The sequence below is a fragment of the Sturnira hondurensis genome, unplaced genomic scaffold (assembly GCF_014824575.4).
Source record: "Sturnira hondurensis isolate 20B ecotype Veracruz unplaced genomic scaffold, ASM1482457v3 Scaffold0000880, whole genome shotgun sequence".
Lineage (NCBI taxonomy): Eukaryota > Metazoa > Chordata > Mammalia > Chiroptera > Phyllostomidae > Sturnira > Sturnira hondurensis.
The window spans coordinates 2,024,084-2,096,172 of record NW_028073511.1 but is presented as its reverse complement, the minus strand read 5'-3'; positions in this window follow the sequence as shown (position 1 = coordinate 2,096,172).

Here is a 72,089-nt window from a genome sequence, read left to right as displayed (position 1 = left end):
ACCGGCCAGGGCTACATTTTTAAAATTTTATCTTTAATGAATGTATTGGGGTGACGTTGTGTTCTGTGTTCATCATCCCAAGTCATATCTCCTCCCATCACCATTTTCTGGTATTGCATGTGCTTATTTGTGTGTGAATATACTTTACACGACTTTATTAACTGTGTAGCTTTATGGAACCACCACCACTATCAACATACAGACTAGTTAACTTCAACAAGACTCTCTCGTACCACTCCTTTGTAGCCCACCCTACTCTTTCACCCTCACTTCTTACTCTTGAGTCAGCACAACAATTTTGTTGTTTCAAGGATATTGTAGAATGTTATATAACCATTTTATAGTATGTAATCTTTTGAAATGGGCTTTTTAAAATTCATTACAATTCCCTTGGGACCTATTCAAGTTCTCATGTGTATCAATAGTTCTCTCCTTTTTATTCCTGAGTAGCAGTACTAAATGTACCAGTTTGTTTAGTTTTTACCCATCAAAGGACATCTGGGTTGTTTTCAGTGTTTGGCGAATTTGAATAAAATTGTCATGAACATTTGTGGAGAGCTTTTGTGTGAACATGATTTTCATTTCTTTGAGATAAATTACCAAGAGTGTGTCTGGGTTATATGGTAACTACATATTTAGTTTTAAAAGAAATTGTCAAACTAATTTACAGAGTGGTTGTGTCATTTTACATTCTTGTCAGAAATGTGTGAAAATCTGTTTCTCTTCATTCTCATCAGCATTTGATGTTGTCACTGCTTTTAATTTTCATCATTCTGATAGGTGTGTAGTGTGGTCTTAATTTGCATGCATCCAATGGCTAATGATGTTGGATGTCTTTTCATGAGCTTATTTACCATCTGTGTATACTCCTCAGTGAAATGTCTGTTCATGTATTTTGCCCATTTTCTAACTGGACTGATATGTGTCTTCTACTGTTGAAGACTGAAAGTTATTCAGTCTACATACAAAAACTTTGTTGAATATGTGTTTTGCAAATATTTCATCCCAGTTTGTAGCTTATCTTTTCATCATCCAAAGAAAGTCTTTGGCAGAGCAAAAGTTTTTAATTTTTTTAAGGTCTGATTTATCAGTTTTTCCTCTTATGGATCATCCTTTTGCTATCAAGTCTAAGAACTCATTGGCTACCCCTAGGTTCCAAAGATTTTTCATTTTCCCCTAAAAGTCTTATGGCTTTATGTTTTACATTGAAAGCTATGATACATTTTGAGTAATTTTTGTATAAGGTGTGAAGTTTAGGTCAAGGTTCATTTTATTTTTGCCTATGGAGGTTAGTTTCTCTCATACCATTTATTGAAAAGGCTACCCTATCTCAACTGAATTGCCTTTGCACCTTTGTCAAAAAATCAATCAGGCATTTTTGTGTGGAGAAATTTCTGGATTTTCTGTTCTGTCTCATTGGTCTGTGCATCGGTTCTCTACCAATATCACACTCTCTGATTCCTGTAGCGAGAGTAAGCCTTAACATCACACAGAGTGATTCCTCCAGCTTTATTTTGCTGTTTCAGATTGTTTTTGTTATTCTAGATGCTTCCTTTAAGTTGCTCTACAATAAGCTTGACTATGACTATAAAACACCTTCCTGGGAGTTTGATAGGATTGCATTCAACCTATAGATCACTTTGGGGAACATTCACAACTTTACTATGTTGAATCTTCAAATCCAAGATTACAGTATGTCTCTCCATTTACTTAGGTCTTCTTTGATTTTCTGTTATCAACATTTTGTAATTTTCAGCATGCAGATCCTATGCCTGCTTTGTTGAATTTATACCTAAATATTTTATTTTTTGAGTGATTATAAATGGGATTGTTTTAAATTTTGGTTTCCACATGCTTGTTTATAAATAAAAATGCTAGTAATTTTTTGTGTTCTCCTTATAAACTGCAACCTTGCTGATTTCACTTAGCGTAGGAATTTTTTAAAAAATTCCTGTGGATTGTCTATAGAGACAATAATGTCACTTGAAAATAGGAATAGTTTAATTTTTCCATTCCAGTGTCTATGCCTTTTTAAAAAATATTTTATTTATTTATTTTTAGAGAGGGGTAGGGAGGAAGAGAGAGAAAGAAACATCTCTTGCCTGCCTTTTGAACTGCCCTGACCAGGGACCCAACATGAAACCCAGCCACTGTGCCCTGACTGGCAATATAACCAGTGACCTTTCACTTTGTGGGGTGATGCCCAACCAACCGAGCCACACTGGTCAGGGCTGTATATGCCTTTTATTTCCTTTTCATGATTTAATTCTAAAGTTCTATAATTATGCTTGGAAATACATTGAGTTGTTTGAAAAATCACTGGATTAAACTCCTTTTTTTAAATGGACAAATTTATATCGTGTATCAGAAAGTAATGAAATTGATAAAGCCTACTGTTTTGAAACATTTAAACTTAGTGAAACATTCTTCCTTATGTTCCAAATCATTGATTTGATTTTCAGCTTCATCCACTCTACTGTTGTTTCCCTGTAAATTGTTCTTTATTTCACTCAGTGTATCCTTCATTTCTGGATAGTTAGTTATTTTTTTTTCTGAAGTTTTGATCAGTTCTTTCATTTGGGCTATGTTTTCTTGTCATCTCACTTTGGCACCCTCCCTGTTTTTGTTTGTATGTATTAGGTGGAGCTAAAACAACCAATCAGAACAACCAGAAGAAAAAAAATGACAATCGTGTAAGGGGTCTCTGTGACAACTTCAAGAATTCCAACATTTGCATCCTAAGGGTGCCAGAGGGAGAAGAGAAAGAGCAAGAACTTGGAAATCTATTTGAAAAAATAATAAAAGAAAACTTCCCTTATTTGGTGAAGGAAACAGACATCCAAGTCCAGGAAGCACAGAGAGTCCCAAATAAGATGGCTGCAAAAAAGGACCACTCTGAGACACATCTTAATTAAAATGTCAAAAGATAAAGATAAAGAGAGAATCTTAAAAGCGGTAAGAAAAAAGCAGTTAGTTACCTACAGGAGAGTTTTTATAAGACTGTCAGCTGATTTCTCAAAAGAAGCTTTGCAGGCTAGAAAGGATTGGCAAGAAATATTCAAAATCATGAAAAGCAGAAATTTACAGCTAAGATTGGTCTACCCAGAAGAAATATCATTTAGAATTGAAGGGCAGATAAAAAACTTCCAAGACAAGAAAATACTAAAGGAGTTCATCATCACAAAAATGTTATATGTAAAATTTTAAAGGAAGTTATTTAAGAAAAAGAATATCAAAACTATGAATATCAAAACTATAAATTGGCGATAAATACATTTCTATCAACAATTGAATCTAGAAAACAAACTAAGCAAACAAGAATAACAGAGGCAGGATCATGGGTACAGAGAGTGTTTTGATGGTTGCCAGATGGGTGGGAGATGGGAGCAAATGGATGAAGAGATGAGGCGAGTAAAAGTACAAAATAGATAATTACAGAATAGCCATGAGAATGTAAAGTACAGTACAAGAAATGGAGCAGCCAAGAAACTTACACTCATGGTAAATAAAGGTGTGGGGATTGCTTGAGAGAGTTGGGTATGCTGGGTGGAGAGGGGCAAAGAGGAAAAGATTGGAACAACTGTAATAGCATAATCAATAAAATAAGTAAAAAAACCTGAGTGAAACGTTCAAAAGCAGCAGAGACAATTCATTTAACCAATTTTATCTTAAAAGTATTTGTTGAAGAAAGGTACTCAATAGTGATAAAAATAAAGTATGTTTTAAAATATTTGGGATGATATTTACATACTTTAATTTCAAAAAATAAAGTTTAACATATCCTATTGTTGTAAATGTGCTCTGATGTTACCCAATACTTCAGCACCTACGGGGAGTTTATTTTCACTATTAAAATTATTATGACCAAGAGAAGAGTCAATTGCTCTATCCATTCCAAGTTTATTATCATAATATGCAACTTCAAGTTGCATGCTAAATATTAGAAATAGTATCATATTGAAATGAATATGTTTTCCAGAAAAACATAGCATCAAGTAATGTTTAAGAAACTATTCAACAGCTATGAATATATACCAAAGACAATTGTTTTCCTTGTTATTTTTAAGTGTTTAACTGTCAATATAAACCTTTTTTATTTTTTGTTTTTATTTACTTTATTTTTTAATATATTATTGATTATGCTATTACAGTTGTCCCATTTCCCTCCTTAATTCCCCTCCACCCTGCAAAGCCCCTGCTACCCACCTTCCCCTTAGTTCATGTCCATGGATTGCACATATAAGTTCTTTGGTTTCTACATTTCCTATACTCTTCTTAACCTCCTCCTGTCTATTTTGTGCCTACCAATTATGCTACTTATTCCCTGTACCTTTTCCCCCATTCCCCCCAACTCCTCACTGGTAACCATCCACATGATCTCCATTTCTATGATTCTATTTCTGTTCTAGTTGTTTGATTAGTTCTTTTTTTTTTTTTAGGTTTGGTTGTTGATAGTTGTGAGTTTGTCACCATTTCATTGTTCATATTTCTGATCTTCTTTTTCTTAGATAAGTCTCTTTAACATTTCAGATAGTAAAGGCTTGGTGATGATGAACTCCTTCAATTTGACCTTATCTGGGGAGCACTTTATCTGCCCTTCTGTTCTAAACGATAGCTTTGCTGTAGAGAGTAATCTTGTATGTAAATCCTTGCCTTTCATGACTCCAAATACTTCTTTCCAGCCCCTTCTTGCTTATAAGATTTCTTTTGAGAAATCAGCTGATAGTCTTATGGGCACTCCTTTGTAGGAAACTGTCTCTTTTTCCCTTGCTGCTTTTAAGATTCTTCTCTTTAATCTTGGGTAATGTAATTATGTTGGGCCTTGGTGTGTGCTTCCTTGGGTCCAACTTCTTTGGAACTGTGAAATTCCTGGACTTCCTGAAAGTCTATTTCCTTTGCCAGATTGGGGAAGTTCTCCTTCATTATTTTTTCAAATAAGTTTTCATTTTCTTGCTGTTCCTCTTCTCCTTCTGGCACCTTTATAATTTGGATAGTGGAATGTTTAAAGTTGTCCCAGAGATTCCTAAGCCTCTCCTCATTTTTTGAATTCTTGTTTCTTCATTCTGTTCTGGCTGAATGTTTCTTTTTTCCTTTTGGTCCAAATCATTGATTTGAGTCCCTGTCACTGCTGGTTTCCTGTGCATTTTTCATTATTTCACTTTTCATAGCCTTCACTTTTTTTTCTCTATTTTGTGACCATATTCTACCATTCCTGTGAGCATCCTGATTACCAGTGTTTTGAAATTTGTATCTGATAGGTTGGCTATCTCTTCATTGCTTAGTTGTATTTTTTCTGGACCTTTGATCTGTTCTTTCATTTGGGCTATTTTTTTTTTGTCTTGGCACATCCATTACACAGTAAAGGGCAGAGCCTTAGATATTCGCCAGGGCAACTCACATCACTATGTTGTGGTGCTGTATGTGGGGGAGGGGTCAGAGAGGGGATAATGCTGCTTATTAGGCTCTCTTGGCCAACATTCAGTCACTTCCTCTGCTACTCACCAGCAAATTGGGCCCTTCTGATGCTGATTCCCAGGTGGGTGGATCTGTGTATATTCTAGGGCGCTGTGGGTCTCTCCAAAGAACTCTCCTTTGAGGTTGGGAGTTTCTCCCACCTCCACAACCTCCACAGGTTTTTTCAGTTAGAGGTTTTGAGGCTTTATTTCCCGGTGCTGGAACCTTGGGTTGTGCAGTGTGTCTCTCTCCCCAGTTGTTCCTCTCAGTTTATCCCCATGTGAATGTGGGACCACCTGCTCTGCAAGCCACCACCTTGCACCATCCACCAGCCACACCTCACTGGCCTCAGTCCTCCAGTCTCCACTTTGCTGTGAGTCCTCTCCACCCTGGCTACCCATCTCTGCACCTCTTACAGGTCTGGACGGATGTTTCTTCTTTAACTCCTTGGTTGTCAGATTTCCATACAGTTTGATTTTCTGGTTGTTTTTGGTTCTGGTTGTTTTTTATTTTTAAATTTGTCATTGTCCTTCTTTTGGTTTTGTGTGGAGGCACAGTGTATCTACCTACGCCTCCATCTTGGCCCGAAGCCCTCTGTACAAAACTTTTAATTTTCTTTCATGTCAAGGATTTAATTTTTTATGAAAGATGTCACTTAGAAGTGTTTAAATTAAATCACTCTAGATTCACCAATGTAGTAAAAGACAAGATTGATCAATATATCCTTTAAAATTATAGAGTTTAAACTATTTTTAACATCTCCCTTTACTGTAAACATGTGTTGTGGGTTTTTTTTTAAGATTTTATTTATTCATCTTTAGAGAGGAAGGAAAGGAGAGAAGGAGAGAAATATCAATGTATGGTTGCCTCTCATGCATCCCCTGCTGGGAACTGGCCTGCAACCCAGGCATGTGTCCTGACTGGGAATCGAACCGCGATCATCTGGTTCGCAGGCCCACGCTCAATCCACTGAGCTATGCCAGCCAGGGAGTGTTGTGGTTTTAACATTAAATTATAATGGTTACCTTTGGTATAACTTAACTTTGAAATCACAGATACATTCAGCGTTATGACATTGTAAGACAGAACTGCTGGTATAGGTGTAAAGATAAGGAATTATTGGATGAGTGGCTCCTATAATACTAAAAATGGGATGGATAAACAGCAAACATGACTAGAAGAAGGTAGGGGGTACATGCCTAAGAAGGAGTGGGCCTAGGGGTTGTGTTCTGTGACAGCTAAAAAACCCTCTGTGCCTACATCAGAGGGAGGTATGCCATGGCAACACTGTAACTCTGCTTGTTGCGGGATCCTCTGAGAGAATTGAAATATAAGATTATAAACCCAAAGGGACTGGGAATTGAGATGATTAGATTGGGGTAAGATGCTGGGAGCCCCATTATTTGCTTCTGACCTTTTCTCTTTAGCAACAGTAGTGACCAAGTAAGGGGGTATGTATACTGTCTCCAGTACAGCATCAGTGAAGGAAAATCTGATACTGCACTAGTTCTTGGGATGCCCCATAATGAGCAGCCAGTGCATGCAAAAGTATGGACCCCTGCACTGAGCCAGAGGGTTCATTGAGGAATTTATCTAAGAACCCTCTGTGCCTGTGTCCAGCAAAAGCCAAGAAGGGAAAGGCCCCTTTCACACTGAAAGCACTATTTTAGAAGAAAACAGAGACAGGGGTGTTGAAAGCAAAGAAAAAAACGTGTTTATTAGAATTCTAGTTGGTAGTTTGGGGAGGTGCATTACTTTCCTAGGGCTGTTGTAGCAAAGCACCACAAACTGGATGACTTAGAACAACAGAAATGTATTCTCTCACAGCTGTGGAGCCAGAAGTCCAAAGAGAAGGTGTTGATAGAATTTACTTTCTCTAAAGCCTCCAGGGAACAAAGGATTTTTCCTTGCCTCTTTCAGCTTCTGACATTCTTTACCTTGTGGCTGATTTCTGCCTCCTACCTCAAATAGCCCTTCCCTCTGGGTCTCTTCCTCTTCTAAAAAGACGCCAGCCACACTGGATGAAGGGCCCACCCTACTTTGGTATGAGCTCATCTTAACATACATCTTAGTTATGTCTACTGAGACCCCTTAGTTATATCCAAATAAGATCCCATTCACAGGTACCAGGGGTCAGAACTTCAGCACGTCTTTCTGGAGGATACAATTTAACCCTCAACAGGAAGTTTAAAAATTCCAGTCAAGATTCTTGAAGAAACCCTTGCCATGAAGGAAAAATGTGTTGTGCTCAGATTGTGGGTACCTTCAGAAATTTCAGAGACACATGCATGTTAACCTGAGGCAAAGAGAAATTTGAAGCATCATAAAAAGTTTGGTGAATTTGTGCTAGCCAGAGACATAACAATAACTAATATCTTCAGATCTCTTAGAGGAACCTACCATAAGACAAAAGTTCTTATTTCCAGAAGAGATTGTGAATGGTACGATATGTATACTGTACTGTTTGTAATGAATATGACAAAACCCCAGTTAAGATAAAACAATATTATGTATTCACATATGCCATTTGAAATACTTAATACTATTATTGACCCCAAAGAAAATTTAAATGCAAGCTCTGTCATATTGGTACAGAATCAGGATAAGATTCTGTACCAATCACTGGCCTTCACTTTAGAAAATTTCCCTTGAAAACATGAAGTAGTTCATATAAATATGCTGATACCTTTCAAGGGCTAGTAGGACTCATTCTGGGTGTTAACACAACAGGGAACAATCAGAATGGAAGAAGAAGTGATTGACATGCTGACACACTACTGTAAGAATTGCCATGGGGAACAATTACATTGCTCAAAGCACACTTCACAATCAGATAGGAAGAGAATTATGTCAGTGCTGAAAGACTTCACAGCTGTACTCCCAAACAAACCTGGAAATGCACATTATAGGTACTAGAAACAAAGGAACCTATTATTTTGTCTCTTTTAAGTTAAGTGATAAAGAACTAGGAGGTGGCAGAAAAGATAATTCTAAAGAGCAATTTAGCCTTCTGTCAGCACCTGGGTCTTGCTGGCTGTCATTTCCAAATGTATAACTACCTATTGAAAAGCAGGGTTAGGCTTTGCATAGAATGTTCCAATGAACTCAGTCTAATAATTCTCCCCTATACCCAGAATGATTATTTTAGTGTATTGATTTAGAGCTCAGAAAGTTTCTAGCATCAATTCAAGGAAGACTTTTAGTATATGACTGAAGATCAATAAAGAAAAAAAAAAGCTGACTTTGGAACACTGGGTGGGCAAAACAAATTTAATCCGGTGATTTAAGAAAGCTCTCAAGATCATTCAAAATTTAAGTAATGGTGATGAACAGAGAACACAGTAACCTAAATTACTGCTTCACTCCATCCTCTCCATGTAGACAGGTGCATACAATGAATGCATGCATGCACATCTCATTTGGGTTATTAAACTCTTGCCTCTAACCTCTTGATCAACCTTCCTGTATGCACTGTTATGTGATACTGGGCAGGGACCCTGCAAACCTCATTTGTCCTTTGCCAGCAGGCTCCCTCTTAGGTTGGTCACTAGGGGGCACTGGAGGGAGAGTGGAAGGCTGCAGCTAGGACCAAGGGCTTGTTCAAGTTTTGAATCTGGTTCCTATGACTGTCACCCCAGCAACTGTTGTTCACTCCAGCTGGCAGCAGTTGGTTCCAGTTTGTTCCATGCTCCCAGAACAAGCCTCACTTTACTCCCTCAGAACCACTGGCCTGAACAATGAGTGCCCTTTGCTCAGATGTCAGGGTCTTAATGCAGGGACCCTGACTCAAGGGATCCAGCACCAGCAGCAGCCAGGCAGCAGTCTCTCCTCTGAGCTGCTGAGAGATCAGCACCCAGCTCAGACCTCCTAATAACCCAACACACTGTTTCATGGCCCCAGCCAGATGGGCGTAGCTGCAGCATTCTTCCTTTGCCTTTCAGTTCTCCAATATCAGTTTAACCAATTCCTTATACTAAATTTCTTCTGTTAACTCTCTGGTGCTGAGTCTCTTTTCTGGACTACACCTCGACTGAAAGGCATCTATATCTTAATATAATTCCTCTATATGCTGCTTATGTAGTCATTGGATTTGATGTGTCTGCAGATCATTTGTTACCATGTACAGCTACATGAGACTTAGATGCATGCATATATGTTTGCATGGAGCTTAAATGCATTATCATGTAAGCTCTTTAGCCTGTGCCTCAGATCCCTTACTTCAAGTAATGCTCTAAAGTGTTTAAATACAGCCTGTTGGGAAAATGCCTTACAGCAGCTATCAGTCATTAGCTGGATCATTACCTGCATGCAGTTCCTACACTGATGGCACAGCAACTTCAGATCACAGCATTGAAGAATGCTTAGACTCTCTTGGATCACTTGAGTACCCATTCCAAACTCCATGAATTATTATCTTGGGGCAGCTGAAGTTAAATATTTGAGACACAAAGAAAATGGATGTGGTCATCTGCACTGGAGAAAAGTTGCCCTGATAAAAGAAAAGACACTTGGTTAACAACAAACAGGCAGCTTGCTCCTTGGGTGGGCATGGTGTAGTAGGAGACTATGCTACAGCCAGGCCATTCTGTGGTTTAGCCTAAAAAGGAGAGCAAGACAGAAGACAGGAAGCTCTGACCCAGAGACATCTTAGAGCCATTTTAACGGCTGTAAGATACAGGTTTAATTGTTGAACTCCTTCCACATGGATGTGGAATAGCCAGTGGTACACCTGAGTAGAAGTTGTGACTCACAAAAAGAACTCAAGCCATCCCTGAGAACTTTAACAAAAACAATCCTTATAAACTTGGATAATAAATCATGAATGAACTTTGATCAAGCAAATATGACAGCTATGTACAGATTCTCAGAGCATGCAAGGCTTCCAAACTGAAAAGTGAAAAGCCCAGGAAAAAGCAGTGGGAACCCAGTTATAAAGTAAATTATATAGAGAAAGCAGATGTACTAAAAATTTTATGTTACATAAAAGGGTAAACGTGGTAATTAGTTAGGAGAATTTCATAGTTGTTTGAAGCATTAAGTTTGGGGTCTCAAGATTTACAAATGAGCTCCAGTGCATGGAAAGATTTATCTATAGCAATGTGAAAACACAGGGCATTTTACAGTGAACCTAGGATGCTTGTAGACAGACCAGATTTTGCAGTAATTAGAGAAGTACATCTGCATAGTGTAGTTAATCCCTATTTCCTCCTCTTAGACTTCTGGCTCAGTCATCTCTACCCAGCAACAAGGGATGCAGCCATGACTTTTCTGCTGTTTTCCATCATGAGAACAAGGTCATTTCTCTGATAAATACTTCCAAGGTCAAGGGTAAGAGAGTGGGTTTGAATAGCAATCACTAAGCAAAGGGACTCCTACTTGCCCATAAATTCTCTAAATGAACTCCCTGCTCACCACGACCTTTCTGGATTACAGCCTTCAACAACTAACACTACTGAAATCTCCCTGGTCTTCCTGTTTTCTCCTCTGCCTCCTTTGCAGCAAGAACAGAAAACTGCTCCATCCAATCCTATGCTTCCAAAACATACTTCCCAGCCCTTGTTGCCAAGCTTGCCTTGAAAGAAGATCTCAAGTTGCAGAAAGTTTAGACCCTGTCCACCAGTCTCTCCATCCTGACAGGGAGACATCTGTGGTCACATGAAATCCTTGTTTATGACCTTCCCAGTATCCTGGCTTCCTGATGCAATGCCTCTTCCATTGTCCTCTCTGTGCCATAATTCTGACCTTGACAGATGCTTGCACTCCTCTGAAATCTCAAACTCCAAGCTCCTCCTCTGAGTCAAATCTCTTATCTTTTCACCCAATTGCAACTCTAAACTGAGCCTTTGGACACCTCTCTAGCTGGGGACCCCAATATCTAACGTTTTCTGAGCATTACCCGTATATATACCTTCTGTTAACCTGAGAACTTCAATTTTAATGCTGGTATATGACTTTTTTTTAAACACTCTGCTATAAAGTCCCAATCATTATACTGAACTTTTTGAGCACTAGAGCCGGCCTACTGACCTATTCCTTGACATCCTTTCCCACACATACATCAACTGTCTTTAAGCCCAGAACCTCTCCACGTTATCCTGCCCTCTGCCCCCTACCTAGCTCTGCAGACACAGGTGGTATCAAATACTCTCAGATGTCTTCAAGGTAATGACTTTAAGTTAGCCAGTTCTAACCTTGATTTTCCAGTTCTCCAACTTCAAAGACCCTTCACCCCCCCCCTTTTTTTCTACAAGAAGAGCCCCATCTTTGATTTTGGTCCCAGGCTCCTACTTCAGAACACACATCTGTGACTTCCTTCCATCTCGAACCTCTTTATAAAAGTAGGGTCCATTCTGCACAAACTGACTTTACAGACAAACATGATATGTGTTACAATGCAATTCCACACCTATGTGACCATGGTCAGGTTGGTGTGGGCCCCTTACACACCCATATTTTACAACTAGTCTTTGACCTAAAGACCTCAGACAAGAAAATAAACCATTCTCACCTTTCTGTCAACAAACAGGAGAGAGAGGCTGCCTTCATGAAGAGCCCTCACTCATCAGCGGCACATTATCAGCAGCTACATTGTCACCTGGGGCTGAGGCCATACCGCCTCCTTCCTTCACCTGTTTCCTGTGCCTCATTTCCTTAACAACAAATCTCATAAGAAAAAGAGCTTTTAGGGCCAGCCACAGACAAACATCAGAGGGTAGGCACCACACTGCCTTGGTTCTTGGTTGGTTGTGTGGCCTTCTCTTCACATGTCACGGGAGCTACCCCAGGCCTCAATCCAGGGCAGGGACCTTGGATTCTGGACAACCACCGAAAATCATTTGGTAGAGCAGGGCTTGGCAAACATTAGAGGCTTTGAGGATTAGAGGGAAAATTGAGAAAATTACGTAAGGACTTCTGTAACAAGGGAAAATGACGACCTCATCCTTCCTGCCCTGTGTTTGGGGTGGGTCATCATGGGGGTTGGCATACTTTGTGCCCAGTTGCCATCAGCTGGAGATATTCCTGGGAGGAGAAGCACAGGGCCAAGCAGGAGGGGCCCGGTGGATCTGTTGGGTGGGGTTCTGGGTATCACTGGGCACAGGGTGAAACTGACCACAGCAGCTGCCAAGCCTCCGCTTCCAGGCCACTCACCTTGCATTTACTTCTTAGAGAGCATTGGCTGCATGCCTTCTCCCTCTCCTCATGTCACATGGGCAGTATCAATGCCTAAGACCCTTGGCAGAAGGTCTGCATGTCTGGTGGCAACCTTAGAACTCACACGTTGCCTGGAATCTTCTCAGACCATATTGCCATGCCAAACTGGGGCCCCAGTCCTGCAGCCTGGGGCCTTTCTCCCTTGCCCAGCCTCTGAAGTCATTAGAAAATAGTTACTCCATTACTTGGCTTTTGTCACACAGTGTTTTCTGGCTGCTCAGTCCCCTTTTCTCATCCTACTGTCTCAGACCCCTGGTAAGGGGTATGTGTCAAGGGTGGCAGCCCCTGAACCATAAGGGGAAATCAAAGCCTTGCTTTGGCTCTTCTAAGAGTGTGTTTACTGCTTGGATCCCATATGCCTGGGCTTACCCCAAAACCTCAGACTGTAAGCTAGACTTACGGTGAAAGCCCAAGTTGTAAAAAAGTGGTCCCCAAATTGCGTTGGTTCTTAGAGTTAATTGGCTGCCTGGCCTTTCACTCGCCCCACCTCCCTAGCATCATGGGAACCACAGCAGTGCCTGAGATACTTGGCAAGGGGCCCAATGCTACTGCCAATCCCAAGGCCATTAGAGATTCACTGCAGCATGAATGGCCATTAAGCACTCAACTAGTTCAAGTTGAGAATGGCTGCTAATTTATACACCAGAGTTCAAAGCCCAAGTCCTAAAAAGAGAATGTAAAATATCTCATTAATATTGCTATGTTGTTTATATGTTGAGAGGAGAATATTTTAAATTTATTGGGCTAAATAAAATTTGTTAAAATTAATTTCACCTGATTCTTTTTCCTGTTTTCAGTGTGGCTACTAGACCATGTAAACTTCCCCAGGTACCTCAGGAGGGCAGGGCTGTGGTAGGTGAATGTCACCGTGTCTCCATGGCACTTGTCCCACATGACTGTGGCCATGCCAGGGGCTCCACCTTGCCAGGACCTCTGGTGCCAGCCCCACAGCAGTGACGGTCATCTCTGTGCTGCCCTGGTTCATAGAGCACATTGGCTTCTTGAACCTCAAGTTGCCAGGTTTAGCAAATAAAAATATAAGATGCGAAGTTTAATTTGAATTTGTGATAACAAAAATATTTTATTATGAGTATTCTCTATGTCATTACTTTTTGTTGATCTCAAATTTTGCATCTTATCTGTCAACCCTCATTGCTGGGTCCCCTGTTTCCTCCATGCCTTCTTCATCTCTGGGGACACACCACTGACTCAGCCCTCATCACGGGGCCTGGACCACCAGTGCGAGCCACGAAAACCCTTACAAGGTGTTTGTTGCATTGCTGTGAAAAATCTCAGCGTACCCTGGCTGCCCATCCCCCCTTCCCACTGGTGTCTGAAGCCATGCCAGCATCTCTGATCGTCCTTCGCAGAGAGCCCGAGCCTCCGGCACCTACTCTGGAAGAGATCAGAATATTTTTGTACTGCCTTCATTTACTTGAAGTATATTGTGTGGTTTGACAAACCCCACTGCACTTGATCAACACTAAAACCTGAGACCTCGGCATCGGTAGTTGGTATTGTACATAGAGTTGTTTCTTTGTAGAGGGCATGGCTTCAACTTTGCCCATATGTCCCATGTCACTAGGGTCATGTAAATGCCTCGGCCCCTTGGTAAGGAGGTTGGACCACCAGTGCCTGGTGGAGAAGCCACTGGAGTCTAGTCTTGTTACTGACCTTTTAGTTTCCAGTGTATATTGTAGACTGGCCTTCAGATCCTTCTTCACAGTGGTGTAAGCCCTGAGAGCCATTACCATCTTGCGCTTGTTCTCCTGATGATAAACTGGTCCTTTTTCTCCTACATGGCTAGGTTCTTAGTGCTTTATGCCCCTGACAGATGGCCCAAGCCTCCCTGGATCTCCAGGTATAAGGCTTATGTGGTACCCTCCTTTCCCCGGAGGAAGATGGTGGGCTTGGGGTCAGCCTGCTCTGGCAGGCTGCTCCTGGACCCTGACCATCTCCTCAGGCTCCTCCTTGTTTCAGGCTAAACACTTCTTTTCTTTGCTCTCCTCACTTCTCTGCCAGGGGACAATGGATTCCAGCTGGCTCCCCACAGGCCACATCAGAGCTAGTGAAGACCTTGTAGGCTCTGGAGATAAGCTGTGGGCCCAATGGGTCAAACTTGAAGGCTGGTCAGTCTTGCAAGCTTTTACCCAGCCTGCTTCTTTGTTATGTGCTGCCCTTGGTTGTTGTTTGTGTTGCTTTGTGTTTTTTACTCTCACTTCTGGTTTCTCCTTATCAGATGTGACTTCCTTGTGTTAAGTACAGGAAGATTTCTGGTTGGTGTGGCTCAGTGGGCCGGCAAGTGTCATCTGGCAACCAAAAGGTCACTGTTTGGATTTCCGGTCAGGGCATATGCCTAGGTGGCAGGTTCCATTGATACTTCTTTCTTGCATTTATGTTTCTCTTTCTCCCTTCCTCTGTTTAAAAAAGCAATGAAAAATGTCCTTGGGTGAGGATTAAAAAAAGTAAATAAATAGACAAATAAATAAATAAACGGGACACAGGGAGGGCAGGTGCTGAATTGGGCTTCATGCAGGAAGTCAGAGCACCTGTTCCAGTCATAGCTCTGCTACAAGTCTGGAAAAGCTACAAAAATGTTTGTCATCGGCTTTCTTCCCAGTAAATGAGAGAGGGTATACATTTGTATTTTTGTGAGGATGAGAATAATGATACGAGTTTTCTGGAGCTAATACAGCATTATTTTACATATAGTTTGGTATTCACTCTTTGCCTTCTGGTTTTGTTGTAGAAAAAGGACAGCCCCCCACCCCCAACAATGAAGTTGTATGCTAGAAGGGAGAGGAAGATCGCCCAAATATTCAAGACATCTTTTAAAGTTCCATTTATAACTACTTTTAAAATAGAAGTCTGAGTGTTGCCTTGGCGTGATATTCTCTTACCCGGCACAGAACCCCACCTGACCTGATGCCTTTGCTTCCGTCCCCACCCCGAGTCTCCTTGTCCCAAATCTGAGCTGTGACCTAAAAATTTTTCCATTTACCATCTACATAGGTGCTAACACTTTAAAGTGGCAGCAGTACCTCAGCCTTGGCCGTAACCTTTAGGATAACCTTGGAAATTTTGTTTTGTCCCCAGGAGTCTGGTCACTCAATCAGACACCTTTAAAGCATCTAATAAGGGTGTTTGGTATCTTATCATTGTGATGTGGTGATGTGAACTCAAAAGGCCAGGTTGGGATCACCTTTCAGCCAGGATTAGTGGTCCTGCCTGAAGTAGAGGGCCCTGGATATCAGGGGAAGACAGGAGGGAGGGTCTGGCCTCCAGTGTGCTCGTCCCTGGGAACCACAGCCCAGCCCTTCCCTCTGTCTGAAATGCTGACAGCAGTCTGCTTTCCTGAGCAGAGCCTTGCTCTGCCACCAGGTGACTCAGTACCTGGAGTCTAGTGGGAGAACCTTCCAATGGGTATAGTTTTAATAAGGAGAGAAATTTTATTCCTAAAAGAAGTAAACCCACACACCAGAATGCCTGGTGCTGTGGGAGATTCGGGGCCATGAATAGAGCTGTAGGGCTGTTAAGCTAGTTAGTCCTGGGAAAAAGTCAAGTAAAGGGGCCAGATGATAATATGTGTTAGTTGTTGAGCGTGGTAGCGCTGACTTCTCAGGGCTAGCCCAGGCTCTATAACAGGAAGGTCTGGAACTTTCTGTGATCCTTTGTTGGTAAAACTAGAACAAAGTATTCATCTAGGGCCACAGAAGATGTCAGCTATTCCCTGTCCCTCTCCCCTTCCTTGTGTTCTTCTCAGAGCCATGAAGAACAGGGAACCATGATTGACAGGAGGATGGTGGACATCAAGGAGACTTCAGCCAAGGCCCCAGTTCTAGCTACAGAAGCTCTGGTCTCTCCTGAGAGAGATGTTTGTTCCCTTGAGCTGTGCATTGTCCAAGAGGGTTGGAGTGATGGACTGTCACTCCCCACCATTGGGTCCCACAGGCCTGGAGCCTGAGCATTGAACACCGGACTGGGTGGAGTAAAGACTCGAGAATTCCCTCTTGAGTATTTCTCTTCTCTGGAAGAATTCTGAAATTAGATGTGTTCCTCAATTGTGATGCAATTAATACCACTCGGCACCAACAGGGACCAGGGAGTGTCAAGACCAAATAAGAAAGCCTGCACAGCAGAACCCTGTTAGCTCTGGGATTCTATATACTTAATCCTGTTATTATTGTTAATAGGTATAATTTAACATATCAATAATGCACATAAGTCATGAGGATTTAGTTTGTCTTTTCTGAGTATATGGGTCACACATGCACACAGTGCTCTGCAGTTTACAAAGCGGGATTATTGTAACCCTGACAAAAACCCTTGGAGCCACCTCACAGCCGAGAAGAAAGGCTCTCAACTCTAAGTCCCCAGCCCCCCTCAGAGCTGACTGGTCGGGGCACAGTATGTGTCCAGAGGGTCTGCCTAAGTCTTGGGCAAGGGCCTTTCTGGGGCTCTGCTCTGACATATTAGCTACGTGATCTAGTTCCATTCCTGCCTGACCATGCCCTCCTGCCCCACCTGCACAAACATGAGGTGACAGCTACCATCCCATGGACAGCATCTTGGGCTCTATGATTCTCTGGCCATTTCCTTCCTGGAGTGTGTGTCTTTTGATGGAGGACTTTTGATGGTAAGTAAATAAACCATCATATATTTGAAAAAACAAAACAAAACAAAACATGAGTCCAACCAGGAACCATGCTGTTTTTCAGTCTTCTGAGGTCAGTTATAAAGCCCTAAGGGGAGTTATATTGGCCCTAAGGGCAGTTATATTGGCCCTAAGGGCATCACTAAGGACGGAATGTTTGTGTCCCCCAAATCCATTTGTCAAAGCCTGATCCCCAAAGCAGTTGGAGGTGGGGCCTTTGGGAGATAATATGTTTAGAGGGGAACATGAGTAGAGCCCCCATGATGTGATTAATGCCCTTCTAAAAAGACTAGACTTCTCTCTCTGCAGCTTGTGAGGAACAACAAGAAGGTGGGTCTCTGTGAACCAGGAAGAGGACCCTCACCAGAAACTGACTATGCTGGCACCCTGATCTTGAATTTACAATCTCCAGAACTGTGACAAATGTTTGTTGTTTCAGCCACTCAGTCTATGGCATCTTGTTACAGCAGCCCAAACTGACTAAGACAGGCATGGACAATTTGGGGCATGGTGTTAAGCATTTAACAGGCCCTGGACAAATGGGTGCTAAACTCTGTCTTTTCCCTGTAGGTAATTACATAGAAAATCCATGCTACAAAGCCCTCAAGTAGAATGATAAGAAATCATAAATCTCCTTTTCACCCCACTAGCCTTCTTTCTGACAGGAAGCAGGAACATTTGGGGGGTTGTGGTGGAGGAGGTGAACCTGACCTTCTACTGTGCAATTAAGCCCCATGCTCTCCTCATCTCACTCAAAACTCAGCATGGGAGCCTAAACTTGGCTCCAACACAACCCAGGCTCATAGAGTTCTGTCCATGAAATGGCTCATGAGGAGGCTAAGGCTCAATGACGTAAAGCTGGTTCAAGCTAATGTGGAATGTTAACCACCCAGGGTTCTTTATTCTGCCCTGAGAAGCACCCAGTCTTTCCCAGAATAATGGTCAGTGAGAATATCAAGGTTTGAAGAGGGCGAGGCATCCACTGAGCAACAGCAGGAGTAGAAATCCAGGTTATTGATAAATACTCAGAACATTTTACGAACCCTCCAATGGGGACATGAGATTTAACAGTGGGACCGACATGTGAAAGCAGGCCTGTCTGAGAAGTTGTGGCTGTGTGGTTGTCTTACCCTTGTTGGCACCTCTAAGTGTACAGGGATGAGGGAAAAGTGCAATGAGTCACAAATGTCCTGCCCCAGGTGTCCTGTTCCCCTCCCTACCCAAAGGACCCAGTAGATTATTTGTCTGTGGAAGGAAGACAAATACAAACAAGGGTAAGAATGTCAGTGATTTTGGAGAAGTAACAGTTCTGGAAACCTCCAGAGAAAGCTGTATAGGGTGAATAAAGATATGTAAGAAAAATAGTAGCAATAACAATATCAGCTGCCCCCTTTAAGTGGTCAAACGCTGCCCATACACAACTTTCCATGATTCTCATTAAGGGCTGTGAGGTTGGTGTGATAATCCCCATCTTACAGATGCAGACATTGAAGTTCAGAGAAGCCATCACTTATTCAAATCCTCTCCTCAAGTATGCAGCAAGACCAGAATTCCCATGCAATCTTCTATGATCGCAAAGTCAGAGTTTTTCCACTGTGGTACAATGAAAACAACGCAGGGATTCTTGCATCCGCAGGTCCCAATTCATCCCAGGTCCCAATTCGACCTTGGGAAGGTGACTTAACTTCTCTATGCTTTGGTTTTGTCATCTATGAAATGAGGATTGTAAGATTAAATGAGATGATGCTTAAAAAGCCCTTAGCACAGTCCCTGGTAAAGGTAGGCATGCATTAGGTCAATGGTGCTGTTACTCTTGTTTCTGAACCTTCATTATGATAGTGGGTACCTGTGGCTTTGGCCAACTTTGTGTTGTTTAAAAATCTACATGTCCTGTAGATCTGATAAGTACAAATTCCTCTTTCTACAATGTTCTTCCCTAGTCTTTCTCATCTCAGCAAACAGCACCAGTATTATGGAGAGAATTGTGTCCCCTCCAAATTCATATGCTGAAGTCCTTACCCCCTACCCCATGTGACTGACTGTATTTGGAGGCAGGGTCTTTAGAATACAATTATGGTTTAATGAAGTCATGAATGTGGGGCTCTAATCCAATAAAATTAGTGCCCTTACTAGAAAAGGAAGAGACATTGCATCTCTCTCTCCTCCACGTGAGGACATGATGAGAAAGTGATTGTCGACAAACCCGGAAGAGAACACTCACCAGAAACCTATCTAGCTGGATCTTGATCTGGGACTTCCCAGCCTCCAGAACTCTTAAGTACATAACTATGCTGTTTAAGCCATCCAGTGCATGGCATCTTGTTATGGTAGCCAGAGATGACTGATCTCAATACAACCACAATCTAAAGAGTTGCATAAGCCACAAAGCTAGGCCTTGTTCTAGATACTTCTATTCACTCATGGTCTCACATCATCCAGCATCATATTAGATCAAATCCATCTCCAAAACATTTCTTAAATCTCCTCATTTCTTTTGGCTCCATCAAGTACCTTTATTATGGATTCTCTTCAAACATGTACAAGAGTAGAGAAAATTATAAGAAAACCAATGTAACCATCACAAGCTTTAACAATTATTATCTGGTGACTCTTATTTCATCTATTACTTAACCTATTCCCCATTCCAGATTATTTTGAAACAAACCACAAACATCATATAATTTTACCAATAAAAATTTTCCTATACTTTCATAAAAGATAAAGACTCCTTTTAAAACATATAACCCTCTTGCCCTGGTTGGGTGGCTCAGTTTGTTGGAGTGTCGTCCCACAGGCGAAAAGGCTGTGGGTTCCGCCTATAGTCAGGGAGCGTAAGGGAGGCGGCTGGTTGATGTTTCCCTCTTACATCAGTGTTTCTGTCTCTCTTTCTCTCTCCCCTCCTCCTTCTCTGTCTAAAGTGGATGAACATATCCTTGGGTGAGGATATAATTGAAAAAATATATAACCATCTTATCATGATCATTTCTAATATTTTAATAATTCTTCAAATAATAAAATATACAATCAGTATTTATATTTCCATGATTGATTTGGGAAAAGTATATTTTTTATAGTTTGTTTGTTTGAATCAGGATTTAAATTAAGATCTCTACATTGTGATTGGCTGACATGTCTCTTAAATTGCTTTTACTTTATAAATTCTCTTACATTGTTTTATAGCTATCCACTTTTTAAAAGAATAATTTGGGTCATTTGTTCTGGAGAGCTTCACACAATCTGAATTTTGTTGGTTATCTTTTTTGTGGTATAGTTAAACATGTTCCTGTGTCCTTTGTATTTTTTGTAAATAGGTGTTTGTGTGTGTCTCTGTGTGAATGTGTATATGTAGCGAAAGAGAGAGAATGTCCTTGTGTGTCTTTATTTTAGCTCCTCTCTCCTTTGCAGGTCGGAGGGCAGTAAGGAATTAGATATGACTATATCTTTTGGTGTCTAGGAAGGTTTATATTTTTGTTTTAACTGCTATCCTTAGGTAACAGGTCACTCTCAGGTTTCACTTATAAAATATTCAAACTCCTACCTCCTACCACTTACTTTGTTGTGTTCATGGGTTTATTGATTTATTGATGAAATTCTCCTTTTAATTTGTCTTCATCTCCATGAATTTCCATCACCATAGTCTCAATCATTGTTTTTTTTTTTCTCCTCTGATCATTGCCGTGGTCTCTGGACACATCTCCTTGCATCTGCTAGGTTACCCTGCAGCCCAGGCTGCCCCAGCAGCCAGAGAGACACTTGCAAACAACTGGGTGACAGCACTGTCCTGTGCTTCTCACTGCACTAGAAGGTCAAAGTAAATACCCTCTGAAGTCCTGCAAGTGACCTTCCAATGACCCTGTGCCTCTTCTGCCAATCACTTCCTGAGTGGTTGTCTTCTTGCTTTGTCTAGTTCATTGCCCTGGCTCCTTGTTCCCTCAGACATGCCAAGCTATTCTCACCTCAGGCCCACCGCAACATTCCTACCACTGTTTGCTTGGCTAGCTGCTTCTCTCCCTTCAGGGCTCAGCGAGAGTAGCTTTTTCTCAGTGAAGGCTAGCCTGACCTCTCTTCCCCTAAAGTAGGCTCTGCTGCCCCCGAACTTCTCTCCTAGAGCAAGCTGTCCTTTACTTTTCGGCCCCATCACAATTTGGAAAGGCCACTTTCACTTGTGTATACACTTGTTTAGAATCTGCTTTTATCTCAGGAATGCAAATCCCAGGAGCACAGTAGTAAATCTTAGAGCTGTGTTCTTGGCCTCTAGCATAGCGATTGGAGCATAGTAAGTGCTCAGTAAAAATGTGATAGTTCATTAAAGTAAGTAATGTGCCTGGGACAGCTCATGCACAGGAAACGGAGAGAGGCGGAAAGAAATCTTTGAGGAAGAATGTCCTCTGCCCCTGCTCTGCCCCAGGTGGTAGCAGTGAGGAGCTGGCCAAGAGCAAAGAGTAGTGAGAGCCAGGCCACACAGAGGGTGGGATTGTCCTGGGGTTTTGGTTTGAGGTTCTCCAAAAGCCAACATTGAGAGGCAAGTGGTTTAGTTTGAGGTGAAGAAAACCCCAAGGAGAGTAGGGAGTCAGAAAGGAAGGGAAGCACCAGTAAGGGGGCTGGAATCAAATCAGCCACCCCAGGGGTGAGTGGGGCTCACTCCTGTGGGGACACTCCAGGAGCTGGGGCCTCAGAGTTACCCTATTTTCAAGGTGAGTGAGCTGGGGTATTTATCCACTAATTCCTCTTAGTCATGGACTAAGGGCAACTCCTGGAGACACCAATTACTGGGAAATTCTGGCCTGTTGACAGGTGGCAAGGTGAGCTCTAGCTGGCAGCTAAAGCCCTTAGGTGAAGGATAAAGATGGGGTAAAGTCGGGGGATGAGGCTGAGCACAGACAGTGCCTGGCACACCTGGAGACAACTGTCACCCCACAGAACCTGGCACAGGAACTGTAAGAATTACCCAAATGCCATCTCTTCCCCACGCCACAGAGAAACATACTGACAGGGGCCTGACAGATGGCCATGGGCAGAATTAATGCCACTGCAAGGAGCAAAGAGAGCCTGTGTCCTGCAAATGAGTCATCTGCATGCACAGGTGATTACACATCACACTTGTACTTATGCTGGGCTACTTGTTGGTGGAGGAGGGTCTCTGCTCAATGATAGGGAGGGGGTGTTGGGCAGGTGTTGATAACCAGCTGCATAGTCCTATTCAGTGCTCAGGGCACTTGCACATCTGTGATCATTCCCACCTTACAACTGCTCTGTGACATGGGGGCGGGGGGTCATTCCCTCATTATACAAGGGGGAAAGCTGAGTACAGAAGGGAGAAGTGACTTTGCCATGGCCCTCCCAGGACCAGAGAGCTATGGGCCTGACCTAAGCCCCTGCTCTGTCTTACAGATGAGTATTTGAGTGGGTAAACTTACGTCAAAAGTCACCGGTACAAGGAGGGTAGACAAGACCAGAGTGAGAATTCTGCGAGCTTTTCTGAACTGGCAGGGCAGGCGATGTTTTTAGGAGCTGCCACAAGATGGCAGAGGGGCTGCACCTAGTTCTTCCTCTCTGGTTCCCTTGGGGGCTGGGGGAAATGAGACTGAGGAAGAAGAGAGCTTGCTTAACATTCCCTGAGACCTCTGGTGACTCCTGGAGGGTTGACAGGGAGTAAAGGAGAAAATAAAAGGAAGTGAGAAGGTGGAAATTCTGTTAGTTGCTGTGTGACCTTGGGCAATTTACTTGCCCTCTCTGGGCCTCAGGCTCCTCCCCTGCAAAATGGGGAATTTGCTCTTGGACTTAAAGCAGAATATTACAGTATTCTCCAGTTCTGGTATTGAAGGACTTATGCCCACTAAGGTACTTTGGGAACTGCAGTCATCCTTGGCCTGGACTCTGGGTGTGAGGCTGGTGGCGGGAGATTCATAGGTAGCTGGAGGATGACTGGTGCCACAGTGGGCTGACTGGTGAGGTCAGAGTAGGATGAGGAAGGGACTGGAGATTGTTGGGAAGAAACAGAACAGAATGTGGGGAGCAAAGACTCAGACACTTGAGGTGGGGATTGTATTGAGTCATCTCCCTGGGCATCATTCTGTTTAAATCTTCAGCTAAAGTGTCTTTCCTTTGGCTGTGCCCTCACATGCTTTCGCACTCCATGTCTCACCTGCCTGTTTATTTCCTTCGTAGCTTATTTCTCTCCCCTCCCCTGGACTGTAAGCTCCATGAGAACAATGGCTCTGTTTTCTTGTTAATTCTGGACCTTTGTGACTAGAACATTTCCTGGAATATAGCAGTTGCTCATTGGATAGTGAGCTGTTAATGGATGGATGTTTATGTGAATGGTGGAGTGGGTAAAGCCCTGGCCTGCGAGTCAGAGACCTGGCCTTATCTCCATCTGCCACCACCATGCTGGATGATGTTGGAGAAACCTCTTTTCCACCTTGGGCTTCAGTTTCTTGGTTCTTAAAATGAGGGGTTTGAGTTCCATGATGAAGTGTGCTAGGGACTTAGAGGCAGGACTTCTCGTCCAATTCTCAAGTCTTGGGATTCCACCAGTCCAGTCAATCACCCATCATGGTTTGCTTTCCCTTCAAGGACCAGTGGCAATATGGAGAAGGATGTTGGCAGGCAGGCATCGATGCATTCAGCAGACATTTCTGGGTGCCTGCTTTTTGTGAGGCTTGACTCTAGGTGCTGAAGGCATGGTGGAGGCTGAGGCAGAGCTGTGTGCTGGCCTGTAGGAGACCATTCTGCGTGGCATGGGCCCAGCTCCCAGTGGAGAGCAAGGTCTGATGCATAGGACCCACACCCATGGATAGGTTCTCCCATGGGGATTCGGGCCTGCAGTGTACCTATGCCGCTTTGAGACTTGCTTTTGCTAAAACTCCCTCATCCTGAATTGAGGCAGAAAACGTTTACTGCAAAGTAACTTCCTAAAATCCATGCTCAACCTTCCAGGGATGAGTGTAACCAGTTCAACCACTTTTCCTTTTTCATTTGCAAATATCCTTCTTCTGTGATATGATTAGTGGCATCATCTCCCTTGATTTCTGTAAAAGGTAAACCACCTAAAGTGAACCTGTGCATAGTAAATGAGGACAATCATGTAATGTACCCAGAAAAGAAACCCAATAAAGGCCTGTCACAGCGGAGGCTGAGGCTTTTTTCTCCTCTTGAGAGAGAAAAGACATGCTGTCCCTTTTCCTCCATAGGACCCGGTAGTCCCTGTGAATTTCTTGTGCCTCATCCATAACGTGGCAGATGCCACAAGCCAGTGAAGCCAGGGTCTGCTTCACTGGCCCTGGGTTTTCACATTCTAGTGGTCAAGGGTAAGAAATCCTGCATCTTCTCCCCTCACTTCTGAAGATGGAAAGGCCAAATTCTAGAGAAAGAAAATGATCTAGGCTCAGCCTAGATCAAAGAAAGACCTTGGATATTAGGGAGATGGGCCTGCAGGGGTAGGGCCTCCAGAGCTTGTGCATGGACCTGGCTCTAGGGGAAATAAAGGGCTGGGTGAGCGTCAGCCCTTCAGCTCCCTGTGTGGCTGTTTTGGGACCAGTCACCAGGAGGCTCAGACATGTGTGCCCTTGGTGTGTCCTCGGTGTGCACAGCCTGTAAGCTTTCCCTCCCACAGCTTGCCATCTCATGAGAACAGGCCAGACCCCTGTCTCCTTTCTTCGGGGTCCTACTTTCTGTTGAGGGGTTAATCTGAGTAGATAGACAAGTGGAGCCACGGCATTAAGGACTATGTATGATTTACCCTTTTAAAATAAGAACTTGGATTTAAATACCACATTAGAGGTGACCTTGATGGCCCATTGACAGGTTAGGTTTAAGGAGAAAAATCAAGTTTTGCCTCCTGTAGTCAGTTGCCTACAATGGCCAACTTCCCTTCTCCTGGGGCCTGAACACATGGGTGACAAGGCCTCTCTGGAACCTTGCCATCAAAGTGCTGCCAGAGGCCACTGCATCGGAGCCAGTGAGGAGCTTCTGAGAAACGTAGAATCTCAGGTTCCTCCCAGACCCACACACCAGACTTTGCAGCTTATTGGGATCTCCAGGTGACTGCCCCCACGGGTCTGAGAAGCCCTGGGCTGGAATGCCCCTCGGTCCTGAGAGCGACAGCACTGGCACTGTCGCTGCCTGTCTCTGCGTTTCAGTTGCGGGGCCAGACCACTCATTAGGAGGCAGAGGAAAGGCGCTGGGCCTCCTGGAAAAGCGAGAGCTGCGACTTGTTAGCGTAATGAGCCACAGCGGCTTCCTGAAAGAGTATCCCTGTGAGAAGGGGTGGGCTGGCTAATGGCTGAGCCTTTCTCGGAGTTAGGAATTCCCCTTTCATCCCCCATCTGATATTTATTCACGAAGGAAATCAGGCCATGAAACAGCATTTGCAATGCTCCGCTAAAAAAAGATCTATAGTATGTGTGCGGATCCACACTCCACCCTTCTTAACCTGTTCTGTTCAGGAGACTGCACTGCCTGGGCTGCATCCACCTGCCCTCTGGAGGGTCCAGCCGATGGGAAGCCCCAGCAGGGGCTGTGAGGGCAGCAGGACAATGAGGTGGGGTCACTACCTCCCAGGGCAGCCTTTCCACAGGCCATGTTCTTCCAGGTTCTGGGCATTGCTCCCCCACCAACTTCTTCTGTTTGGGGTGTTAGAGCCCCCACAGTTGCCAGCCCAGGTATTGCACCTTTTAAAACTCTTAATTAACTCCTCAGATTACCCAGTTTGAATGTACTATCTATTCCCAGACTGACTTACTATGCCTAGAAAAAAGACTGGAAGGAAACAAGCCAAAGGGGTTAGACTGCATCCATCTTCCCCTTTCATTTGTCATCTGCACATTTTCAGTTTTCAGCATTCCATTTGTGTTTTCTTCAGTCCCCATGTGCACCTGAGCACTCTGGGCTGTGGAAGATAATTTCATCTCTAAACATTTATCTCCTTCCGTCTTCAAGTACAGTCATGCACCGCATAATGATGTTTCAGTCGATGATGAACTGCATATGCAATGGTGGCCCCATAAGATTAGAATGGAGCTGAAAAATTCCTATCACCTAGTGACGTCCTAGCCCTGGTATCATCGTAGCCATGTGTCTGTGGTGAAGCTGGTGTGAATGAACCTAGTTGCTCTGCCAGTTCTATAAATGTATAGCACATACAGGGGAGCAGGGGGCCAGAAATGGAGACCACTGCACTTGAATAACAATAAAAAATAAGTTAAAAAGTATAGCACATACAATTACAGTGTAGGGGAGAAGAGTCCACAGCCCAGCCAGGCCCTAGCAGCAATGGGGTGGGGCCATGGAAAGGGGTTTTAATTATCAACAGGCTAATTTCCCTTCACTGCCATCAGTGTAGCCTGAGGCACAACCCTACCCCTAGCTGCCCCTTTCACTCCCCACCAGTCAGTCCCCTCATGCCAGCCACACCTGCTTCCTTTTCCAGCTTCTCCTCTAACACAGGGAGCTCACCTCCTCCCCACCACCTTGGTCCTGCTCTTCCCTCTCTCTGTGAGGAGGGATGTCCTTAGAGCTTGTCTACCCCCCACAGCCTTCAGCCCTCTGGTCAAACATCACCTTCATCAGAGAAGTCTCCCCTGGCCATTCTTAACATAACCCCTGTGCCTGTCACTTTCTTCCTCCTCAAATTTTCTGTGCCTCAACACCAACCTTGGTACCAATGGGCACTGTACTCCTTGTTTATTGCATATCCCCTCACCTTGCTGGGAGATATGCAGGGCAGGATTGAATTGCTGTAATACAAGGTGGGCTCCCCCAAACACCTGCCAGCACTCAGAGAAGGTTCCCTCCAGGATCAGAATGGTATGACAGGTGACCTTCCTGTGGCCACAGCTGCACCTGCAGCCAGATGCTCCACTTTCTGCTCACCCTCTTCCTGCACCCCTGCACCTATCCCTCAGCATCTCAGGAAGCCTTGGGGGGTGAGGGGGATCTCTGGATGTCTCACCTCCAGCAGTGGCTCGTTTAGCCCTACTTTGGGCCTCTGCTATAGGAGCAAAAGTTGTTATGCCACCAAGCCAGTCACAAGAGTCTAAGGCTCATTAATGGAATGGTGCCACCCCTCTGGAACCCCCAGAACCTCTGTGGGGAGCTTCCACCTTTCCTCGTGGTCAAGGCCCTTGGAGTCACTCTTCAAAATGAAGTTCCTTTCTTTTCATAGCCACAGAAGAGAAATGGACATTGGGGTATGTACACCCCTGCTGCTGGGCTGAGTGGGGTCACCTACAGGAACAATACCCTTTATAGGAAGGCTAAATCTAGACCCAGATTTCTCTGGATGGTTGCAGGCCAGACCTGTCATACCTGAAGAAGTCAAAGTCCTGGGTTCGAAGAGCTTGCCCACCATCCAGCTGTGTGGCTTTGGGCAAATGTCTTTCCTTCTCTGGGTCTTAGTTTCTGCATTTCTCAAAGGTCTTCAGGCCCTAACAGTTTGTAATTCTATAAATCCACAGCCTGATTATAGAATCCAGGCTTGAATACATTGAATCAGCTGGACTTAGGGACATCCTTGAATTCTGGCTCTCTGCCATTACTCCTTCTGATTTGGTTCTGGTCAGGCAAAATCTCCTTGTGTCCTTCTCCAGGACTGTTGTTTCTTGGTTTTCTGCCCTCAGCCCCTCTGAGGTCCCTACTGTGTCTTTGTACATGCTGGCCCCTTTGTCCTAAATGCCCACTCTTCTTGCTCTGCTGGATTCTGTAGCAGACACCGCAGGTGCGAGCCCACCTCCCTCCAATCTCACCCTTTCTGTGCCCATGAGCCTAGACCACTGCGAGCCCCCGTACCTCTTTGCCTGTGGGCTGTGGCTGGCTGGTGGCCCCTGCATTACCACTGGGGGGGAGGAAATGCTCTCTCTGGTGACTGACAGGAGTTGGAGAAAGAGCGCCCCCACCAGCTGTCCATGGAAGATAATTCTGAGGCCCATGTTCCCCAGGAAGACTGCGCTTCAGTCATCTACTGTTGTTGATGACACACCTTTTTTCATTGACCTTCTTCCCCACCTCATCTCACTTCTCCATTCCCTTCTAATATTGATTGAGATTGCTTAACAAATAAAAATCTACACCCCGATCCACCTACCCTTGAAGATCCAGGTCACCTTCTGTTTGAAACCCCTCTTACTCCAGCAAGGTAGTTGCTTGTGCTGGGGTCTTCTTTCTGGATCAGACTTTTTGGTGAAATTGGGAGGATCTGTTCCGGGGTGTGTCTGCCCCACTAGTATGAAAGCTCCCAGAGGTCAGGGACCCACGTCTTATTTCCCTTTGCACCTGCAGCCATTGGCCTGATGCAGGATGTCCAATATGAGGATCCAGGCACTTCCCAAAGTCTTTAGTCTTCCCGGCTCTCTCCACCTTCCAGCAAAACTTGTGCTAGCTTTGCAAAGAATTCCATCAGTTCCAACTTTTTCTCCCTTCACTTTAACCGAAGATAAATCTGGGTTCATCTTATTTTTATCCACAACTGTACTTGTTTATCAATATCCTCCAAGCTGATCAACTGCCTATCAATGACTGACACTGAAAAACACACCTGTGGGCTCCCAATATCCATGATGGTGGTTTCTGTCCCTCACACATATCCACACAGGGTTTCAAGAGCCAGGGGAGGGGTCTCCTCACTGCGCCTGCCTCTCCCTTCCCCTGGCTCACCTCTCCAGACTCACCCCTCCCTACCTCATCCCTGCTATTGCTTTTCCTTCCCAGGAGGTGCTGGGGGAAGCATTTTCAGAGATATATCAGCACAGTGCTGACCTTTCATCTCATTCACATTGAAGATTTTTGTTTCCCCCCCACTTCAAATTCTCCGAAGGGAAGCGAGAGGCAGACAGGGAGGGGAGGACACTCTGGTTTGAATTACGTATTGATCTCTTGAGCAGATGTACCCTGCCTGGACAGCCCACTGTCTCAGAGACCATGTTTCTCTCATTCCCAGAGCTCAGCTATCGACCAGCAGCTCCTCCAGACACTGGGGGGCCCTGCGCATATTGCTGGCACTGCCCCTCACCCTGCACCTTAGCAATTCCGTCTTTCAGGAATTCAATGCTTCACAAACCTCTTCTCTCTGCTTTGTAAAGCCCTAGACTCCATAGACACAAATCTTGCTCTGCCAGTTGCCTCCCTTCTTTTTCACTGAAAGATAAGTCCCTTCTGCCCAGTTCAGTTCCAAGGGCAAAATAAGTTCTGCTGTTCCCTGTCAGCTCCACCAGGCCCAGATGGCTTTGAAATGTCCTGTTGGCTCCTCTGTACCCAGTCCCTAGAGCAAAAAACTGCCCAGAGCCTGCATGTTCATCAACTACATTGTTAAACCACCAGAGATCTGCTTTGGGTAGCTGGAGTACTTGTGATCCCTGAAAATGAAAGTGCGTTGCCTCAGGTCCATGGACACACCCACAAGGTTTCCTTTGTCAGACCTGCAGCTCATCAAGCTTGAGAGTGGGAATGGTGGAGAGCAAAGCACAGGACAGGTGAGTTTGGGGTGGGAGGGGGCAGGTGGCAGAAGGTTGAGGTAAGGGGTGTGACACCCAGGGGTGGAAGCATTCGTTCTTACGGCATCATTTGTGAGGGGATGTGGCCTAGAGGTGGTGCAGGTTTGTGGGGATGGGGAGCCCAAGACCATCTTCTACTTCATTGGCTTTTCTGGGTGGCACCGACATTGTCACCCCACCATCACTGGCATCACCCCTCCCATACACCATGGAAAACCTGGTTACCCCCAGGCACCCCAGAGTCTCCACCTGCCTAGTTTCAAGTCCTGGCTCTTTAGTGTTACTTTCCTCTACCAGTTTCCCCTGAAGAGCTGACATAGTGGATACAGCATCTTCTCCCCCCTCCACAGTTGTGCCAGGGTCATGGGCTCAGTGGGTTCTTTGAATGCCAACGTGAGCTTCTGCCTGCCTGTGTCAGCCCCTCCCAGGAATTGGCCTTACTCTGTCTCTCCCTCAGAACAATATCCCCCTCCTTCTTTCTTTTTCCAGAACCCCAGGTTCCAGGGAAGCACTGCTTTGTTCTCTCCACCTTCAGCTGAGGAGGAAACTCCTTCCCTAGAGTTCTGGAAGGCCAGCTTCTGCCCAGCCGTAGCCGGCAGCAGTGGGCTCTGTGAGAGGAAGTCCCCAGAGCTTACAAGCCTGCTGCAGCACGTACCCATGCTGTGACCCAGCCTTGGGCAGGTCACGGTCTCCTGAGTCTTGCCTGTCTCTTTTAGTCTGTTGTATATATTAAACACTCTTTCCCTTACCACATGCCAGGCAATGTTGTAAGCACTTTGAAAATATCCCCTCACTTAATCCTTATAATAATCTAGAAGGTAATACTCTTGTCCCCATTCTGCAAATGAGATGTTCAGTGACTTGCTTGAGGTCACAAAGCCAGTAAGTGGTGAATTGGGATGAAGCCAGGACATCCGGCTCTCCAGTTCAGACTTTAAACCTCGACTCTATTACTTGACCTGCAAGAGACTATCTTGCTTAGGCAACAAACTCTAAACTACACAGTCCCTAAGTAGCACCCGGCTTGCTTCCCCCAGGTTAGCTCACACATCCATCCCCATGTGTAACTCACACATTTACTCATGTAATTCATTCAACAGCCAAATGGTCTCCTGTGCACAGAGCACTGCTCTGGCTGCTGAGGCCACAGGAGTGTTCATGCCCTCAAGGGTAGTTATTTGAGTAAGGTGGACAGATAATCATAAAATCAAAGCATTAGAGATATATATGGTATATATAATGTATTCCATGAAAATATACTATGTCAGGAGGTGGTAAGTGCAATGGAAAGACAAGGTGGGAGGCAGGGAGTGACAGCGGTAGCCAGGGAAGGCCTGTCAGAGGAGGGGCTATTTGAGTGGAGACTGAGTGAAGTGAGGCAGGGAGGCCCTGGGAATCCCAGAGAGCCCTGCAGGCAGCAGGGACACTAAGCACAATGGCCCAGAGACAATGTGTGGAGTGTAAGAACCCACAGGAACCCCTGAGAGACTGGAGAGTACCCGGCCTGACTATGGTTAGAAGGGGAGGGAAAAGCAGTTCCCCCGCCCCTTAGGGGGCCCCTTAGGGGGGCTATTCCCTTGGTGTGTATGTGTGTGTGTGGCGTGGAGGGGAATGCAGAGGGGTAGGCAAGCAGGAGGTCTGGAGGTAGGTGAGTGTGGAGAGGCCTCCCCGCAAGTGAGGAGAGCTGAGGAAGGAAAAGCCACCCTTCAGTCCACTTCTGGAAGGTCAGCTATATTCGGAAACAGGACATCGTCTTGAAATATGCCTTCTCTTCAATACTTTGAGTCAGATGAGGAGGTTGGGAGGGGGCACCTGGGTCGGGACAGAGAGCTGAGTCCAAGGAGGTCAGCATGGAGGAAAGTCAGCAGGGGGGAGTGAGAGGAGCTGGAACCACAAATGTGTGAGATGGAAAAGACCCACTAGGTCATGGCGTTGACCCCGGGTCTCCAGGGCTCCTCCCCCGGGGCCCCTGGAGGAGATGTGGGAGCAGGAGAAACCCTGCCTGCTCATTTCACGCTTTGGCCGAGGGTGTGAGCGGAGAGGGAAGCTAGCTGGAATTAGATGGGAATTTATCTAAGGCTTTTAAACATTTCTGCACTCAGGGGCCTCCAGAGAACCACAGATCATTCCCTCCACTGCCTGCCCGGGAGCCACAGCAGTGATACATCAGGCCCCTGTGCTGCCCCAGTGCACCAAGGGTGAGGGAGGCGGGTAGGCTTCCTCCATCCCTCCTCTCACCCAGGAGGGCTTCTGGCTGGGGAGTCCTGAGGTTGGAAGTGGGCTGCACTTCCCCATATCCCTGCCTGATGCACCAGGCAAACTGATGTGGAGGGCCATGGCTGGTGCCTTCTCTTCCACACTGTGCCCTACGGAGAGCTGAAGGTCAAAGGTGGGGGTAAGCAGAGGACAGGGTCTCTCCCTGTGCTCTCTAACTGGGTCTGTTACAGGGGGCTGGGGCCTTAACTTCTTCCTTCTGGCCTGAGGTCAAGATGCAGATGCCTTTAACACGTCCACTTTTTCTAGGAACTGTTGCCTCACAAATTCCTCCAAGCTTTACCCTAGAGTACATTGAAACCATTTTGCAACATCATGGCGGGTGGAGAAGGAATGAAATAATAGTACAGAGACAGTATTGTGCATAGGCCTTAAAGCCAGAAGCCCTGGGTTCAAATCCCAATTCCACCACTTACAAGGTGGGTGACCTTGAGCCAATTACTTAACCTCTGCCTCAGCTTCTGCATCTACAGAGTATGGATACTAATAATACCCCTCCAATAGCCTGGTCATGATGATAAAATGTATTAAGATAGTCAAAGTGCTCAGATACATGCCTGGCCTACTGGGAGGGACTGAGGAATATTATTTATTATTTTGCTGTGTGTTTTGAACTATCAGTTTCTCCAGCTGATCCTGATGAAAGTTGGGGAACCTCTCTTCCAGTGACTAGTGATTGTTTCTCCAGCCTGCTCAGGGAAGGGTCCTGGGAAGCATTCAGGTCCCGTTTGTTGTTTATTCGTTCATACATCCCTTCATTCTCACCATCTGCCTTCATACCTTTCCAGGGTCTGCTGGGCTACTCTCTGCAAGTCACAGTGGCAGATGCTGTGAGAGTGACGGAGAGCTTGCGGTCGTGATAGGCAGGGAGCAAACCAGGTAATGAGCACTTTCCGAGTCTCCTCTTGGTGCCGTAACAAAGCGCCACAAACCTGGTGATTTAAAATAACACAAATTTATCACCTCACAGTTCTGGAGGGCGGAAGTCTGAAATCAAGGCATCTGCAGGGCTGCATTCCTTTGGAGGCTTTGGGGCAAATCTTTTGGTTTCCAGAGGAAGCTTCGGTTCTCGGCCCCTTCCTTATATCACACCAACCTGTGTTCTATCATCACATCTCCCTCTTTGACTCTGAGCCTCCCACCTCCCTATCTCAAGATCCTTCACTTGATCACATTAGCAAAGTCCCTTTTGCCACATGAGGCAACACACAAGGCTGAGGGGATTGGAGGGTCAGGATGTGGATGTCTTGGGGCCATTACCCAGTGTAAAACTGTGACACACTGGGAAGGCAGTTTGTGGGCTGTATCTCATTTTGTGCTCACAACCACCATGTAAGACAGTTATGATGATGATGAACCTGCTTTAAAAAGGAGGAACTGAGTAAATAATTTGAAGCCATTAGTGGCAGTCATGTTTCTCAGACACCAGCATCTGTATACTCGGGAACTGGAATAGAGGAGTTTGCCTGGCAGGGGGCAACTGTAATTTGGAGAGAATAAGAATGCTCTGTAGTCTGGGGCCAGCTGGAGAGGATCAAACCACTGGGACGTTTACAACAGGCTCTTAAAGACCCCCAAATTAGGAAGTGCTTGTAGGTGGTTTGGGGGAGATAACTGAGCTGAGGGCAACAGCGACTAGGCCAGGCTGCCCAAGTGGTGGCAGGCACTGGCCTTCTGTGTGTCTCCAGCTCCATAAGCTTAGGCTTTCCAAGAATCAAGGGCTGAAGGACAGAACTCATGCTTAGCCCCTGAGACTCACCCCACGTCTTGACTCTGCTATACAAGACCACTTCAAAATGCCCTGGGGGTGGGCCTGTCCTCTACTCCCTGCATGACCACAGTGATGTCTCAGAGGAACTGGCTGTCTGACCCGGGAGCTGGCTGTGCTAGAGAGAGCTAGGCAGGGAGTGTCCATCAGTCCCTAGCTGAGAAAGGCAAATTCTGAGGTTCTGTCTGTCCTGTGTCCTGAAGGCCACTGTGGTCTCCCTGCCTCCTGGGATCACTGGAGGATCACTGGAGGCTGACTCAGGTTGCGGTTGTCTACTGGCCTCAGTCACGGTCACCACTGAGTGCTGCAGCCAAGTATAACCCTTCCTTCTTTGTCCGGCTCTTGTGGGTGATCCCAGCTCCACACTGTAGGCAACTCCTACAAATGCCTAGAGCTGTTTCTGTGTTGGCAAAAAACCTTCCTCATAACAACACCTCCTTCACAGCACTGCTGTTAGGTCAAGTGAGAGAGTGTGAAATGCCTGGAAATTAGTAAATGCCTCTTCCTCTGGGGAATTCTTCTCAGGGCTCACTCTGGATGCTCTTTAGTGGCTTTGGTCTTTCTCCCTTCCTCCAAATCTCTGTGCTTCGTCCCTCCAGTCTTTCTTCTTTATGAAAAATTGAAAACAGCTGGTCAGTAACTTTTAACCTACAATCCCTAAGGAGCTTACAGCTTAGTATCCAGTACTCATCTTCTGCACATTAGTGGGTGAGACCTCCATTATCTGTTTCTGGACACACATGGTAATCATCCATGTGCTTCCCAGGCCTCCAAAGGTAAAAAGTCCTGACCTTGACATGGAACATCAAAGGGACCAAGGGCATGGTGTTATGCAAACCGCTAAGGTCTGAGAAGGCCTTAGCATATTGCTTGCCAATTCCAAAGAAATACACCAGAGAATTGGCTGTGAAAGACATGAGTTTATTAGGACTTACATGTGCCCAGGGGTCAGGCTGCTGTTGAAGTCTCCAAAACACAGGCTTTCCCAGTGCAGGGTTATATAGAATACAGAAAACAAAGCAAACAGGGTGATAAATTGTACGTGCAGGGTGGACGTGCTCATGTGCAAGCTGTGTGAGATCAAAACACCAGCTGTTTACAATCCAGGCTCACGTCTGAGAATAGTTTCTTTTTGACCCTTCCTTGACTGAGGAGCTGGCAAGACCCTCAGGGTTCCACAGCACACTTACAGATGGCCTTCGCTATATTCCTACAGGTGGGAGTGGAAGTTGGAGCGCGGGAAGAGGCTGTGTTTTCATACACCACATACCGGGGTCTCCTTCAGCCCCATAGGCATCATCCAGCACAGTCCTAGAGGTCTGATAAATCCTGGCAAAGGAAGGAAAGAAAGAGGAAGGAGGAGAGGGAGGAAGAAAGGAAAGATGAAAGGAAGGAAGGAAGGAAGAAGGAAGGAAGAAGGAAGGGCAGGAAGGAGGTATGGAGAGAAGGAGAAAGGAAGGAAAAACAGCACAGGGTAATGTTGGGTGTATGTGTAACCCTGCAGCCCTCTGCTGTCTACTTGGATCAGGTTATGGTTAGCTACCACCATGCAGCTCATCCATTTAACAAACATTTACTGAGCACCTGATATTGTGCTGGGCACTATGGATGGAATAAAGCTAAATAATAGGTGGGACATGCCCTCAGGATGTCTTCCGTCTAGCAGAGAAGTGAAGATCTGAACATAGCTGATTTTCACTCAGGAAACAGGAAGGAAGTAGCACCCCCAAGCGAGAAGCATGGGTCTGAGTCCCAGGGCACCAGGCTAGCACTTTGGTGCTGTTTCATTATTGATTGGTTTTGCAGAGATAGCAGTAAAGTGAGACAAAGTGGGTGGGAGGGATGGCTCTCTCTGCATTTACTGTCCCACCTGTACCTCTCACCTCTTGGGAAGGTACCAAGCTGCAGCATCAACCTCCATTCAGCAAGCTCAGGTAAGTGAATGTGCAGAGCATAGGGTCTGGAAGAATAAAGGCGAGTGAAGAATTAAGCTCCCTCAATAGCTGCCCCCCCCCCACACATCCCCAGGCCCTTGGCTTCCCCACTTCCAGCCTGTGTTCTATGCCAGTAATGCTCATGGGTGCACACTCACCTAGAGCTGAGCATGTACTCATACACTCACATGAGTGCACATGCACACATGCTATGTCATCATCACCACCATTTAGGATGTTAAACTGCAGCCTGAACACAGTCCCCTAGGGCTGACCCACTATCCCTGACGGTTGGCACCTCCTCCCCACTTTCTCTCTGAGGATCCCGCGTCTCCACTCCTTGCCTTCCAGACTTTCTGTCCTGTTCCATCTACCTCCACACTGTGGAGAAGCTATGTCCCTTCTTGTCTCTGTTTCCTTTCATCTGCATTCCCACCATCCCCCGCCTGTTCTGGCTGTCACTGCCTCTGTCTCCACTCCTGTGAGTGATGTGTGCGTGCGTGTGTGCGTGTGTGCATGTGTGCATGTGCATAACAGAGGGAAAGAGGAAGATCACTCCCTTTTGGAGCTTTTCTCCTTGGTTTAGTTATAGTTTCCTGCTGAAGAGCCACAAATGAAGCAAAGCCCATTTCAACTTTTGCAGGGAACAGTGATACATAATTTTTGGCAGGATGGGCCCAGGATATTTAACTGGGGCAATGAAACTCAGCCCAAGTGTATGGGGGCCTCACTAGTACATCCACTGCCCCTGCTCACTGAGTAGGCTGGCTTCTGGTTGTCCTAGGGTCATGTCTTAGCATTACAAGGAGAAAGGACATACCAGCTCCGGGCAATGGTGATGCCTCTCAGCCTAGACAGGTTGACTAAGAGGCAGGCAGAGCTCTGGGCACCGGCAGGGTAGGCCTGAGGGCCAGGATGGGAAAGCAGGTGGGGTTTATTCTTCCAGACCCTATGCTCTGCACATTCACTCAAATTGCCCCCCTAAATTTAAACCTTGTCATACCTCTGAGAAGTCTGTGTGGATTACTGCAGGACTAGAGATGAAGACACTGGGGCCCAGAAAAATGAAATATCACTCCAGAGGCCACACGTCTAATGGGTCATCTGGTCGACCCAGCTCCAGCTCTGCCCTACATTTTTACCACTCAAAACACATGCAGCTTCTTGGAAAAGGAGATGCTACAGCTCAGTACCCAGGCACCAACTTTGTGTGTTGGCACTGCTGAGATGAAATCCCCTAAATAAATTCATACTCCTTGCTGGAGGCTGGGCCTTGGGGAGGCCCAAATATACTCAGGCTTCAGGTCATCCACCAAGGCTATGGGTTTTGAAAACCAGTTGCTGAAGCCTGTCCCCTTTTAAGGAAACTCTCTACATTAAGCTTTTGACTTTCTAATAGAATATACATGATAATTTATCTTCTTTCTTTTATTTATGAAGAGGTATCAGAGTTTTTAATATATGCAAAAGAATGTTGGATGCTATTGTGCCTTTCGCTTACACATTGAGGGCTTTCTAGGCAAGCTCCTTGTAAGAAAGCCTGCTTGACCTGCAGGCAGCTAACACCCCTAGGAGCAGCCCTCAGCCAATAAGGAAGGGGACTGGTGGGTAAATATCACAGCTTTCTTATGTTTCAGGAGGACAACACTGAGGCATGAACTATGTCCATCTGAAATCCTCACAGAGAGTGGACCTGGCTCTCCCCAAATTAGCCTGGTCTTTGGAGTGCCTTGCTTGTTCTTTTCTCTTTCTTGCCTCACGTTTCCTCTCCACTCTGGGTTCTCCCTGGGATCACTCCATATAATCCTCAAATCCTCGAACTGGGTTTTACTTCTGGGGGGCAGCCAACCTGGGACAGTCACACTGAGGAGCAAGGGAGCCAGGTTTGTCTGACTCTAAAGCCCAAACACCTCATCATCATTCCACACCCTGTGTGACCAGGAAAACCATACCCATGTACTGCTCCCTTCCTGTTGCAGGTAGATGTGCATTATGCTAAATCTACTCTTTCTCTGAAGATTCAGAAAATGCTTAGTGAAGTTACAAGAGACTTAGTTTTCTTTTGTAGTGCAGGTCCTTCAGGTATAATTATAGCATGCTATCTCTCCACTCACCTAACAAGAATCCATCTGGGGGTAGAGAAGGTCAATTATGGATGGCTCAGAAGGATATACTTACTTGCTTCCAGGCATGGTAAACAACTTTATTAGGTTTGTTAAAAAAAAAAAAGAGCCCTGCTGGTGTGGCTCAGTGGATTGAACACTAGCCTGAGAACTAAAGGGTTGCCAGTTCGATTCCTGGTCAGGGCACATGCCTGGGTTGCGGGCCCGGGTCTCCAGTGGGGGGCACGTGAGAGGCAACCACACAGTGATGTTTCTTCCCCTATGTTTCTCCCTCCCCCCTCTCTGAAAATAAATAAAATCTTTTTCAAAAAAGCCATGGCCAGAGAGCTCAGTCAGTTAGAGCATTGTCCTGATATGCTAAGGTTGCAGGTTCAATCCTGGTCAGGGCACATACAAGAATTAACCAGAGAATGTGTAGGTAAGTGGAACAACAATTTGGTATTTTTCTATGTGTCTCCTTCTTCCTCTCTCTTTAAAATCAATAAATACAATTTGTAAAGAATAGAAGTAAAACAATACAGAGAAAATACTGAAACAAGTTGGGGGAAAGATTAGGGGTTGGGTTTCTGTTAAATTCTTTTCTTTCATCATTTGTGCCTGGGGACTTGACAGCTTGCCAAGGTTTTTACTGTTCACACTGGTGGAAATCATCTTGATACTTGGTTGCTGTTCTTTTCATTCCATTCTCTCCATTTATGTGCTTCTGTTGCATGATATGCTAAGAACTGAGAATACTGCAAACCCAACAAATGCCCTCTTTTCCTTGTGCTGTGGTGTGGAGGGGAAGATGGAAAATTGAATAAGCAATAGCAATGAGATGTGGTGACTCCTGCGAAGGAGAAGCACAGGGTGCTTTGAGCATAAAAGGAGGATGGCATACATAGTCTGGGTATCTGTCATTTGGGAAGTCTTCCTAGAAAAAGTAACATTTAAGGTCATATGAAACTTGAAGGATGAGTAGAATTGTCCAGGGGAACTGGGGATGGGATGGTGAGGTTGGGAGAAAACTGTTCCAGGCAGTGGGAACAGCATGGACAAAATCCTGGCAATGAAAGAGCATGATGCATTTAAGAGATGGAAAAAAGTAAATATAGCTGAAAAATACAGAGCATATTGTTTGGGGTAGGTGGTGCTAGTAAGACATACAAGAAACTCACTTTCCCATATGGTGAGTCTTATAGTCTAAAATTAAAAAAATTTAAGGGCAAGGACCATATCTTTTGTCTCTCTTGTGAGGTGAACAGCCCAGGGATGAACATTAATGCTTGATGTTAATGTCAGCATGAATGAATTTATAAGGGCAAAAACTACTGGCATTTATACAAACTCCTAAAAATGCTCATCTTTAATTATCTGAGTTAGGCATTAGCAACAATACAATTTCCTAAAAGGATATGACATTTGGGGTCAACTCACATTTTCATTAATGTTGACTCCCTTGAGCCTGGGGAAAGTATCATCCTGCTTCTCTGAGAATCTTGTTTTTCACCCAAGATTTCTGCCAGGTTCTGAGTAAGCGAATGAACCCTCCTGCCTTCCCTGTCAGGCTGTGCTCAGCTATTCTATGGGTCACGTGGACGGTCAGCCCAGGAAGCTGGGGGACCTCTGGATCAATGACTAACGGCTTAATGAACATTTGGAAATTTGACTTGAGGCAGTGGTTGCACAGAGCAATGTCAAGGCCAAAGGCTGGATCAGTAAGGGAGCTGATACCAGGAGTAGAATTCATATTAACTACTTGTAATCAATCTTTCCAGCCATGGACCCATCCTCTGCTGGGATACTTGAAACACACACATGTACACATGTGCACACAAACACACATGACACACCAATGGATACAGGGTGTGTCTCTTTGTCTTGGGTCTCACAGGATGATGCTTTCTCTTCCCCTTTGTTACTTTATTCTACATTTTCATTCATTTTCCCTAATGAAACTATCAGGCAGAACTAATCCAAACATGAGCTTAATTAATCAACATTTGGCAGTCTATAACTACACGCTCCAGTCCAAATTACTTGTGACAACTTTCTTAATACAAAAACAAAATATCTACAGGGAGGCAGTGGCTTTGTCAGCTGGCTAGAGAGCATAGCTCTTCAATTTATCTAATACATTTTAATAAAGTTGCAATGAACCTTTAGTCCTCAGGTATGACAGCATTTTGCTGCCAGAAAATGTCATTATTCTATTTTTAACTCAATAAAGAAAACACAAGTGCCCCTGTGGTATAGATGTGTTCTTACCAAGAGCTACTGCTGCACAGAGGGCAAGTTCATGCTCCAAGGATGCCTTTAGGTCAGTTGCTCTGACCAACAGGACCCTGGAGCTGCCCAGCCAAGAAAACAAATACAGCCCGTTGGCTCCTTCTGGATGTTGTGACACTCTTTCAGAGACTGACCTCACAAAAGGAAGAAGAATCTGAATATGAATGATAACAATACCTGTTTATTTGCTACTTCATGGTTCACAGAACCATTTCCTGCACCTGCCCTCATTTGATCTTACAATATTCCTAGGATGCAGGTGAGGGAGGGATTCATTCTCTCCTGTGCTCATTTCTTCATGCAACACCAGCATTTCTTAAGTACCTACCTGGTGGTAGGAACTGGGCTATACATTAGAGATTCAGGAATGGGCCAGATAAACATGGTCCTGCTGTGCTGGGCATCTTAATTTACCCCTCCAGGTCCGCTCTCCATCCTCATCCACCCTGTCCTGTGCCCTCCAGGATGACCTGTAAGGACTGTATCACATGGCTGCCTGCCCCTTTCCTTTTTAGTTGGGTTTGGCTCACAGGAGGCAGGAGCTTGGAGGTGAGAGGAGGTAGAGGCTGAGACACTGCTTCCCCTGGCTCCCTTGCTGCTGGGCTGTTAAGCTGGCAGGGTCTGCATTCCTCTGCCCAGGCCTACAGCTCCTGTTTCTCTTAAGTACACAGCACTGTCCAGGTTTTAGTAACCACTCTCTCCTCCTGGCCCCTTTAGGCCTAGGAGAACTAATGGCTCCACACTCTCGCTCCCTCAAACTCTCAAAATCAATGACCCCACTAGAACACACCATCTGTTTCCTGCCAGGACTCTGACTGATAAACCTAGCTTCGTGTAATGTAGAGTCTGGTGCTGTTAACCAAATAATTGCACACATAATTAATTGCCATTGTGATACATGCTATAAAGGAGGGGCGCAATGTTCTGTGGGAGTATATAATCAGATAAGTGACTTATTCTTGGGAATTATGAAGGATTTCCCTATGGAGGTATATTTGAGCTGAGACCAGAGGGCTGGGGAGAACTCAAGAGGGGTTTAGGTTGCATTCCAGGCAGAGGAATGGCATGTTTGGAGCCCTGGAGGCTGGAAGGAACTTTGTTCATTGGAAGGAGGCTGGGGGACCACTGGTGTAAATGGAGTCTTTTAAAAAATGGTCAGATGTGATGATGGCTGAAAACCCTCTGGATCAAGGGGAAGGAATGGAAGGGGCAAGAAGATGGACCCAAGCTAAGATTCAGGGCTGGGATGAGGATGATACAAGTGAGAGACTTAGGGCACAAAATAGAAGGAAGTGTTCTCCCTCAGGGTCATGCAAGTGCAAGGGTCGCCCAGACCTTGACAGCTCATTAAAATCTGCATCCTAGGTGCCTCACTTGCCTCACCCTTGTCCTGGCCCTACAGAATTCTGGGCATGACATGAGGAAAGAAAGCATCCAGGGGCAAAGATGGATATAAGAACCAAGGAAGGTGTTCTGAGCAGATGGGCAAATTTAAATAGGGATGCATTAGAGGTAAGAAGCAAAGGAGCCAATACTGAAGTTTGGAAGGCTCCAGGGAGACAGAACCTGGGAGGCTTCTTCACACAGTGTGTAGGATGGAGCTGGGCTCTCATTCCTAGGATATCTGTCACCTTGTCTGAGGGTGGGAAGGGAGCTTTGAAGGCATCAAGCCTGGGTAATTGTGTCCACTTTGGCAGGGGCCAGGAGAATTGATAGGCAATTTCTATTGCCTGCATATAGTTTGTAAGTAACAGAGTTGGGGCTAGAACCCAGGGCTCTCAGCACACAGCCACTATTCTGGCTAAAAATATTATGAACTGCAATGTCCTGAGACCCCAGGCAGTTACCTCTCCTGTGCCTCTGAGTTGGGTCCTCTGCAAGCTGGGCCCCTCCTCATGGGCTGCCAAGAGTTTTAGCCAACTGTGATGTCAGAAGGAAATATCCATCCAAAGGACTGGCCCTGCTTTTGACAACAACTGCAAGTTTGGGACGGGGGATCTTTAAATTCCGCCAGGTTCGTTGATCTGCTACGACAATTCAGAGAAGTCACTGAAAGTTGTTATACCCACAGTTCTTGCTTATTAAAGTCAACAATACAGATTTCAGTCATTCAAGGGTAGAAGTGCAGAGGCCAGAGGCCAGGAAAGGCATCGAACATAGTGTTCCCGCTATGGTCTCTCCCTGTGGACTCAGTGTGACTTTTCTGCCGTAGATCTGCAACAAAGTACTAGGTGTACTGCCAGTTGGGGACATGCGCCTGAGCCTTTGGGGTCCAGGGATTTTACAGGGCTCCATCACACACTCCCTGGCAGGCTGACCTTCAGTCTCTACCCCTTTTGGAGGTAGAGCTGATACCATATGGCCCAGAGACCCCATTGTAAATGATGCTTTTCAACTGCCTGGTGGCCAAAGTCTCCAGCACACAAAGATACTGCTGTCAGGACATTCTAAGGGTCTAGAGTTCGCCTCCCAGTAGCTGAGGGTAAAGGCCTGATCTCTTTAGGGTGAAGTTAATTCTCCACTGCCCATCAGGCCTTGTGACAAAGCTCTGTGTGTGTACCTGGTGACAGCTCTCCAGGCCTGTGGGAAGCCCTGGTCAGACTGTGAGCTCACAGCCTGGGTGACTTGCGTCAGTTCTCAGATGAGAGGTGAAGGATCTGGGGGTATTGATCCAATTTTTAAAAACATATTTATTGTTTTATTTTATTATAAAATTAACAAAAGCATAAAGTATATTTTTCTAATAATAAAGCAATGTGTAATATAGAACATTTCCCATTGTGTAACATAATCTAGAAGTAAACATAAAAAGAAATTTTGCCCTAATTCAAGAAATAACTATTTCTAAAAATCTGGTTTACATTTGTCCATATTTTTATGTATATTTTAACATATAAATATATAATTATTTTTAACAAAAATGATATACTATGGTGTTCTGCAACTTGCTTTTCCCTCTTAGATATATCGTAGATACAACATGGAAATGTCACACCACATATAAATAAACCTTCTTTTTTCAATGGCCGAATAGTTTTTCAGTGTCAGTGTACCACAGTTTATTTAATGAATTGCTTATTAATAGGCATGCAGGTTATCGCCAATTTTTTTCTTCTTTTGCAAACAATGCTGCAGTGAACATCTTAGTACATGTATAATTGGGCTCTGTGTTAAAATTTCTGTAGGGTAAGTTCTGAAAAGAGAAATTGCTGAATTAAAGGATATATGCATTTTGCAGTTTACTAGCTCTTGCCAGGTTGTGTGCTGTAAACTGATCCAGTTTATACGTCTACTAATGATGAATGGGAGTACTGGGGTCCTGTCACCCTTGCCAACTGGCTGTTATTAATTCTCTACATAAATCCAAATATTGAAAGTGAAACCAGCATTAAGCTCTTCTCATCCCTAAAGCTGAATGGCTGCCCACTTCCCCCTCATTGTCCCCGTAGAGGGAAAGCTCTCCTTGCCCTAGTCCCACCTGTGAGGGTTAGGTGGGGGGGGGGCATGTGGGCCGACCAGGAAAGCTGGGGACATGTAGAGACTTGATTTGAGATTGAACATTTGAAACTCACTCCCCTAAGCATGCTTAATACCCCATAATTTTCTTAAGTTAAATATATTTGTTTTCTGTTGCTGTGTAACAAATCACCACAAATTTAGTAATTTAAAACAACATGATTTTTTTTAATCTCACAGTTTTAGCAGGTCAGAAGTCCAGATAGAGGCCATAGCTGGGTTTTCCATCAGGCTCAACTCAAGGTGTGGGTGGGACAGCAATCCCATCTGATTCTGGGGTTCTTGGCCAAACGCATTTAAGTGACTGACAGAATTTGGTTCCTTGTGGTCTTCTGATGAGATCCCTGTGCTCTTGCTGCCTTCCTGTTGTAGGTCATGCTCAGCAGTTAGAGGCAGCCCCCAGGTCCCAGTCACGTGGGCCTCTCACAACAAGGCAGCTTCTTTCTTCCAAGCCAGTAGGGGAGTCTCTCCCCAGTCTTCTAGGAGCATCTTTCAGTAGTAGTAATGTAGGAGCATCTGATCATCTTTGCCATTTAATGTAAACCAGTCACAGGAATGACTCTCTCACTGTGTTTCCAGGTTGCACCCACACCCCAGGTGGGGATTATACAGGTGCACACAATACTGGCAGGAATCTTGGAGGCCCACCCCCTTAGCTAACATGTGAAGGATTCTGTGTGTGCTGGACTTCAGGGAAGGGGCTGGAGAGAGCTGTAATGGTGCACTGTCCTTTGGTGCACTGTCCTTTGGCAAGATAACTGTAGTCTCTTCTATTTTTGTCTTTCATGTGGTTACAGTGAGAAGCTCCTGATAGGTCATGCAATGGCACTATTTAGGGTTCCTGCTGGATCTCACCTCCCTTTTTCTGCCTTATCCCTTCACTTAGAGGGATTCACTTAAAGGCCACAATTATTCTCCCCAACTGGGGTGGGTGTTAGGCCTAATATAGAGCAATCAATTTTTCCCTCCTGAAAATTTGGAACTAAGATTGAGGATATGCATTAGTTACGTGGTTCGATGTACTTAAACTGGAAAGACCTGGAGCCCAGCCTAGAGCAGTGACTTTGTGCCCCATGCACAGAGAGGAAGGAGTTCTATCAGGAGAGAAAGGCTGAGAATGGAAGGCACCATGTGAAGAGAAGAAACGACAGAGTCACCAACTACCATGGTTTATCTCAGACTGAGAGGGCTCCCAAGCCACAGAACTGTCAGTACTAAAATAAAAAGTCATACCAGAGTGAGTTGGTCACCCTCAGTAGAGAAGAAAGCCCTGTGGCCCCACAGAAGGACAGAGGAACTTCCCTGAATCTTGATGCTGGCCAGTGCCTGCTCCCAGTGCCGAAAGAAGCCTGGCTGGGTTTCCTTCCCTGCATGCCATGTACCACTCCGTAGCCTTCTGATTCCTTTTTGTTTAAATAGGCCTGGAAGTTTAACTTCCAGGGAGACCACACTTTTCAGCCCCCAGGGGATTCATGTGTACAAGGGTCATTAGAGTAACTGGGATTCTTGCCAACAAGAAGGTGAGCAGGTGGGATGTGTCATTTCCAGTCTCAGGCAGTTAACACTGTGTGAGCTCTATGTACCCTCTCCTCTACCCTGTGGCTGTAAGGGAACAGCTCTGGGATAACAGGGGTGAAGATCCCGACAGGAAACTTCTGTGGCCAGAACAGAGCAATAGCAAAATGCCTGCACTGCACTTGGGTCAATTGAAGAAACTAGGGTCAGGGGTCTGAGGATGGGGCCAGGCAAAATGGGCACGGAACAGAGCAGCCTGAGCCCCGGTATCTGTTACTATCTGCTTAGGGAAGGAGGAGTTTGGTTTTCAGGTCATAATGTTTACAGCAGACAAATTCCTAAAAAGCACACAAATTACCAAAATTGACTCAAGAAGAAATAGGCCTATAACAAGAAGCTGAATCAGTTATTTAAAAAAAAAATAGCCCTGGCTGGTGTGGCTCAGTGGGTTGAGCACCGGCCTGCAAACCAAAGGGCCGCTGGTTCGATTCCCAGTCTAGGGCACATGCCTGGGTTGTGGGCAGGTCTCCAGTAGGGGGTGCTCGAGAGGCAACCACACATTGATGGTCTCTTTCTCCTTTCCTCCTTCTCCTCTCTAAAAATAAATAAATAAAATCTTAAAAAAAACAAACTAAAAAAATCCAGGGCAGGATGCATCACCAGTGAACTCTACCAATCATTTAAAGCATTAACTCCAGTATTTCTCAAACTCTTCCCAAAAACTCAAGAGTAAGAACACTTCCTAACTCACCCTATGAGGCATTAGTACCCCGACACAAGGGGCAGACAGGTCAGTGGGTATCTCAGTGTTGGGGAAACACATACCCATAGCCTCTTGAAGATGATAGTGGCCAATTTCCAGTTGACCCAACACAACCGAAGTGGGATGTGCATATGGGACAATGAACTCTGTTTACTTCTTTGCCCCCTGACAAGTCCCTGTCTTTACTGTAGAATGTCCCCTACAACCTCCCCTCCTGCCTCTGGTGGTCTCCCAAACCACCATCTCATGCACTTAGTAGGCATACATCCTCCCAGGCAGGGCCAACATTCTGCTTTGTTGCTATTTCACCTTCTTCTCATTCTAGTTCAGTCCTCTGATATGGCTGTGCACACGCATAACCTGGGGCTTGTTCAAATGCTGACTCTGTTTTAGTTGCTCTGGAGTGGGGTCTGAGACTGCATTTCTAACAAACCCCTAAAGGACGTCCATTCTTTGGTCCTGGGGCAAGATTTTGAGGAGCAAGGGTCAAGACCAACTATCCCAAGAACACCTTTGCCGCCTAAGTCATGTGGCTGCCTCAGGGAATTCTGGGAAAGTCATTCCTAGCAAGGGAAGCTGGTGAGCAGCACTGTTCAACCTGTGCTATAGGAGAAGAATCAGGAGCTCCTATCTTCATAGGGCAGAGGGAGCACTGCATACCACATACCACAAGCACAACACGTACACACATGCTACAATACCCCAAAGCCTCCCTGTGCCACACTCATGCAAACTCACATGCTCATACCCTCAATATCTCCACATACCATACTCACACACTCTTATCCCTGACACCCCCACATGCACACACATTTGCACCCCAACACCTTTATATACCATCCACATACTCACACCCCCAACATCCCCACATATCACACACACACATTCATACCCCAACACCCCAGCATACCGTACACACACATTCACACACCCTGACACCCCCACATAACACACACCAGTGGGCCTGGTGGCTCACAGGACAACATAGTTGAGTATGAGGCACTTTCTAAGTCAAAATGCTTTCAAATAGAAGACAGCCTTTTTCCTTAAAAAGGGCTGGAGCACTTGGTAACTTAGGAGGGGCTTCAGGGGCAGGGGGTGAAGGCCAAGAGGCCAGTGGAGGCAGAATGAAGGAGATCCAGGGGATGCAGTGGGACCTCTGGCCTCTGGGAGGTGCTAAAGGCCGCTAAGGGTTACCAAGATAACAACAGCTGGTATGCAGCCTCCATGGCATTTTCCCATTTTGTGTCCTTTCACCAGACATTATGATCCTGAATTTACAGTTTAGGAAACAACGATCCTCAGGCCTGGGTGACTTGCTCCATGTGGCAGAAGTCATGGATCCAATGTGGCCACCCAGAAAACATGTTACTGTCACCTGAGTCAGCTCAGAGTTTGGTGGGGGACACTGTGGAACCCTACATGTTGAAACATCCCTGCTGACAAGGAAAAGGACAGGAAACGGGCTTAATAGGAACAGGGTCTGCTGGCACTGTTTTCCTGGGGTGACAAGGGAAGGAGCCCTCCATTTCTCACTGGAGAAGTTAACCTTGGTGACAGGATGGCAAAGGTTCCAGCAGAATTGCTACTTTGCTCTTCTCTTTTCTTCCAGAGTGAACCAGGCAACATGCAGAACTGACATAGGAATGAAGCTTTAAACGTGCCTCTGTCCCAGCCACCCACTTGGAAGGATTATGATGCTAAAGGCAATCAGAAGGACCATCATTGTCCCTGCTGAATACTCCTTAAGCATACGGGATGCTCGCACTGTGCCTGTGGGTCCAATGCACACACACACACATATGTGTGCATATGTGCCCACGAGTACACACATACACTGCATTATCTCCTCAGACATCCCCATATGCTACATCCCCACACTTTAGCCACCCCCTCAAAAGACACAGACAGACAAAAAATAGGGACCTGGTGGTCCAGAAGACCATAATTGTGGTGGCAGTCCAATATTTCACCTGAAGACAGAAAGATAGAAATTTTCGGTTGTCAAATTTCCTTTTAGCCAAACCATACCATGCAATTTCTAGGCCTGGATCCAGAGCCGCTGCACTCACTGGCTCTGTGCCATTGGCAAGGTTTTTTGGCCTCTCTGAAAGTAGTTTCCTCATCTGGAATACGGACAGGATAGTCCCTGCAAAGCTGATGTAAGGCTTGGCTGATGTAACATAGGGGAAGCACCCTGGAGACTGTAAAGTATATTAACATAAAAAGCCAACAGCCATAATTGCAAGAACACATTGCATATATCGTTAATAGAACAAACACCCAGAATCCTAGGGGATGCTTGCACAGCTGTGCCCTTTAGTGCACCCTTCTTAGAAGAAGGATCCCTTCCTGGCATCCTAGCATGACCTCTTGACACAAGGAGAGTGCAATCCTTCCCCACTGAGCCTCTTTGCCCTGCAGGCAAGACTGTCAGGCATTGTCACACTCCTCTTAGGGATCACACTATTTATGTGTTTACCTCCTCAGCCAGGATGCATGATGTGTTTAGCCAGTCTGGCTCTGACTCTTTGCTTCCCAGCCTGGCTGCTGCCCTTCTTGAGCACCCAGCTTGTTGTCAAGTTGTTACTAAGGCCCTGGAGATGCAGTTCTGAGAACTAACACAAGACAGCTACCACTACCACCCCGCACTTGCAGTGCCCACAGTTGCCCTTGGACTCACCCAGGAAAGGTGCATTGAGCATCTGCTACTTGCCAAGCTCTGCAATGGATTCAGAGGGCACCCATGCTGGGGAGGGAGGTGGTCGTAATGCATGTGCTGAGTGCTGTCAAGAAGTATGTGAGTGGGCAGCAGTGTCACCAGAAGGGGCTTCACAGAGGACACATGCTGAAGTAGGGACTTAAAGAGTAAATATGATTTTGTCAGGTACAAAGATTCTAGGGGCAAGGAAAAGAGGACTTCAGGTGGAGGGAAGAGATTATGCAGACAAGAGGGTATGAGGGATCACGGCATGTTGAGGGAATGGCAGGAAGCTTGGTGTGGCTGGAGCACCAGGTCCATGGGACACTGATATTCTAATGCCTACATGGCTAGTTATCTTTACATGTGTCTGTCCTCCAACTAGACTGGACACTCCTTAAGAGCAGAGACTATATATTTTTATTCAATTCTATGTGATTCATGGACTGAGAATATGCTATACACTAGACACTGTTTGTTTTCTTTCTTTTCTTTCTTTCTTTTTTTTTTTTTTTACCAGGGAGAGTCAAAGACTAGGTCAAGAAAAGGTTCTGCCCTGAAGGGGCTCCCAATAGCTGAGTTGGGGGTATACACACCCACCCACTCTAAACCACAAAGCAAAGCAGAATGAACTGAAGCTTGATTAAAAACACCAGGGGTTTAGAGAGTGTAAAGGTGGGGTGGGAAAGAGATTAATAATGCTAACCAGGAGGGATAAGGGAAAGTGTATGGAGGAGGTAGTGTTGAACTGGCTTTTAAATGTCAATGGGAAAGACGATGGGAAGGTTATCTTGTACAGTGGAAGGATAGGCATATGTGAAGTCCAAAAGTTTGAAAAATGCAGGTTGATCATCACCAAGCCCTTATTATATGAAATGCTAAAGGGACTTATCTAAGAAAAAGAAGATGAAAAATATTAACAGTGAAAGGACAGCAAACACACAGTTATTAACAACCACACCTAAAACAAAAGCAAACCAAGAGGACAGCTAGATCAGGAGTGCAACCATAGAAATGAAGAACACATGGAGGGTTAGAAACAGGGGGATGGGAGAAGGGGGGGGAAGGCACAGAAAATAGCATAGATGGTAGGTAGAAAATAGATAGGGGGGAGGGCGAGAATAGTGGGGGAAATATAGAATCCAAAGAACTTGAGACACGTGGTTATAAACTAAGGGGGGGAGAATGGTGGGGGAGGGAGGTTGCGGGTGGAGGGGAATGAAGGGGGGGAATAGAACAACTGTAATGGTATAATCAATAAAATATATTAAAAAAAAGAAAAATGCAGGTTGATTCTGGAATACTAATGAGACTCCCATGGCTCTGATGGTAGACTTGTGGGTTGTGAGTCTGTGTGTAAACCCGGCAGGGATTAGGAAGAAACTAACAACATTTATCCACATATAACGTTTTTTGGGGGCCAGACTCTTACATGTATTTCCATGTTTTACATATATTAACATGTAGTCTTTATAGTAGCTCACATGGCAGATTCTGTTATATTTCCCAGGGCATTTGAGGCACAGAAAGGCAGATTAACTTGCCTGAGGTCAGATAGCTAGTAAGCAGCAGAGTGAGGGTTTGCAGTTGCTCCACCTGCGAATTCCATGCTCGGAACGCTGTGCTCCTTGGGTGGTGATGATGAAATGTGGCAGATGATAAGTGCCTGCCCACTGCTCTTCAGTTCCTCTTTATTGGAGGAACCTTGAGTTTGTCTGGGTGTCTACCCCTCTCTACAAGATATAGGGTAAATCTCAACCAGTTTAAGTAGATTATGGTAATCCCATTGTCCTTGCCAGTCAGTGGCTCAGAGAGGGGCATGTAACCTAATCCTGTCCAAGGAGAGAAGTCTACTGGAGGAGTTTGGGGAAAATGCTCTCCACTAATGGAAAAAAGACACCCGAGAGGAAATAATTTGTCTTCTCTAGTGTGTGATGTTATTGTGTCCAGAAGTGACCCCTTGCTCTGCAGCAGTCAATTTACAACCAGGAAGGGAGCTAAACCAACATGTTGAAGAGAATGGATTGGAGAGACACAGAGAATTGTCCAAATAAGGAATGTCCAAAACTGTTGAGAGGTTTTACGAGTTTATTTGAACTAAACTGATGACATATGCCAAGGAGCAAGAACTCAAATACTCCAGAGTAACAATTCTGGGAGAAAGCAAGTCAGGGATTGGATTATAGGAGAATTAAGATTATGTGCTCTCTTGATGGTTAATATCCCCTTCCAGGGTTATTACCTCTGGCATTTCAAAGGTGTGTTAATCTAGAGCACAAGAACAATGCACAGGGGTGACTTAAAATCTTTCACAAAAGAAGCGGCAGGCCTGAGGCGTGACTACGCACCATAACCTGCCCAATTAAGAATTCATGACAGATTGCCTTGTGAAGTTACTTTCCACAGATTTTTTTTTTCGCATTCACAAAATCTACAGAGAACCTGTATCAAACCACTTATATACCAATCTAGTCCCTCTGAGGCAGGAAATAGAATAGAAAATCCTGAGACACTTCAGCTTTCATCAGTCAGCATCTTGATTTCCAAGAATTGTCTTGTGACACCTGATAATAATTAGCATTGTGGTTTCCTCCCTGAGTGGGCAATCAAGGAGGATTGTGGGAAATCACATTGTAGAAGCTTAAGTAAAAAAGTAAAGTAAAGCCTGTAACTGTTCAATAGAAGGAAGCCATTCCCTGGCCAGAGGCGGTCCACTCCCATGTCTTGGGAAGTGTACTTTCCTTAATAAATCTACTGCTTACTTTGCTTTATAATATCTGCATAGTCAGTCCAATTCTTTGTTCGTGATCACCAAAAGCCTGGACCCAGTCTCCATTTGCAATACTTTTCCTCCGGGTCATCCTGTGGGGTGAGATCATTAATGTTTCTGGCTAAAGCCATTGAGGTGAGGTGAGAGTTTCTATTATAATTTTAGCCCAAGGCATCCTCTGATGCTTAAGGGTAGGCTATGAAAGGGTTTCCAGCATGGTGTATTGTACGCAGACCATTACAGCCAGAGAGAGAGGAGCCTCCAAGATCATTACAAATCACAAGTCGTAGGTAGACACTCCAGTCTAGCCCTAAATAGGGCTCAGCACCCTACAACAAAGAGTGACTGAAGGGGTGGGAGAGAAGAGCCAGGACTCAGCAGTTCCTGTTTTAGATTGGCTCCACACTCAACTCACTGTGTGACAGTGGAGAGGCCACCCACTCTTTAAGTCTCAGCTTCATTATCTGTGGAATGAAGGGGTTGAACTAGATGCTCATTTATGACCCTTCCATCTCTCTGAATCTCTGATGAATTGTCATCTGTCTGAACCCATAAAGCTGATTTACTTAAAAAATAAAGTTGTGGATGATGGCAGCTAAAGTTGGGGTGGTGGATGGGCAGTTTATTCCAGTGACAGCCCTTGTGTCACCAAGACTGACAGAAATGAATGTTTCCTCTACAGAAAGGGAGCAGAAGGATTTGGAATTGTCCATTTTCACAGAGATCAGGAAGAGGCAGTAGGCAGATAATGGAGTTGGAGGTGACTTGCTCACCACACTTGTGTGGTGACTCACTTTGGGGACCATGCAGAGAACACTGTTCCCTCGGCTACAGGGCAGGGGTGGGAGCGGGAGGGTAGGCACGCGCTCCAGAGCCAGCTGCTGCCTCTTTAGTCCCTCTGGCTAAAGTTTCCTGGAAAAGGAATAGCATTACCAACTCTGTGCAGCTAGAAATACTGGATTGCCTTAGGCTGTAACATCTGCCTTATGTTCATATCCAAAGCAAATACTAGGCTAAATTTTAAAATGTAAAATATTTATTCAGAGTTTCTTCTTATTTGTCTTTTCTTTTGCCCTTATGTCTCTAACAAACTCAGTTGCCCGACATTCCTGACATTCTCACCCCTGCCATTCTACTCTGGATGAATTCCCTTAGGCCTGTTCTTCCTGAATGTGCTCTGACATCATCGATTCCTGTTTTGAATCCCAGTCCACCCACACCTCTGTTTTCGGAGTGGACTGGTCTCAGATAAGTGTCAGAAAGGCAATCAAATTTAATGAATTCACAATGAAATGTGAATGACTGCCGGCTCTTTGCTAAAACTATCTTTTCTTTCCCTCCCTCCCTCCTTCTCTTCTTTCCTATTTTTCTTCCTTCCTTCCTTTTAGGAAAAATAAAAAAAGAAAGTTTTAATGAACACTTTATTGAAGTTTTTATGAACACTTTCTTTTAAAAGTTTACTACCTTGAATTAATTTCTAATTGTCAAAAATGTTGGATACCATAACAAAAGTAAAGGGATTATTTTCTGGCAGGAAAAAGAAATCTGGGAAGAGGTAGACACTGGGATGTGTGAATACTGTTAAAAATTCTTTTTTATTGATTTGAGAGAGAGAGAGGAGTGAGAGAGATCGATTTGTTGTTCTCTTTATTTGTGCATCCCTTGGTTGATTCTTGCATGTCTATGTGCGCTGACTGGGGATCCAACATGCAACCTGGGCATATTGGGACAACACTCTAACCAACTGAGCTACCTGGCCAGGGCATGAATACTCTTTCATGTGTCTATTTTTTGTTAACCTTAAAAACATCCTACATAGTCAGTGGGTAAATTTGGCTTCTAGAAGTGGTAAGGCCAACATGCTTAACCTGAGAATATTAAAAATACCCCCAAATTGACATACACACTGGTCTGGAGGTAGAAGAAAACAGGGTTGGATGCCTGTGATATATATCATGAAGGAAAAAGGGATGAAAATGTGGGAGACTCAGCTTGTCTAGGCTATACTGAGATTTGGACAGAACTCAGGGACTATCATAGTGCACATGGTCAACTAGCAACTGTTTTAATGCTTTACATGCCTTCACTCACTAATCTCAAACACATCAGTGAGGTAGGCACTACTATTACCCCCGTTTTACAGATGAAAAAACAACCACAGAGAACTCAGAACTTTTTCAACATCAGACAGTAGCAGAGCCTGGTTTTAAATCAAGGCATTAGGGCTCCAGAGTTGTGCTCAGGATTGTGCTGCTCCTTTAGACCTATGATAAGAGCAGAACTGCCCCTCATGTCCTTACCTTTATTTTGATTATTGGTGGATCAGGGGCCCACCTTCATCTACACGTTTTCTCATTCTTCCCATCAAAATACTCCATCACATGCTCTATCCATCTGTCTCTCAAAATAAAAATGTAATTAACCAATGTCAAGATATAAAAGGTGAGTATTGTACTTTTTAATTAAAAATTTTGTCAACGTAAGAAATGTCCAAACCTGTAAAAATTTTTATGAGTTTATTTGAGCCAAGCTGACAATTGCTGGGAAGCAAAATCTCAACACATTGAAAAAATGCTCCAGAAAATGGCGGTTTTACCACTTATCTTCTACATCAGAATCAAAGGGGAAGACATAAGGAGGCTACACAAAACTTATTGGTGATAGATGAGGAGGAAAGTGGAGAAAGCAAAGGTGGGTGGGTTGGGGGGATTCTCTGGGACTGAATAAAAATTAAAAGGAATACAGTGGATACTTCTTTTAGATTTGTGGGTGTAGGATAGTTAACAGTTAATAATGAACATGATAATAATAATGAGGGAATTTGTGGTCTCTGCTCTGGTTGGTGGATGTGCTTTAATTACTTTGATATTCCAAAGGTATGTTAGCAAGTATGTTATCTTAGATGCAATAAAGACAATAGACTGGTTCAGTTAAGGTAAAGGCTGACCATTGTTAGGGAAAAATATCAGCCTAGGACATGGCTACATGCCATGAACTGCTTTTAGTTAGAAAGTTTTAATTTTAGACCATCCTATGGTGCTACCTTTGGTCTCTGAGTTCGTAAGACCTCAGTATAGGCCTCCCTTGAGCTTGTCAGGTTTGGTATGTAGCCCCCCTCTTGTCCACAATTTTCTGCTTCCTTGCTCCACGTCTAGCAAAGTGCTAAATACTGTGTGGAGTAAAAAGATCAATGCTATATGGTTCCTCCCTTCAAGGAGCTCATAGTCAAATAGAAAAGATCAATGTAAATAACTGTAATGCTGCATAGAAACAGATATGGGCCACAAAAACAAGGAAGAGGAAGAGATCGTAGCCTGGGGCTGTGCTCTGGAGGGGAATGAGGTAGTTAGGAGCTTGACTTTGAAGCCTGAGCTGAAGGAAAGATCAGTCCTGCTGCCAGAAACATCATGAGCAAAGGCCTAAAGAAGCAAAGTCATAAGCAGATTAGGGAAACAGAAAATGGGAACAGCCAGTAAAGAAGTAGGGGTTGACTTTTGCCCCCAAATGAAGTTTGAGTACATATTGGAGACTGAGGGGGTTGAGTTTTACCTTCTAGGTGCCATATGAACAATTATGCAGTGACTTCTGATGATAGTCAGAACTAGGTTCTCAAACTAGGTTCTCAAACCTAGGTTCCCCAACAACCCAGGGTTACCCAGCAATGTGCTGGAAGGACCAAAGCCATGGGGTGGTCATTGTGCATCTTCTTGGAGCAACATTTTTATTTGATGGATGATATTTCAAGATTTAGTTTCATATGGAAACAAATATGAGTAAATTATGGCCACAGAATGCAACATTTGCTATTATTTTTCAGCTAAAATAAGAGCCTTCAGATGGACCATTTGGGGCTGCATTTGGAACTAACAGTCAGAAAAAAAATAAAAAGAACAGTCAAACTATTTAACAACCAGTGTGAGCAGCAATCACTCATAACTGAAGGGTTTTGAAGGGCCCAGTAAACCAGGCGTTAACACTTTAGTTGCTGAATTGTGGAGATTACTGGAGCCCTGAGGGAGGGGAAGGGGCAGCAGCCAGGGGAAGCACTTGGGCTCCTGACAGCATGCATTTACCAACTGGTAAGGAAGTGTGTCAGTATTTTAGCAACCAGCTGGATATTTGTCCTGGGTACCCTCCCAGTGGCCTCAGGGAACCCACTGGCTTTCATCTTTCATTAAGTCAGTGTTGCGTGCGGGAGGACCAATATTTTGACATTGGCAGCTCCATGTGGGAATTAGGGTCCTGAGGGAAGGGGAGAGATTTTCCAGGGTACAGAATGGCTCTGGGGACCCCCAAATAGCCACAGCAGTTAAGTGACCATCTCCTTAGCCCTTGCTGACAGCCTGACCTGCCTGGTCTATCCAGTGCTAGTACAGACAGGGGAGTTCCCATCTCTGAGCAGCGTCTCCCATTCCCCACAGCCTTCCTAGAAGAGAGCAAAGCCTACTGCACCAGAGACTCACCCAATTTCACTTATAAGTATTTTCCTCACAAGTGCTTTGGAGGAAAAAAAAATCATCCAGACTCTTAGCAATACATCAAGGACACTTGAATGCATTTGAAATATAATGAGTATGCAGCCATAAAAGACATGTCTCATAAGAAGCTTTTGAAAGAAGAAATAAAACAAATGATCCTGCCTTTGCATCTTGTCTCTCAAAAGCAGCAACGAGTCCCCTGTTGCTCTCCCCAAATCACAAACTCAGGTATAAATTACAATTAGTAATTAGATTCCTGAGTGGGAAGTGCCATAGTTAATGTTAAGCAGGCACCTTTAGCTTAGCTACTTCAAGCAGTTCCTGTCTCCCTAGGATTGGTGAGGAGACAGAGACAAGGCCCTTCCCACTTGGCACAAAGATAAAACAGGGAAAAATGCTCCATTCTTTTCTCTCAGCCTTTCTTGTGGCCAGAGGTGTCCAGGTGTCCCAGTTTTGGCCAATGAGGTATAAGGAACTGTCTGCTGGGATTTCTGGGAAAATGTTCTCTCTCCAGAAGGAAAAGATGATAAGAGGGTGTGTTTGCCTCCCCCACTCACTTACTGCTTTGGGCACTGCCATGCGATATGAGGATGTGATGCTGGGAACCATGGAAGCCATCTGTGAGCACGAGTGGAGACATGGTTGACTCACTGAGGATGGTGGGGGAAGTGGCCTGGGTCCTACATAATATGGACGAGCTTCTGCTTCACACCAGCCACCACCTACCTCTACAAATTTAATTATAGGATTAAACTTCTATTATTGCCCACTTTTAGTCATGTACTATTTCTTTTTAAAAAAGATTTATTTATTTTTAGAGAGAGGGGAAGGGAGGGAGAAAGAGAGAGAGAGAAGCATTGGTGTGTGAGAGCTACATTGATGCCCCCAGGTGAGGCCCTGGCCCGAAACCCAGGCATGTGCCCTGGCCAGGAATGGAACCAGTGACACTTTGGTTCACGGGCCAGTGTTCACTCCATACACCAGCCAGAACAATGTACTATTTCTTGTAGCCAAAAGCAGCCTGCTCAGGATAATCTAGGCCTTGTTGCTGTAACACATTGACTTACAGATCTCAGCATATTAAACACAAAAAGTTTATTTTCCATTTTCTTTAAGGCCATTAAGGATTGGACAGCCCTCCTCCACCCTGTACTTATGTCAAAGCAGCCCCCGAGGTCAATGCTGTGTTAGAGGCCAGGCCTGGAAGTGGCTTCCATCACTTCTGCCTGCACCCTATGGTCCATCACCGCCTAACCTAACTTTATGGAGTTGGGGGAGGGATGGAGGAAAGGGAGGGCTGAGAAGTAAAGTCTCCCATGGGCACATACAGCACTGTTTCTGCCACAGTTCCTAATTCATACACTGTCTTGTCTGCCCTTTTTCCATTAGCAAGTAGTTCACTTATTGAAGGTATTTGTTGAATTTACTTGTGACAGGTGAGCAACAGGGAATATAAAAGGATGACTTGGTTATCTTAGATACCACCACATCCCCAGTCCTCACAGCAGCCAGCACCCAGGAGACACTGAGTAAGGTACATATAATATATGAAAATATACACATATATGAATATTAAATTATATCAAGATATACATTGTATCGATATCTAGTTTATATGTATTTATACATGTTTTCCTCACCTCAGGATTTTTTTATTGCTTTTAGAGACAGAGGAAGGGAGGGGGAGGGAGAGAGAAAGAGAGATACATGGATGTGAGAAAGAGAAACATTGATTGCTTGCCTTCTGTGTGTACCCCGACCAGGGACTGAACCTGCGACCTAGGTATGTGCCCTGACTGGGGATCAAACCCACAAACTTTTGGTGTACTGGACAATGCTCCAACCACCGGAACTGCACCGGTCAGGGCCATATTAATATATTTTAATCCTCGAATCCTTCCTGACCTCAAGATAGCAGTCAGCTGAAGTATCACGTGGCAGACGGGCTGACAGAGGCAGCAGCACAGTGCTAAGGGTGGGGCTCAAAGGCACACAAGAGAGCTTGGCCTGTAGACATTAGGAAAGGCTTCAAAAAGGGGACAGCATGTGGCTAGGGATTTAAAGATTAGGATTTATTTTCTGAACAGGGATAGAGGGTAAAGTGAGAAGTCTGGGAACCCCAGAGAACACATGCAAATGCATGGCCCAGTGAACAGGCCTGGCCGATGGGGGCATAGCCAGGAGAGCCTCTGTGTGTCTCTGGGTCAGGGAGGTGATGTTGGAGGGGCAGGGGTGAGGGCAGAGGATCTAAGGCTCTAAGGCAGAGGTTCTCAATTCTGGCTGCATATTTGAATCACCTGGGTCATTTAAAAAAACGCCCAGGCTCTGCTTTAGGGGGTGAGGGCAGAGGATCCAAGGCTCTAAGGCAGAGGTTCTCAATTCTGGCTGCATATTTGAATCACCTGGGTCATTAAAAAAAACGCCCAGGCTCTGCTTTCCCCACCCCCACACTCCCACCCAATTAAATATTTTCCCCTTGGCTAGAGTCTGGGCGTCAGTACATTTTAAAAGCCCTCAGGTGATTCTAATGGACAGCCAGGGCTGAGTGCTACTGTTTCAGAGGTTGGTTGGGGACAAGTTGGTTTGTCTTGCTCAGAAATTGAACCAAAGTCCTGTGGGAATGTGCCTGTTCTCTATTCCCCCACTGGTCCCAGGCTCCTAAAAGGGAAGTCTTTTAAGATCAGGTTGGAGAAGAGAGTTGCCAAAATATTTCTTTGTCATCATATTTTCTTTCATTCATTATTTTTTCTCTGCCGGGTGGACATCTTTCTCCCCTTGCCTGTGGCACCCTGGCCTCTGTGAGCAGCTGTGCAGACAGCTGGTAGGAAATTTCTCAGCCTCCGAAGGCTTTTGAGACAGAAAGAGGGCAGATGTCAACGTTTGTTTCTAAGTACCAGGTTTGGGGAGACCCCACCCCCTTCAGAGGTGGCCCCTAGGCCTCACTCAGTGTGCAAATGAGCTTGTTTTCCACGCAGCCATCCTGCCTGGTGCCCTTGATCCCTCAGACCAGCCACTGGCAGAAGGATCCCTGTAAGACTGACCAATAGTGCTCTGTGTTTGAGCATCTATTCATCAGTTCTCCTGTTGGTTCTCCCATTTGTTAGAATCTGTCATCTCAATGTCCCCTTTTCTCCTGTAGCAGCTTCTCTGGATGATTTGCCCCCTGTGCACATGTTCCCAGAATTCAGACTCATTTTACTACTGACTCACAGTGAATCTGCTGCAGGCAGTGGAAGAGTGCCTTCTGAAGCCAAGGAATTCTGTCTGCATTTGCTGTCAGGTGGGCACATGGCAGCATCTTGGCACCTGAAACCTATTCTGGAATTTACTCACTGGTCCTCAGACTTTATTTATGAGACGATGTCGTTGATTCTTCCCATTTTACCTCCTTCTCAGTTTGGATTTCCAGTTTTTGAGTGGTCTTTGTTCCTGCATTCATTCATTCAATTGACAACATGCGGAGTGTGGACTACCCCCCAGGTGTCTGCTCAGTGCTGTGAGCTGGGCATGCTGAGGTAAATGAGTCTGAACTCGGAGTTTTTAGTCTAACAGGAGCTATTACATGGTGAAACCAGTGCTAAGTGAGCTCTCTGACAAGCGTATTATGGTGACCAGTGCAGAGGACAAGGGGTTGTACAGTTAGTGGGCTCTGGTCTTCTCTCTTCAACTATGGAGGGCTGTATTTCATATACTAAAGTTCTGCTTAAGATCTTGTGATGTTTAATTTTATGTGTCATTTTGGGTGGGACACAGTGCCCAGATATTTTGTTAAATACTATTCTGGATGATACTATAAGACTATTTTTTAGATAAGATTAACATTGAAATTGGTGGACTTTGAGTAAAGCAGATTGCCCTCTATATTGTGGGTGGGCCTCATTCAATCAGCTGAAGGTCTTAATAGTACAAAGGCTCACCTCCCTCAGCCAGAAGGAATTCAGCCAGCAGACAGCCTTCACACTTGCACTGCAACATTGGCTCTTTCCTAGCTCTCTAACCTGATGGCCTACCCTGAAGATTTTGGACTTGTCAAACTTTATAGTCCACATGAACCAGTTCCTGAAAATAAATATCCTTCTCACTTACTTATCTGATTGGTTCTATTTCTGTGTAGACCCTGACCAATGCACATTTCATCTGAAAAATATTTACGTTCTAGACAGAACTTTAAACACTACAAAGCTAGAAGATCCCAAGGTCCTTTGCAATTCTGCTAGTTTGTGATGCCATGTGTTCAGGTCCAGGCTTTAACCCACTGCCCTGCCTCCCTCTGGCTTTTGTCCTTCCTCTGACCTTTCCTGCCCCTCTGAACTTTGAATGTAGCTTCCTCCCTGGTCTTAGGCATCTGCCTGGTCTGGGCCTTTGTTGTCTGGGCCCTGAATTAATAGCAATTGTAATTTTTTCCTATTTTTTATTTAATTATTTTTCAAGTACAGTTTTCTGTCTATTACTCCCATCCATTCCCACCCCCGTGCTCCCCCCTCCCTCCCATTTCCACCCTTCTCAGTTGCTGTCCATGTATCCTATATATTTATTCCTCTAAATCCCTCCCCTATTTCACCTGAAATTCCCTCCCCTCTCCCCTCTGATCACTGTCAGCCTGTTCTCTATTTCAGTGTCTTTGGTTATATTTTGCTTGCTTGTTTGTTTTGTTGTTTAGCTTCCTGTTAAAGGTGAGATCGTATGGTATTTGTCCTTCAACACCTGGCTTATTTCACTCAGTATAATGCTTTCCAGTTCCATCCATGATGTTGCAAAAGGTAGGAGCTCCTTCTTTCTTTCTGCAGCATAAAATTCCATTGTGTATATGTCCATAGTTTTTTGATCCATTCATTTACTGAGGAGCACCTAGGTTGCTTCCAACTTTTGGCTATTGTAAATTGTGCTGCTATGAACATTGGGGTGCATAGGTTCTTTGGGATTGGTGTTTTAGGGTTCTTAGGATACAGTCCTAGCAGTGGAATTGCTGGGTCAAAAGGCAAGTCCAATTTTAGTTTTTTGAGAAAATTCCATACTGTTTTCCATATAATTGTACCAGTCTGCAATCCCACCAACAGTGGACCAGAGTCCCCTTTTCCCCACACCCTCTCCAACATTTGTTGTTTATTGCTTTGTTTATGATAGCCATTCTCACCGGTGTGAAGTGGTACCTCATTGTGGTTTTAATTTGCATCTCTCTGATAGCAAGCAATATTGAGCATCTCTTCATGTGTCTCTGGATCCTCTCTATGTCCTCCTTGTAGAAGTGTCTGTTCAAGTCCTTTCCCCATTTTTTAATTGGGTTAGTTGTCTTCTTAGAGTGAAGTCGTGTGAGTTCTTTGTATATTTTGGAGATTAAACCTTTGTCTGAGGTATCATTGGCAAATATGTTTTCCCATACAGTTGGTTGTCTTTTTATTTTAATGCTGTTTTCTTTAGCTGCGCAGAAGCTTTTTATTTTGATGAGATCCCATTTGTTTATTCTTTCCTTTATAGTCCTTGCTCTAGGGGACATATCAGTAAAAATGTTGCTGCGTGAAATATCTGAGATTTTCCTGCCAATGTTCTCCTCTAGGACTTTAATGGTGTCATGGCTTATATTTAAGTCTTTTATCCACCTTGAATTTATTTTGGTGTATGATGTAAGTTGGTGCTCGAGTTTCATTTTTTTGCATGTAGCTGTCCAGTTCTCCCAACACCATTTGTTGAAGAGGCTATCTTTACCCCATTTTATGATACTGCCCCCTTTGTCGAATATTAATTGACTGTAGAGATTTGGGTTTATTTCTGGGTTCTCTATTCTGTTCCATTGGTCTATGTGCCTGTTTTTATGCCAGTACCAGGCTGTTTTGATTACAGTGGCCTTGTAATACAGTTTGATATCAGGTATTGTGATCCCTCCTACTTTGTTCTTCTTTCTTAACATTGCAGCTGCTATTCGGGGTCTTTTATGGTTCCATATAAATTTTTGAAGTGTTTGTTCTATGTCTGTGAAATATGCCATTGGTACTTTAATAGGTATTGCATTGAATCTGTAAATTGCTTTGGGTAGTATGGACATTTTGATGATGTTAATTCTTCCAATCCATGAACACGGTATACGTCTCCATTTGTTTGTGTCTTCCTTGATTTCTGTCTTCAGTGTTGTGTAATTTTCTGCATACAGGTCTTTAACCTCCTTGGTTAGATTTATTCCCAGATATTTTATTTTTCTTTTTGCTATATCGAATGGGATTTTTTTCTTGATTTCTGCTTCTGCTGATTCATTGTTAGTATACAGAAATGCCTTTGATTTCTGGATATTGACTTTGTATCCCGCTGTTTTGCCAAATTCATTTATTAGTTCCAGCAGTTTTTTGGTAGAGTCTATAGGATTTTCCATGTACACTATCATGTCATCTGCAAACAGTGACAGTTTTGTTTCCTCCTTTCCGATTTGGATGCCTTTTATTTCCTTTTCTTGTCTGATTGCTGTGGCTAGAACTTCCAATACTATATTAAATAGAAGTGGTGAAAGTGGACAACCTTGTCTTGTTCCTGATCTTAGTGGAAAAGCTTTCAGTTTTTGCCCATTCAGTATGATGTTGGCTGTAGGTCTTTCATATATGGCCTTTATTATATTGAGGAATGCTCCCTCTATTCCCACTTTGCTGAGTACCTTTATCATAAATGGGTGTTGTACCTTATCAAAAGCTTTTTCCGCGTCTATTGATATGACCATGTGGTTTTTGTCCTTGCTTTTGTTTATGTGGTGTATTACATTTACTGATTTGCGGATATTGAACCATCCTTGCATCCCTGGGATGAATCCCACTTGGTCATGGTGTATGATCTTTTTGATGTATTGTTGGATGCGATTTGCCAATATTTTGTTGAGGATTTTAGCATCTATGTTCATCAGTGATATTGGCCTAAAGTTTTCTTTCTTTGTTGTGTCTCTATCTGGTTTTGGAATTAGGATAATGCTCGCTTCATAAAAAGAGTTTGGGAGTTTCCCATCATTTTGGATTTTTTGGAATAGTCTGTGAAGAATAGGGGTTAGCTCTTCCTTAAACGCTTTGTAGAATTCTCCTGTGAAACCATCTGGTCCGGGGCTTTTGTGTGATGGGAGTTTTTTGATTACTGCTTCAATTTCATTTGCTGTTATTGGTCTGTTCAGGCTTTCTACTTCTTCTTCATTGAGTTTTGGAAGATTATATTTTTCTAGAAATTTGTCCATTTCACCTAGGTTTTCAAATTTCTTGGCATACAGTTCTTCATAGTAATTCCTTACAATCCCTTCTATTTCTGTGGTATCAGTTGTAATCTCTCCTCTTTCATTTCTGATTGTGTTTATTTGTGTCCTCTCTCTTCTTTTCTTAATGAGCCTACTTAAAGGCTTGTCTATTTTGTTTATCTTTTCAAAAAACCAACTCTTGGATTCATTGATCCTTATAATTGTGCTTTTGGTCTCTATGTCATTTAATTCTGCTCTGATCTTGGTTATTTCCTTCCTTGTACTTGCTCTGGGCTGTCTTTGTTGTTGTTCTTCGAGTTCTTGCAGGCGTCGGGTTAGGTTGTTTGTTTGAAATGTTTCTATTTTCTTTAGGTAAGCCTGTATTGCTATGAACTTCCCTCTCAGGACTGCCTTGGCCGTGTCCCATAAGTTTTGGGTTGTTGTGAGTTCATTTTCATTTGTTTCCAGAAACTTTTTGATTTCTTCCCTAATTTCAATCTTGACCCATTCGTTGTTTAATAGCATACCATTCAGTCTCCATGATTTTGGGTGTTTTGGGTTTTTTCCTTTGGGGTTGGTTTCTAATTTCAGTCCCTTGTGGTCAGAGAAAATGCTTGGTATGATTTCAATTTTCTTGAATTTGTTGAGGCTCATTTTGTGTCCTATCATGTGGTCTATCTTTGAAAATGTTCCATGTGCATTTGAAAAGAATGTGTATTTAGCTTCTTTGGGATGAAGCGCTCTATATATATCAGTCAAGTCCATTTCTTCTAGAGTGTCGTTTAATGCTGCTATATCTTTGTTGATATTTTGTTTGGAAGATCTGTCCATTTTTGACAGTGGGGTGTTAAAATCCCCTACTATAATTGTGTTGCTGTCAATATCTTTCTTGAAGTCTTCTAGGATTTTTCTTATATATTTGGGTGCTCCTATGTTGGGTGCATATATATTTATGATGTTAATGTCTTCGTGCTGGATTCTTCCCTTGAGCAATATGAAGTGACCTTCTGGGTCTCTCTTTATGGCCCTTTTTTTGAAGTCTATTTTGTCTGATATTAGAATTGCTACCCCGGCTTTTTTTTCTTGTCCATTTGCTTGGAAAATTTGTTTCCAGCCTTTCACTTTTAGTCTGTGATGGTCTTTTGTCCTGAGGTGGGTCTCCTGTAGGCAGCATATGTGTGGGTCATGCTTTCTTATCCATTCAGCTATTCTATGTCTTTTGATTGGAGCATTTAATCCATTTACATTTAAGGTTATTATTCATAGGTACTTATTCATTGCCATTTTTGTACCACAGTTCCTCTCTGTCTCTCTCTTTTCCTTCCTTTCCTTAAAGCAGTCCTTTTAGTATTTCTTGTAGTGCTGGTTTGGTGGAGGCATATTCTTTTAGACTTCTTTTGTCTTGGAAGCTCTTTATTTGGCCTTCTATCTTGATTAAGAGCCTTGCTGGGTAAAGTAGCCTTGGTTGTAGGCCTCTGGTTCTCATTACTTGAAATATTTCTTGCCATTCTCTTCTTGCTTGGAGTGTTTCCATTGATAAGTCAGTAGCTAACCTTATTGGGGCTCCCTTGTATGTTACTTCCTGTTTCTCCCTTGCTGCCTTTAAGATTCTCTCTTTGTCTTGGAATTTTGCCATTTTAATGATGATGTGTCTTGAAGTGGGCCTCTTTGTGTTCCTCTTGAATGGGACTCTCTGTGATTCCTGGATTTGTGTAACTTTTTCTCTCATCAAATTAGGGAAATTTTCCATCATTACTCTTTCAAATAGGTTTTCTATCCCTTGTTCTTCTTCTTCTCCTTCTGGTATTCCTGTTATTTGGATATTATTACATTTCATATTATCTTGCATTTCTCTTAGTCCCTCTTCATTCTTTTTGAGCCTCTTTTCCCTTTCTTGCTCTTTCTGGGAGATTCTTTCTACTGAGTCCTCCAACTCGCTGATCCGATCTTCTACCTCATCGATCCTGCTTTTCATTCCTTTTACTGTGTTCTTCAGTTCCAAAATTGTATTCTTCATTTCCTCTTGGCCTTTGATGATAGTTTCTATTTCCTTTTTCATGTTTGCAGAGAGCTCACTGTAGCTCCCCTCTAGTTTCTGGTAGCTCATTGTGAGGTCTTTGACTTTCCTGATAACTAGTGCTTTGAATTCAATATCTGATAGCTGACTTGCCTCTCTTTCATCTGACATTATTTCTGAGACTTCCACCTTTTCTTTCATTTGGGCATTGTTTCTTTGTCTTCCCATTGCTTATGAGACTCTTCTTGTTAGCTTCAGCTTCTTAAATTGATCTGTTCTGACTCCCTAGGTTTATGGTGTGAACTTCTGTGGTGGAATACCTGTGAAATTCAGTGGTGCAGTCTCCTGCAGGTATCTTGATGTTCTCCGCTTCCACCTACTCCTTTCTTTGTGTGTGTGTGATCAGCTGGAGGGGGAGGCAAAATGGTTTATGACAGCAGGAGAGTACTTTATGATATTTACTGTCACAGCCAGTAGAGAAGAGATCGAAGATCTTTAGGCTCTATACAGTGTTAACTGTAATCTTCAACCCAATTTGCCACTTTTAAGAAAGGATAGACCAAGATAAGTCTCTTGTTGGGGAGGAAAGCCTTGTGAGTTGTATCTAGAAAGCAGTGAGGTTGCGGGTGGTCAGATTTTGAGATAAGGTGAGAGTAAAGAATAGTAAATAGACGTAGTGTGTGAGCAAGTAGAGTCACTACAGTAATAGAATTCAGGAACCTGTAAAGTGGGCTAAGACCCGAGAGATGTGTTGTGAAGTATTTACAGTGGTATAGAAAGCAATGAACAAACAAAGAAACACAACAAAAAAGGACAAGAGAAGTGAGGAAAAAGCAATAAGTTTGGGGTGAAATGAAGAAGGACTAAAACAGGAAAAAAGAAAGGAGAGGAACAGAGTACTGAAAGATACAGCAACAATAAAATAAAAAATATATATACTATTACTCAAAAAAGTTTTTAAAAAAGTTAAAAAAAAAGTTAAAAAAACCCTTCCTTCCTTGTTGGTTTCAAACTGTCCAATCTGGTTTTTCTGATTTTGTCAGGACCCCTCTATTGGCTGGGTTGTAGGCCCAGGTGCACACCCACCCACCAGCCAGGCTACCAGACTGGGGTGCGGGCACCCGCCCACCTAACCAGCTGCCTGGGTCCCATGGGATCTAGTACTGGTCCTTCCCAGTCCTGTGGCTGGGTGAGAAGCAAGTCAAGCTGCCTTCACAGGAGAACACCTCAGTCCACTTTCCAGTAAAGACTTCTCCAGAAAGTGTGCCTCTCAGCCCAGCTCAATCCCCAACCTGACTGGTTAGGACAATGCTCCTCTCAAATTTCCTGGGCTGGCAGGCTGGTGGTCTGGCGACCACAGAGATCACAACTGAACATGGCCCCCTGTCCTTGCCACCCTCCCTGCACATCTAGGCAGACAGGTCTCTGCCACCCAGCCCTGCCTAGATGGTGAGGGAGGGAGCCAGCTCTTCCAAGGACCCCGCAGCCGGCCCAATGCTCCACTGGGTGCTGGGCTCCCTATGAGTCCTCTGTGGCACTGGCTGAAGACGAAAGCCTCTACACCCCTGACACAGTGGCAGCGGTGGCTCTGATGCGTTTCGGGCTGGCCAAGGGCAGCTGGCCCTGCCGCTGCCGCTGCCGCTGCCGCTGCCACTTTTGTCTTTACTCACAGGTGCAGGGCTCCCGATGAGTCCTCTGTGGCAGACTCCCCTGTCGCTGGGCACAGGCGGAAGCCTCTGGGCCCTGACCACTGCAGCAGCTGCGGCTCTGAGGTTTTTACATGCCAGCCAATGGCTGCCGCCCTGCTGCCTCCGCTGCTGCCCTTGACTTTACTCAGGGTTGCCATTCTCCCGATGAGTTCTCCATGGCAGACGACCCTGTCACTGGGCACAGACGGAAGGAAGCCTCTGGGCTCCGACCGCTGCGGCAGCAGCGGCTCCGAGGTCTTTATGCGCCGGTCAATGGCTGCCACTTGGCCTGGCCGCCTCTGTCCTTACTCGTGTCCCTGAGACCTCAAGGACCTGTTCCTATCTGGTTCGTCACTATCTCTGGTCTCTTAATTTCATAAATGCTGGGGAATTGTTGGTTGGGGAATTGATTGCGCTGTTCTTCAGTAAATCTGCCAGGATTTTCTCCCAGGGGCACGAGAACTGGAGTCGCTCCATCCTACTCCGCCGCCATTTTCCAGCAATTGTAATTTAAATAGTGATTTATTGCTTTCAAAGTATGTTGCAGACATTGTCTCATGTAAGCTTTCCAACACCTACTTTACAGCTGAGAATGTTGAGGTTAGAATGGCTTAAATGACTCACCCAAGTTCACAGCTAGTAAATAAACGACACAGAGGTCAGTGTCTTTGGACTCAAAATGCCCAGTGTTTCTCTCTGCACCATGTTGTCAGCCCATTGAATTGGTTCTACCAGAAGACTCTGGGCATTTAGTCCAGCAGAGGGGTTTGGGGAGCACACTTTACCCCAGCGAGCAGAATAATCTGCTCCCTGATTTCCAGAATGAGCAGGTGGAAGGCTCTCAAAGGGATGAAAAGCGACCTCAGATGAACCGCAGCAGCTGCTTGTCAAGTCAGCACCCTCTGGAGTTGGCCAGGGTTCCCATCTTTCCCTGGTAGAGTGTCTGTGATTCATGGCAATGTGGAGACTTTACAAGCCTGTGATAAAACAGTAATCGTCAGCTGTGAGTCTGACATGAGATTACGGAATTGTGCAGTTGAAATGAGTTACTGTGCTTGCCTGAGTCTGTTCACATGATGGTAGCACTAACCTAGTAAGGTACCAGTGGCTGGAGGGCTCTGGGTTGAGTCTCACCAAGACCCCTTTCCTGGGTTGGGGACTGGGGTGAGGGTGGGGTTGGGGGTAGCAGCAGTACTGAAATGCTTCTGCCTCTTTGTTGTAGTAGCAGGAGCCCTGCTATTGCTGAGTGTGGGAGTGTGCATGGGGGACCTCAGAGGCAGCAGGTTGAGTTAGCCGTCCTCCCTAGTTCATGGGGATGCCACCTTTGTTTCACAGGCCCCACTCAATCTGTGGGCAAATTCTTCAACGTATACCCAGACTCTGTCAGTCCCTGTCTCCTCCTACCCCACTCCTGCTCTCCTGTTCTGGTGAGAACAGCTTCTGCTGCGCTGCAGTAGCCTCCCAGCTTCTCCACTCCCCCCTCACCCCCTACGCCTCAGCTTATTCTCAACACAACAGCAAGACTGATCCCAATAAAAGTTCAGTTTCTTTTCTGCTCATACCACGCATGGCTCCCCGTTTCCCTCAGTGTGAGAGCTGAAACCCTTACAGTGGCCTATAGGGCTCTGTGGAGTAGGGTCCCCATCACTTCCCTGTCCCACTCTCTCACCCCTATCACCTCCACTTACTCGGCCCCAGCTATGGGGGCGTCCTTGCTGGTCTCAAACATCAAGCTCTCCCCACCTCTTCCAGACCTCATAGGCGGCTCCCTCTGCTTGAAAGCTCTTCCCCTGATCTGGGCTGGTTCCCCTCGACTCTAGTGACCTGTTTGGTCCCAGCCCCACCCACCGCCCGGGTTTCTGCTGTCAGTCTCAATCACTCTGGGTCAGGGCTTTTGGAATCCCAGCCAAGTAGGTCCTGAGTTCTGTGAGGGTCCTCCAGTCCCCTGCACCTCAGGGGTGTGGGGTCCTGCTAGGATGGCAGCACACTCACCCACACTACTGCCCCTCCCTGACCCACTAGGGGCATTTCAGAAGAGTTTTTCCAGCTGAAGGCTTTCTTTTCATCCTAAAAAGGGAAATCGCTTGGCATAATTTAATTTGCTTAATATTTCTGTAAAAAATGAGGTTCAATTAAAGAAACCCAGAAAAACCATAATGTTCATTTAACAGAAGAATGGAATTTGAGTTCCACAAATACATTTTTTCTCTTTCCTGTTTTTAATGCAAATTCAGCTAAGTGAATTACTAATCTTTATTAGATGCTTTAGTTACAGTTTGTTAATGGAAATATTACTGAAATTAAACTCAAATATATTAACCGAGGAAAAAGTTATGTGTCACTAAAATAACAAAATTGCCAGACTTTGTTGATATGGTCAATTGAAAAAGCACCTGAGAAATCAGCTCCTTAATTTTGGTAGAGTGACAGCCTATATATGCAGGGCTGGTCTCTCTGAGGCCTGTGACGAACAGATGCCATCCTCATATGACAAAGACTCCACAGACATGGGCCAACTCTGCCCACACACATGGGCAGGCCCTGCACAGAGGCCCAATTGCCGGAGTGAGCCAACTCTGCAACATCTCAACAAGCCCTCTACACACAAAGGTACAAATGCAACCCAAACACATGCACTGCACAAATTGACCAGTATGCAGATGGTCTATGTGAAAATTCAGAATCTCTTCCTGCATTTTAAAATATTTTTAAAATTTTATTCATTTATTTATTCTTTGATTCGAGAAAAAGAGGGAGAGAGAGAGAGAGAAACATTAGTAGGTTGCCTTCCAAATGTGCCCTGACTGGAGACTGAACCTGCCACCCAGTCATGTGCCCTGACCGGGAATTGAACCCATGACTTTTGTTTTCAGATGATGCTCCAATCAACTGAACTACACCAGCCAGGGCCCTGCATTTTATGAATATCAAAATCTTTTTACATTTCTTCTCCTTGAACACATTTACATGCCACATAAACAAGATGTGGCTTTGATGAAGCAGGTCATGCACCCAGGACTTTCCTCTGTGTTCCAAATGTCCACTTCCCAAGGGACTGGTAGAGATGTATAGCTCCCTTCTTCTCTACTTCCTCCTGGTAGCCTCTTTGTAGCGGTACTTCATGTAGCTGGTCACCTATCTAGGAAACAGTGATTTTCCTCCAGGGCAAGACAGTCTCTGGGAATGAGCTAAGTACCATGTACTATTGGGCCTCATGTCTTAAGCCAACTTGACTCACTTGACATGAACTTGGGCCTCTTTTTCACTCTGACTAGCAGAACAGCTTATTTCCCCCACCCCTAGAGGCCATTCTGTCTTTTCAAATTGGGCTTCAAGTAGCACTTTCAAGTTTCTAATAAAAACTACCCTAGACCAGGCTGCCTTTTCTGCCTGTTACAAAAGATACTTGTAGTGCAAGCTTTTCAAGCCAGCTTACCTGGGCTGAATGCCTGCACCCTCACTTACTGTCAGCGTGACCTGGGGAAGTTCATCAACCACCCTGAACTCCAGTATCTCTAGCTCTAAGATGGGATAATTACATCTCTCCATCTCTCTTAGTTCTCTTCCCCAGCTCATAAACTTGCTCAGTGCTTCTCTCCTAGGCACATTATTCTTTACTCTATACCCTTTCTTTTCTTTTCCTCTTTCTCCTAAACCCCTAGACCGCTTCCCTATGCCCATGTCCTCGTGTCCCATTTACTCCACATCAGTCAGTGTTCCAGTGACAGGTTTCAGAACCTGCTCTAGCTAGTTTAAGCAGAGGAGAAATAAATAAAGGGACCCTAGGGACCTTCCAGAAGCTCGGGGAAGTCCAGAGAAGACCTGAAGCCTGCACACAGGAAGCGGCGCCCACAGCCCTCCAGTGGTCTACACTGGAGGCTCTCCTAACCTCAACTGCTGAGTCTAAAGCTGTGGCTGGCACCTCTGCCCATTGACTCTGGACACAAAAAAGTCTGGAACTGCTGACCCCAAACAGGAAAACCTAACCAGCAAGTCGATTCCATGCAGCACTTCTTTCCTCACTTTGCTCTCTTCTGCACCTAGGGTCTCCCTGGTGTGGCTGATTGGTGGAGCCCAGGTCATGTGGCTGTGCCACAGCAGCATGGGCAGCTGGGAAAGAGAGGCTTCTTCCTCCAGGTGCAAGATAAGAAACTATCATGAACAGGAGGGGTGTTCAGTGGATGCTGGCATAGGAGATAAGCATTTACCACTCATGCTGAAGTACTCTGGGGAGACCACCAAGCTGGACAGCTTCTCTTTGTCCCCTGTGTGCACTGTCCACCTTCTTCCTGTTCTCTGCCTCCAGAGGCTGACCTGGAGGATCTACTCTACCTCATGTCTCATTTGCCTTCTGGTTTCTAGTTGGGTATAGACAACAGAGTGCCTTGGCTATAGAATGGAGGGCTGAGAGTGAGGTCAGGGAATTTAGCTCTCCTACTCTCTATCTGTGGAGTCTCTCTAGGCTGATTTATGTCCCTTCACCATCTTGACGAGCCTATCAGACAGGTCTCTTCACTCAGCCCTCCCTGCCTCCCTGTTCTTGGTCTTTTGGTCTACATTGGTAACTGCTCCTGCCTCCCCTCCCAAATCAGTAAACTCTCCTGAGACTTTCCCTAAACCATGCCAAGACCCTTATTTAAACTCTTCTGAAATCAGCCAATTTAAGAGTGCCATCTCTCTCCTGTGAGGACCCTGATAAGACAGCCATAGTGACCTCCGTGGTGCCAAAGTCAGTGGATACTTTTCAATTTAGATCATTTTTGACGTCTTGGTTGCATTTGACCTTGGGACTATTCCTTCCTTGATACCCTTTGTTCCCTTGGCTTCCAACTGTCTGGCTGTATTTCATTAGTCCACTTTCTGAGCATGGCTGTTTCCTGGGGTTGTGTTTACAGATTTTCCTTCTTTTCTCTTGACATAATCTCTGTCACTAAGTTCAGCTACTTTCTTAGTTTTAACCCTATCTTTTTGATGATGACTCCCAATTCTGTATCTCTAGTCTTTCCACCGAGCTTAATTATAAGTATCCACCAGAAACATGAATGTCACTTGAATCTCATAAATTCAACAAAACCAAAACTGGTTCTCTATCCCCTGTCACTAACCTACTTCTGTCTCTGTGTCTCAGATCTTAGTTAAAGGCAACACCACCTATTAAGTAACCTAAGATAATAGTCTGGAGGCCATTGGTTTCTCCCTTCTCCCTCCCTGGCCCTTTTCCAGCTTTTTCCTTCTAAGTGTTTCTTGACCCAGTCCTCTGTTCTCCAGCCC